Source organism: Corylus avellana, chromosome 1, assembly GCF_965113065.1.
Source record: "Corylus avellana chromosome 1, dhCorAvel1.hap1.2, whole genome shotgun sequence".
Taxonomy (NCBI): Eukaryota; Viridiplantae; Streptophyta; class Magnoliopsida; order Fagales; family Betulaceae; genus Corylus; species Corylus avellana.
In genome coordinates this window covers 21,752,977-21,821,715 of record NC_142490.1, presented here as the reverse complement: position 1 = coordinate 21,821,715, position 68,739 = coordinate 21,752,977, and the positions used below count along the sequence as shown (strand labels likewise).

The 68,739-nt window shown below is 35.9% G+C and overlaps 11 protein-coding genes across 13 annotated transcripts; 5 read left to right on the top strand and 6 right to left on the bottom strand.

Annotated features, from left to right (window-relative positions):
* Positions 1–583: 583 nt before the first annotated feature.
* Positions 584–4,313, top strand: LOC132169448 (uncharacterized). Its single transcript, XM_059580481.1, has 4 exons — positions 584–892; positions 3,159–3,299; positions 3,763–3,840; positions 4,098–4,313. The coding sequence occupies exons 1-4, from the start codon at positions 584–586 to the stop codon at positions 4,311–4,313; spliced, it is 744 nt and encodes a 247-aa protein (XP_059436464.1).
* Positions 4,314–9,836: 5,523 nt separating this feature from the next.
* Positions 9,837–16,800, bottom strand: LOC132172461 (uncharacterized). The gene is made up of 4 exons (XM_088514153.1): positions 16,317–16,800; positions 14,157–14,294; positions 10,404–10,484; positions 9,837–9,953 (listed from the first exon to the last, which is right to left on the bottom strand). The coding sequence occupies exons 1-4, from the start codon at positions 16,797–16,799 to the stop codon at positions 9,837–9,839; spliced, it is 819 nt and encodes a 272-aa protein (XP_088370279.1). The 5' UTR covers position 16,800.
* A 1,363-nt stretch (positions 16,801–18,163) lies between these two features.
* On the bottom strand, positions 18,164–22,345 carry LOC132169447 (uncharacterized). Its single transcript, XM_059580480.2, has 4 exons — positions 21,824–22,345; positions 20,066–20,209; positions 18,939–19,028; positions 18,164–18,291 (listed from the first exon to the last, which is right to left on the bottom strand). Exons 1-4 carry the CDS (start codon positions 22,343–22,345, stop codon positions 18,187–18,189), a joined length of 861 nt encoding a protein of 286 aa, XP_059436463.2. The 3' UTR covers positions 18,164–18,186.
* Positions 22,346–23,926: 1,581 nt separating this feature from the next.
* On the top strand, positions 23,927–27,004 carry LOC132172873 (uncharacterized). Its single transcript, XM_059584436.2, has 4 exons — positions 23,927–24,308; positions 25,117–25,263; positions 25,388–25,465; positions 26,724–27,004. The coding sequence occupies exons 1-4, from the start codon at positions 24,006–24,008 to the stop codon at positions 26,943–26,945; spliced, it is 750 nt and encodes a 249-aa protein (XP_059440419.1). The 5' UTR covers positions 23,927–24,005; the 3' UTR covers positions 26,946–27,004.
* A 1,860-nt stretch (positions 27,005–28,864) lies between these two features.
* LOC132171084 (large ribosomal subunit protein P2w-like) lies at positions 28,865–31,018 on the bottom strand. The gene is made up of 4 exons (XM_059582303.2): positions 30,925–31,018; positions 30,726–30,824; positions 29,564–29,793; positions 28,865–29,044 (listed from the first exon to the last, which is right to left on the bottom strand). Exons 2-4 carry the CDS (start codon positions 30,811–30,813, stop codon positions 29,018–29,020), a joined length of 345 nt encoding a protein of 114 aa, XP_059438286.2. The 5' UTR covers positions 30,814–30,824; positions 30,925–31,018; the 3' UTR covers positions 28,865–29,017.
* Positions 31,019–36,941: 5,923 nt separating this feature from the next.
* Positions 36,942–39,701, top strand: LOC132172500 (transmembrane protein (DUF616)). Its single transcript, XM_059584010.2, has 4 exons — positions 36,942–37,200; positions 37,307–37,510; positions 37,781–38,332; positions 39,321–39,701. The coding sequence occupies exons 1-4, from the start codon at positions 36,954–36,956 to the stop codon at positions 39,677–39,679; spliced, it is 1,362 nt and encodes a 453-aa protein (XP_059439993.2). The 5' UTR covers positions 36,942–36,953; the 3' UTR covers positions 39,680–39,701.
* Positions 39,702–43,898: 4,197 nt separating this feature from the next.
* LOC132172167 (uncharacterized) lies at positions 43,899–44,584 on the top strand. The gene has a single exon (XM_059583617.2). It carries the CDS (start codon positions 43,946–43,948, stop codon positions 44,399–44,401), a length of 456 nt encoding a protein of 151 aa, XP_059439600.2. The 5' UTR covers positions 43,899–43,945; the 3' UTR covers positions 44,402–44,584.
* Positions 44,585–46,993: 2,409 nt separating this feature from the next.
* On the bottom strand, positions 46,994–47,797 carry LOC148588119 (uncharacterized). The gene is made up of 2 exons (XM_088514152.1): positions 47,426–47,797; positions 46,994–47,350 (listed from the first exon to the last, which is right to left on the bottom strand). Exons 1-2 carry the CDS (start codon positions 47,795–47,797, stop codon positions 46,994–46,996), a joined length of 729 nt encoding a protein of 242 aa, XP_088370278.1.
* Positions 47,798–56,213: 8,416 nt separating this feature from the next.
* NMAT1 (Intron maturase, type II family protein) lies at positions 56,214–64,284 on the bottom strand. 3 transcript variants are annotated; one of them, XM_059582362.2, is made up of 2 exons: positions 60,496–64,284; positions 56,214–57,199 (listed from the first exon to the last, which is right to left on the bottom strand). In XM_059582362.2, the coding sequence occupies exon 1, from the start codon at positions 64,119–64,121 to the stop codon at positions 62,019–62,021; it is 2,103 nt and encodes a 700-aa protein (XP_059438345.2). In that variant the 5' UTR covers positions 64,122–64,284; the 3' UTR covers positions 56,214–57,199; positions 60,496–62,018. The 3 variants fall into 3 exon arrangements, with proteins under 3 accessions (XP_059438345.2, XP_059438344.2, XP_059438346.2); XM_059582361.2 differs by lacking the exon at positions 56,214–57,199 and having other exon boundaries at positions 60,059–60,591; positions 61,458–64,284; XM_059582363.2 differs by lacking the exon at positions 56,214–57,199 and having other exon boundaries at positions 60,059–60,572; positions 61,458–64,284.
* Positions 56,339–56,875, bottom strand: LOC148588118 (uncharacterized). Its single transcript, XM_088514145.1, has one exon. It carries the CDS (start codon positions 56,873–56,875, stop codon positions 56,339–56,341), a length of 537 nt encoding a protein of 178 aa, XP_088370271.1.
* Positions 59,129–59,978, top strand: LOC132169446 (uncharacterized). The gene has a single exon (XM_059580479.2). The coding sequence runs from the start codon at positions 59,231–59,233 to the stop codon at positions 59,699–59,701; it is 471 nt and encodes a 156-aa protein (XP_059436462.1). The 5' UTR covers positions 59,129–59,230; the 3' UTR covers positions 59,702–59,978.
* Positions 64,285–68,739: the final 4,455 nt, after the last annotated feature.

Genomic DNA, 68,739 nt, shown 5'->3' with positions numbered 1-68,739 from the left:
TTATTTTTAATAAAAAGAGAATTAAAGGGTAATTTTGTTTTTTTAAGAGTTTTAACCGCAAAAATTGACGGAGTGTTCAAATTGATTGCAATTGAAAATTTAAAGGTCCAAATTGAGAGGTTTCAAAGTTTGAGGGTATGTTAAATCACCTGATACTTCATGGGTTTCTCAATGGTAGATGGCAAATCTTTGCTAGTTTGCTTGAGACAATAATCGGAAAACTATTGCTTCCTATCTAGGAAAGGAACTTGGAACGAAGCTTCATACAATCTCAATGCATGATTCCTTAAACTCCTTAAGTCTCCTTTTTTTCTTTTTTCTTTGTTTTGATGAATAAGTCTCTTTACCCTCCTAGCAAGACTGAAATCAGAACAATTCACTCAAGCTCTACTTGCTAATTCTGTATGTTTTCTGCATATCCCTTTCCACACAAACTCTCTTCAACTTGTTTGAGAAAAATTTCATCTAAAAGAGAGACAGAGACAGACAGACAGAAAATGAACACCCCCCCGAAACAGAACAAAATTGATTGATTAATATGCATGTTTTCTAATGCGCCAGAATCAGAAGTTTAGATATCCAAATGGGAAACTCCTCCAATGATAGCAATGGAAAAAGTAAGCGAAGGGCAATGACTATAGCGATCGCAGCACCCATTGTCATATTTGCCAGCATTTTTGTTGCATGGGCTTTTGTGAGGAAAAAACGTAAGAATATTCAACGTTTTCCTACGAGGTCTACCTCCATGGGAGCTCTCCACGGAGGAAAAATGGCATTGCACAGATTGGCTGATTACCGTGAAGCTCGAGAGAATGCAGCAACACTGGACCGAGCTGAGACAGAGTTAAAGAATTTACTTGAGGAGGAAAAACTTGACTTTGAGCAGCTCCAGGTTTGGCATTTCTATATATCCAAACTTGCAAACTAGCTTTTGGAAAAATTCCGGCTTTCAATTTTTTTTTTTTTTTTTTTTTACCCTTTCTGGTTTATTCAAATTCAAAGTGTAGTCACTTTTTCACAGTAAGACTTCCTGAGAGAAGAAGTTTTTCCTCTTCTCCTGCTAAAAGCTTATTAGCCACCCCATTGTGAGGCTTTCCTCCGCCTCGTGCGGTTGTTTCGAGAGAGGAGGGATGGAGTTATTGTCCTCCCTCCTCTTTTTCTCCTCTCTTTCCGTTATTTTTCTTTTCTCATGGTTCAACAGTTCCATTGGCTCCGCCTCCACCTCAGCTTATTTCGGATTTGATTTTTTCTAAACCTGATCAATCAATTTCAAGAAGCCCAACCTGGACACCCGTACGCCATGCGTGGCGGCTCTGTCTCTCCTTTCGGCCGATCCCTGTCTCTGCTACCGGCCATCCACGGTGGTCCCGCCTGCTTTCCGGCCTCCACTGCTGGCGTGTGAGATCCAGTCGCTGGATTCCAGCCGTCTTTGTCGCCTTCTTCTGCCTTGCCATCCGTCGGTGCTACTGTTCCGTGATTTTTTTTTTCCCCTCTATTTTCTTGTTTTCTGTGGCTAGTTGTCTCCCTATTTGTATTTGGTTGATCCTTGTGCTGGAGACATTTTGTGCATGCCTTTTTTTATCTTGTTTCGACAGTGCTATCCTCCCCTCAACCGACCATTGAGTCGTGTTTATTACCTTCAACCGACTACTAATGGTTGTGTTGTTTATTCAAATGCGGGGTTTAGGGAGGATTGAAGGGTACTTCAATGGTCATGCCCCTATTTGTGTGCCCTACCATGGGGATACAGATATTGTTGAAAGGTTTTGAGACGGTCATGCCCCTTCCTGTCCTTTGCTAGTTCGTAGTTTGTTTCGTTTATAAAACTTTGCCTACTTTTATTGCCGTCTTTTGTTATACCCGTTACTTTGTGGGCTGTGTCATTTATTTAACCAATTCTCAACATTTGTAAGGATGGCTTCTTTGTCATTTTTGTATTTTATTTTTACGTAATTTTCCTTTTCCCCTTCCCGGTATTGAGTTGAGAAAAAAAAAAAAATGTATTGGAATTTCACAAAGATGTTGAAATTATCTCAATTTTTTAAAAAGCGAAAATTTCAGTTAGCATCAAATTTAAATCTAAATTGCAATGTCCCCAAGTTGCAATGGCCCCCTCAAATTACCAACTCATTTCACTTATTCCCTCTTGTTAGAATTTTTTATTAAATCTGATGGAAATGGGTAAAATATTTATTACACCCCTACAATTTCAATGAAAATACAATTATGCTCTTAGATTAAAAAAGAAAAAAACCTTCCCTAGTCATAGAGACCCACGGTCTGGGTCTCCTCCATTGTGGTTTCTTTTTCTATGTGATGTAGGAGTATTATTGTCATTTTCAAAATTTCCTTTGGATTTAGTGGAAAATCCTAAGGGAAGGGGTTAAGTGAAAGAACTAGATAGTTTGGAGGATCAATTGCAATTTTTAAAGTTTGAAGGAGTAAAGGACTAAATGTAGTTACCCCTATCTTAAAACTACACAAGGAAACCAAATCATTCTAATTTTCTAGGTATATTTCCCAAAATCCGGAAAGATTGTTTCGACATAAAATATTTTTCGTCAATAAAATTAATTTTTAGAAAGAAAAAAAAATGGCGAGATTTCTCTAAAATATTTTTTGCCATTTTGCTTGTACGGAAAATGAGAGATGTCGGAAAAACAGCTTGCAACTTCTGGCTGAGATCCAACAGTGGTCGTGCAGAGGTCTTGTCAATATCTGGTGTTGGTTTGTTGGAGTTCCAGTAGAGGTTCAGGCCCGGCGGTTGTCCAACAAACTCCGGTAGTTTGAGTAGAAAAAACTCAAACTTGAAAAAATGATTTACGATTTTAGAAAAGTGAAACTATTTTACGAAAATTAATGAAGCTTTTCTGATCAAATCGAAAATATTTTATGTTTGACTAATATTTTTCAGTCGTACCAAATATCAAAAGATACGAAAATATTTTTCAAAAATTATTTTACTCATAAACAAATGGAGCCTTAATGGAAATATATAGTAAATTTTGATTTATTTGTTGATGTAGTTTCTTCTAAAGGTTTTTCTTTTTCAAAAAAGAACTCTTATGAAAAAGGCAAGTATTCAGGTGCCTTCTTTTAAGCTCAAACTTTTTCCCGAGAGATATGTGAGTTTACAGCTTTTTCCATTTGCAATGAAGCGAACGGTGGCAAAGCTGGAAATGAGCGGGAAAGAAGATGATGCCGTGGAAGTATTAGAAAAGGCAGTGAAGGTACATGAGGAGAAGCAACAAGAAGCCTATGAGATCCAAATGTTGCTTGTGGAGATGCTCATCTATAAGGTCATTATTTCTTAACTGATTTTAACTGAAATTTTACTTAGAAGTTACAAAATTATTTTTTATTATATTTCAAAGCCAACGGGAATTCATTAACAATGACATTAAGAGCATATTTGAGATTGCGTTGAGAAACATAGCTTTTAACATTTTATGAGGCGTGGTTTCATTCAATTGAGCTACTCCTCGAGGGTAAACCCCCTTTGTTAAAAATACCCCATAAACTCATTGACTAGGGAATTAATACCATGGAAGTTCAAATTTGTGATTCATGCATTCATTTAATAACTCAATGAGTCAATATATATGCATGCTTTCCCATTCTAATAGAGAATTTGTGTGATAGGGAAATGAAAATAAGTCTTCCTTTTTTTTTCTTTTTCTTTTTTCCTTTGGGACCTAGAGCTTTCTCACTTGACCGTTTGAATCTAACAAGTGATTTCTTACTGTTTTGACATATCTCTAGGGAGATTTTGAGAAGGCTTTTAACTTCGAGTGCCTGAAACATGAAGAGATTGCTGATGCGCGACGTCCACTGTATAAGGTGACGACTTCTCCTTTTGTCTTATTTGTTAAAGTAATTATTAAATTTACCTCTTCCTATCAACTTAAGTTTTTGAAATAAGATTTAACGTTTCTAACACTAATGTAAAACATTATCGATTAATCCCAACTCAAAAACCGATAACATAAAAATATATATGTTATGAGTGCTCCAAGAAAAATAAAGAGAATTTTGAAACCACGTTTTGTTCTCCAATGGCTATTGACATTGACATATTTGTGAAATATAATATGCAGGGTATCATTAACATCATGTTGGGTCACCCCGAACAAGCCAAAAAATGTTGGGAAGATTTTAAGGATATTCAAAGACACTTTCAATGGCCACCTAGTTTGGGAGAAGATACCCAAGTACTCGACAACGATATTACCGATTTCAAGGAATTTGAGAACATAGTCAAGTTGCTCAAAGATGACATCTACAAGGCGGATGCAAAGAAGAAACAGAAGTAAAGAAATGGTATTTCCTTAAATTAAATGAAAAAAGTTTGTGTATATATATATATATATGTTACTCCATGCATACCTATTAAACTGTAATTTTCCTTTTCTTTTTTCTTTTCTCTCATTTTCTCCCATTTTCTCTTTTCTTCTAATTGGGTTGGGTTGTTGGACAGTTGAAAATTTTATGGCATTAAAATCGTTATATAAGTACTATTAATATGATAAAGAAATCAAGGATATCCTATTTATTATATTAATGTTGCCAACTTTCTCAAAAATTGTCCAAGATGATACTCAAGTTTCTGAGATGGAAGGAACACAAAACTTAAAAAGAGAAGCTCCAGCTCTTTATTGTTACATGCACGGTGTTGAAGCAGATTTTTGGATGGTTGGACCAACGATGGAGCTTTTACAAAATAGAGAAAATAGTCACTAGAAGTTCATGCGGTCCCTTGAACACTACAGAAAAACAATTTTTTTATGACAGGAGATTTCTGACGTTTTTTAGTGTCTGACGTGTCAGGAAATTTTTCTGACGGGTCGTTTCTGACGCGTGTCGAGTGTCAGAAACATAGATGTCAGGAAAAAAAATTTCCTGACGTGTGAGTGGGTAAAACGTTAAAAAATTCTGACGTTTTACTTTGTCACACGTCAGAAATATTTTCTGACGTGGTAAAGATGCCACGTCAGAAAATTTTCTGACGTGGTATTTCTACCACGTCAGAAAATTGAAAAATTAAATAAAATATTAATTTTTCTTTTCTTAAATTTTTTCTGAATTTTTTTTTTAATTTTAATTTATTAATTAAATGCTCTGCACCATGGCCGGCCATTCCCTTTCTTCTTTTCTCAATTCTCTCTCTCTCTTCTTTTCTCCAGCGCTAGCTCCCATTTCTCCATTTAATTTTCTCACTCTCTCCCTCTTCTTTTCTATCTCCATGGTGTAGATCTGCACCATGGTTTGAGTTTTTGAAAATATTTTCAAAAACTCAAACCGAAAACATCTTCAAAAAATTAAAACCAACCATCAAGAAATCAAAAAATCAATCTGAAAAACCCAGAAAATCTTCTTATCGATCTTCTCCTCTTCTTCTTCTTCTTCTCTTCTCCTTTTTTTTCTTTTTTTTTTTCTTCTTCTTCTCTTCTCCTTTTCTTTTTCTTCTTCTTCTGCTTTCTTCGATCTGCTGCATGCTTCTCAATTTTTCCCCTTCACCTTTTGTTTCTCTTCATCCTCTAGAGGTGCCGTGCAGACTGCAGAGAAGCAGCTAGGAAAAAAAAAAGTGATGCAAGGAGATTGAGACAGGAGAGAGAATGTGCTGGGAAAAAAAATGAAGAGTTAAAAAATAATAAGTGGGAAAAAGTTGAGGGGGGAAATAAAAAGAGGGAAAGAAGTTCAAAATCCCGCCTAAAGAGGGCCAATCGAGGTAATTTCCTGACGTGCAACACCTGGCACGTCAGAAATAAATATAAAATTAAATATATATATATATATATAATTTTCTGACGTGGCACTGTAGCACGTCATAAATTTTCTGACGTGGCGGTGTGCCACGTCAGAAAATTCTGACGTTGCAAATTCCAACGTCAGAAAAATTCTGACGTGGTAAATGTGGCCACATCAGAAAATATATAATTTTTTGAAATTGCTAAATCTGTAATAATTTTCTGACGTCGGAATAGTACCACGTCAGAACATTGCTGACGTGGCAACAAAATATTTACTGTAGCCACGTCAGAAAATCTCATTTTTTTTGTAGTGGAATGACCAAGAGAACTCTGATGCTTAGTTATATATATATTCTCTAATAAAATTGAATAGAGAACATGGAAAATTATAGAATTTGAGCATATTCAGCAGGAGCAAATGAACATATTCTGTAACAGGGGTGTACCCCTTTTGATGGGAGAAGCCTCACGTCAAATAGGGTAGCCTTGATGAATACGTGTGATTTTCCTTGTAGAGTGTAATTTACCATGTAGATTGCATTAATGGTAAGGTGAGTGTACCCCTTTTGTTTTGTGTTCGCCACCGATCTCCTCCGCCCGCTCTGCCGCCCACTGTCCACCACTGGGTCTTTTCTTGTGTCCCTCCAGCGATGAGCTTCAACGTCCCCTGTTGCGATGATTTTTCGGCCAGCTAGCGATCGGTGTTGCCACCCTCCGTCCACTGTTTTGGGCTTTTTCCGCGTCCCCACTGCGTCGAGCTTCCATCGTTCCCTTTCGATGTCGGTTTCCGGCGAGTGCACAATCGGCATCCACGCTGCGTGTGCCTGTTCCCGTTTGTTTTATTTTCCTTGTATTGTCTTTGTTCATATTTTTTCCCTGTATGGATTTCATTCCTATTATTTGTTTGTAATAAGGCCCTGCCTCTTTGGTTCGCCCACGTTTTATTTCAGTTTTCTTGCTTCTGTTTTGTAATAAGGCTTGGCCACTCGATCTGCCTGCTTGGATGTGAACTGAACTTTGGTCTAGATCTTTTAGGTCGTGGATGTGAATTTTAGTCCAAACCTTCAAGTTGTGGACGTGAACTTTATCCTGACTTTTGGGTCGAGGAGGAATTTGTGCTACCTATGCATTGGATTGCGTCTGTCTTATACAGATCTGTTATTTCAACTGAAAACTAGTCATAGGTTAGCGGAGGTTTTAGATGATGTTGTATCCTTATAGCTTCGGCTATAATTTGCATTTTCAGGGCTTTGTACTCCTGCGATGTTAGAGCTTTATGCTCGTGATTATTATCAATGAAATTGGAATGTATTTCTTTCAAAAAAAAAAAAAAAAAAATGGTAAGGTGAGTGTAAAGTTTCGAAGTGGAAAAGAAGATTGTTTTCCTTTGATGGCCTGATTATCTTCCCATATAAATGATGATTGAGTAAGTCCACAAGTCATATATATCCCCAACACATAGGCATATGCTATTATTTTTAGGGTTAGAGTTGTTTCAGGTACTTGTGGTTTAAAGCGGTATCAAACGGATTTCCTAATTTCAAAAACTATCGTAGATGGTACCTGACATCTAATTATAACATATAGTATTTATGTCCAATAATTTAACAATGTACCATGTCAAACCAATCAGCAATTGCTACGTGTGCCATTTGGGCTAGACCCACTCCATTTTTTTTTTGTTAAATGATATTAATGAGACATATGAGACATGTGATAGTTATTAATTAGTTTTATGTGGCACGCCATTAAATTATTGGGTGGAACTATGAATGAAAGTATCATCTACGTTTATTGGATGTATACAAGTCTTATGTGTGATAGTTTTTGAAACCAAGACATCCATTAACCGATACCAAAAACGCCTTTAATCTTTTTTTGAAAAAGAGGAATGCTATGTAATGTACATTTCTAACTATAGATACTTACCAAGAGAGATGGATAGCGTGTTGTATGATTTTTCGCCACTCATTCCATACTTTCCGTATGCAAGAATTGAGAAAAATTATATTTAACCCTTGAGTTTTCATCTGATTTTGATTCAATTCTTAGATTTTCAATTTTAAGAATAAAGTCACTAGATTTTGTCCAAATTTTAAATTGGTCAGTGTATCACTCTACCGTCAAAATTAACGTTTTTTATCTATCACATGTCTTATTCATTAGGTTTTGTCCAAATTTTAAATTAGTCAGTGTATCACTTTACTGTCAAAATTAACGTTTTTTATCTTTCACATGTCTTATTTGACACACCAAAGTCCATGTTAGCACCCAATAGCAAAATTAACAATTTGACCTCTAATGCTACATATCCAAAAGATTAGGATGACGAATAAGATGATTTTTGTTTATAGAGTTTGGTCTTTTTTTTTTTTTATGGATGACTTAGCGCTTAATGAAGTAACATTTATATTAGTTGTTGATAAGGAAGATGATGTGTCAATTGAGACACATGATGTATGACACCATTAAGTTTGATCAAAAAGTGACGGAGGAACCCATCATTTGAGCTCAAGATCCATTATATTGGGTTGTCACAGAAATTGTAGGCCCAATCATTTTATTATATTAACACACAAAACATCATACAAGAAAATTATATTTAACCCAACAACCTTGGGGTGGTTCCGGCCACCCCCATTTTGCTAGCTGGGAGGTGGTTTGGCCACCCCCCAAACCGGCCACGGGTGGCTTCAAAAACCCCATGGGAGTGGCCCCTTTAGGAAAAATGGGGGTGGCTAGCCACCCCCATTTTTCCTAAAGGGGAGGCTTCTCCAAATTTTTTTTTTTTAATTAAATTAAATTTTTAATGTTTTTAATCATATATATATTTCTAATTAGGTATATGTCCATGTGTCAATTTTTTAAGAGTGCTAATGTGGATTTCCATCAATTTTTGGACGGAGGTACCATCTATATTTTTATCCATTATCAAAGTACTATTTGTAATATAAAATGAAATCGATGGAGCAAAAAATAAAGTTGTTAAACAACAAGGGGCAAAAAAGTATTTAATCATTTTTTTTTCAACTTTTGGGAAAAAAGATATGTGGAGAGAGAAATAATAGGAGAAAATTTTAGGAAAAGAGATATAAAGAGAGAGAGAGAGAGAGAGAGAAATAATATATTAATGAGATGTATGTGTGAACAGACCGCAGTAAGAATGCATTTTACATTTAAGATGCATAATCCAATACATAATGTTTTTAGTATTTTGCTTATCTATTTTAGATAAAAGTAAGAAATAACTAAGCCAATGTAAGAAATTGATAAGTAGTGGAATAATTAAGCAAAGAATCTGGCTTATCAATTTAATTAATTAGTTAATTAGTGGCAAATTTAAAATCATATAGCTAGTCTTAATTATTCACTACTTATGGACTGCCACTTCAATTTATAAATGATTTTGTACTAAAAATTGTAGTACCCAAGTATTTTCCATGTTGAAATTTCTTGGAAAATGCTTGAAGTACTTCTATTTTTATTACAATTTTCATACAAACTGATGAGACATTCCATATATAATTAGTAAATAATTAAGAGTATAGAGTTGATAATTTAGTTGACAATAAATAATTAAATTAATAAGTTATATTGTTTAGTTAATTATTTTACTAATTATAGACTATCACATCACGTTTTAATTAAAAACAAAAATTGTAATGAACACTTTTTTTTTTTTTTTTATTTGTAATTCTTCTAGATATATAGACGTCCGTCCTTTGCAGCCACAAAATCCAGGCCGACACCTTTCTTTGAAGCTTAAAATATGACATTGTTCTAGTAACATGGCAACCTAATACTCTAATAACAAGGCATAAAACATTATGTATTCAAATCCTATATATATTAAGTAAACATTATGTACTCTAATAACAAGGCATAAAACAATTTTCATACAAGCTATGCTTCCTCAATGCATTGTAGTCATGAACGATTATAAATTGAAAACAAAACAAAAAAGCAAAAACAAAAGAAAAAAAATGAAATAGTTAAACAAAGAAGTGCATATAGTTCTAGTTAAAACGGAATTAAGGAAATATCGGAATTGAAATGCTTTTATCGGCCATACACCAACATGAATTGCTACGGCCAGTCTTCGGGGTTGGGGAAATCTTCAATGCCCTCAACACTTCTTGCGTATTCTCTCCAACATTTCTTTGCATCCTCCTTCCTATCACCCAACATTGTGTATATAATAGCCTGTACAAATAGGAATTAATATGAAAACCCTTATATATATTGCAAATAACCAAATAAATACAAATAATTAAAAGGTTCGAATTACAAAAAAAGACTACATTTTGCTCTTATTCATTGATCATTTATAATACAAAACGCTCATATTTATAGAAAATTTGAGATAGCGAGATAAATATTGATTACCATCAAAACTTATTACATTCAATCCTATAAAAAGTGAGTAACCTACAATATCGTTTTAATATATTTCCTTTCAATATCGGAAATATAGAGTAGTTCTAAAAGTCAATTTTATGTTACTCTTAAATGTATTTTTAAAAATCACGTTTTCAAATCGCATATTTTAAAATCGCAAATCCAAAAGTCACTAAAGCGGGTGTTTGCGACCTTTCTTCATTAATTTCTTTTCATTTTCGTTTTTTGCTCTAAAATTACTAGTAATTCACACACCTGGTAAAGAAGAAGTCGACCATCTGAAGGGCCACCTGAACTCCGGAAGCAGTCGCACTTCAAGGCCTCTGGATATTTCCCCTGTATATATTAATTCTTCGGGTTAAAGACAACAAGAATGCTAACAACATCTCTAAGAGAATAAGCAAATGATCTATAATAATTAAATTTAACTGTTATGAGCTATTTTTTGTGTCTTGAGTCTCCTTTTATAAGACAAGATTGCCGGCTTATATAGGAACTCCAAATCCAAGTTGTAGAAGTAGTAAAGACCAACTTCCACTCTGAAACAAAACCAATACCAAAAGTAAAAGGAGTAATGGCTGGCCCCACCTGAGTTGACATGGGAAATCAAGTAACTTGTAACAATCTTCACCTTGATGTGATTTGTCATCAAGTCCCAAGTACAAATTTCCTTCTAACGTCTCGTCCAACACCCATAAGGGCAATTGTAAGCTACAAATAACAATCAAGTCCTAACAACTCTTGAACTTGAGAACTAAAATTGGTTTAGCCAACATACAATTTTTTTCAATGTGATATCTCCTTGTGTCACAACCAGTTCACTCGCATAATCTAAATTGACATATCCCATGACACTAGAACCAATACCATTGTCTTCGTCAAAGACTAACCCAACATCTGTAACACCCCATAAATAAAGAAGTATCTATTTTCACTGTCCACCAGTATACCTTTCTAGAGTAGCTATTTTAACTTCTTTTTTTTTTCTTAAAGTGTGAACAGGGCATCTCCAACAGAATATGCAAGTGACTCATAATAGCTAAATTTCACTATTATAATCTATTTTTTTGTGTCCAGTAGATTAGCTATTTTAACATATTTTTCTTATGGTATGAACAGTAAATAGGCTTTTATGTCTATTTACCATTCACACTACAAAAGTTTTTTATTAATTAGTTTCTCTCTTCCCCTTTCTTTCTTTCACTCTCTCTCTCTCTCTCCCCCCTCCTTTCTTTCACACTCTCTCACACAAAATAATATTTAAAGAAAATAGAGAGTAAAATAAAGAATTTGTTGGAGTGTGTACAGAAAAATGAGTAGTTAAAGTAGAAATTTCTACATTTTCAATAGCTTTTTTGGCACCTCTAAAAGTAGGCTCTTTTACTTATTTACTATTCACACTACAAAAGAGTTTTATTATTTTCTCTATCCCTTTCTTTCTTTCACTCTCTCTTTTCCTCTCTTTCTTTCGCACTCTCTCCCGCATAAAAGAATATTTGAAGAAAATAAATAGTACAATAAAGAATCTATTAGAGTGTATATAAATAAAAATATAAATAAAAAGATTACCTAAAATAAAATTTTATATTTTTTAAGTAGCTATTTTGGTTACTTTTGCTAGAGATGCTCTAACCAGGTGCTGATCTGGTTTACCCTAGCGATGGATCTTATTTTCTCTCAATCTATTTCATCCTTTTTGGACCATTAGCCATAATTTGGAACAGCTTCATTAACAGACAAGGAAACATTTGTAAAACCAAGAGAATGATGAGAAGCAGCAGCATATGATAGACTCATGCTATTCAAATCCTTGTTGCTCAAGTTCTCACACGTTTTGGACAAAACAATGTAATTATGAGGACCTCAAAGGCAGTATTGTTCAAAGATAATGCTCTGGTAATATTGCCATGACTTCCTACAACTAAGAATTTGGAAGTGAAGCATGAATAATCTCACATCATCTGTGAACAAAATTTTGGGCATGTTTATAAGGAGTGAGCGACCTCTCTTATAGAACCGATTTTATGAGATAAGTTAGGCCCACGAATTTCATAGCTCCATTAAGAAGTTGATTTTTTTTTTTTTTTTTCTAATTCAATAAGGAGAAAATGATTACATATGATCATCAAGGAAGTTGATTGAAATATGCACAAGAACAGTCACAATAAGTATTTGCTGCTACTGGAATTTTTAGATATGTAGACTAGAGCTTGTTAAATTATTAGTTATTTTAAACGCTTAATCTTTTAAATTATGAGAAAATACACTATCTTCTAGAAGTATTCACCCTTTTTCGTTTTGGCGTTCAATGTTGAAAAAGTAAAAATCAACCCACCCAAAAAAATAATAATAATAAAATAAAAATAAAAATAAAAAAAAGTTTCTCACAATGGCAAAAGAACCCTTCGTCAACTTTTTCTATCTCTTTGGGCTCAATCACAAGTGTCACAAGTGACTTTTTAAGAGAGAAACTCTCGAAAATGCCCCCGAGTGCTAAAGTGTCAAAAACATAGAAGATAAAATACCAAAAAAAAAAAAAAGAAAAAAAAAAAAGAATATTTATATATATTACACACACATTGGAGGTGGCTTGACAACTAGGGGTTAATCTTTTAAATGGGGGTGGCCACTAGGGGTACTGGTTCGGCCATCCTCATGTGGCCAAGTGGATCCACCACGGCTAGTTTGGGGATTGTTGAAACTAGTGACTCATTTTAGAATATCAATTGTTGGCCAAGTAGACAAAATATGTCTGTACAATTAGAGTTTTTCTATATATATATTATGATGCAACTCTAAATCATTAATAGTAAAATAAAGACGCACTCTCTGTGGATGTAAGCACATTGCCAAAACACGTTAAATCTGTGTCTTGACTCTTTTTTTTCGATTACATATTATTCATCATTATTGTCCACAGTAACAATAGAGATGGTGAACCACCCTCATGTGGTCAAATGCGGGATGTCGAAACCCTTTGAATGCTGGCTCGACCAAACCCCATATGACCACAGGGAGTGAGTGGACTACTGGTTATTTTTTAAAAAGAATTAATTAATTAATTAATTTTTTTTTTTTTTTTTTGGAGCATTTTCAAGAGTTTGTCTCTTAAAAAGTCACGTGCGACCCACGTGATTGGATTTCCATCCAAAAAGATGAAAGAAGTTGACGGATGGTCTTTTTTGCCACGGTTAGACACTATGGAGAGTAGATTGTGCTTTTTGAACATTTGACACCAAAACGAAAAGAGGTGTGGTGCATACTTTCGCCAGGGGTAAAGTGTTTTTTTTTTTTTCCTTTAAATTAATATTTGAACATCCCTCACACATGTAAGCCCAGATGATACTCAAAACTTCTATTTTAATATCATGTTAAATTATCAATTATTTCAAAAGTTTTAAAATACTCAACTTAATTACTTATGGTCTGTTTAGGCGTGCGTTTGAGAGGTCTAAAAGTGTGTTTAACACTCAAAAAATATATTTGAAAAAAAAAAAAAAGAGTACCCGTTTAGTAAAAAAAAAATTGGAAGTGCTTGTAAGGGTTCAAAAAGCCTAAAAATAGCTAAAACACACTTTTGACAAAAGCTTACAAATGAAGCTTTTGCCAAAAAGCGTTTTTTGACTTAAAAACTCTATTTCTTAAACGCAATTCCAAACAGACTCTGAAAAGTAATATTTTAACAAAGTGAATTCCCATGGCTAGGTTTAACATCAATCATCATCATCATCATTCGATGATTATAATGCTGCATTTTCTTTTCTGATATTCTCAATTAGTTTTCATTTTGTTCCCCAGAGGAAAAAATAATAATAATAATAATAATAATAATGTAATAGATTATACATATCAAAGTTAATTCCGATTTCCCAAATCATAGATCCATCAATTCAATATTAAGCTGATTTTTTTGTTAAATTCTTATTAATTTAGTCAACTTTGAGCGATACTATGCTATCGGAAGGTGCAAGAGATGACAGAGCTTTCCAAAAGTAGAAAGTTGTGTACCAGGCAGATGAGAACTTCAACTAGTGCCAGCTCCAGGTTGAACCTCGTCTCCGAATCCCAGCAGTCCTTACATGCCTTTTTCAGAAGCTTCACTGCATCTTCACTCTTCCCAGATTTCATTAGCCACATTGCCATTTCCTATTTATTTGTCAAAAAAAAAAAAAAAACTATTAAAAAAATAGCATTATTTATTGATTATTTGATCTGATATATTTTGTATCAGCTATCATTTTTTTTTAATATTTAATTAAAAATTATGGAAAAATTACACTTTACCCCCCCCCCCCCCAAAGTTTGGGGCGATTTTCAATTCAACCACCAATGTTTCAATTTTTGAAATGCACCCCCCCAAACTTGCAAATTTTTTTCAATTCGACCAATTTCATCTAAAAATTCCCATATTGCCCCTAATTTTCTTACTTTTTTATTTTTTATAAAAAAAAAAAATTGGGGATTGCAAAAATGGCCAAAGGGTGGCTACGGCCACTCCGAATATTTTTTTTAAATTTTTTTATAAAAAAAAATAATAATAAATTAGCGGTAATATAGAAATTTTTGGATAAAATTGGTCGAATTGAAAAAAAAAATTTGCAATTTTGGGGGGATGCATTGCAAAAATTGAAACATTGGTGGACGAATTGAAAATCGCCCCAAACTTTGAGGGGGTAAAGTGTGCTTTTCCCAAAAATTATTCTTCTCACTTTTTGATACCTAACTAGCTCTTCAATTTTTTTTGAGTGACATGTAGAATTTATCTCTATTGCAAAACATTAATTAGTTTCAATGAATGAATGACATATTATCTATTGATCGAGCTACATATAATTCATTTTTCCGTAGAATTTAATTTCAACAAAATGAAATTTACTTTATTCTACACATTATTTTAATAAACAAATAAGCCGACATGTTGGTTTTATGTTCAAGGAAAATTAAATATTTGAGTTTAGTTACAACTTTAGGGGTGCCATTGATCTAGATTTTCATTTTTCTTGCTATTCGATTCTTTGTAATTATTTTTTATTATAATTGAGGCCTTAGGAAGGTTTTTTTTTATAATTTTTTTTTTTAAAATACTTAATTATACTATTGCTACTTGTGCCTTATTCCATTAGGGCCTTCGATGACTGCCTAACCTAGCAATAAGTCGGCCCTCCTAGGGCTACAAGATGCTACTTGTAATACCTCAAGATTGTGGTAATTAGTCTACTGCTGCTAAAAGCATAGATGGAATCACAATAAGAGCATGTTTGGCCGTGATAAGCTTAAAAGTGTATTTATCATTTATAAAAACCTTTTTGTAGAAAAAAGTATATGTTTGGTAAAAAAAAATTGAAAATACTTTTAAGAGTTCAAAAAGCCAAAAATTGACTTTGTTAAAAGCATAAAAATGAAGTTTCTGTCAAAAAAAGGTTTTTTTTTACTTAAAAGCTATATTTCTCAAACATGCTCTAAGACTAAGAGCCTATTTGTAATTGCGTTTGAAAAATAGATTTTTTGAGTCAAAAAAGTGGTTTTGGCAAAAGCCTTATTTTTAAGCTTTTACCAAAAGTGCGTTTTTGTTATTTTTAAGCTTTTTAAACCCTTAAATGCGCTTTTAAATTTTTTCCCAAACGACTATTTTTTTTCAAATGAATTTTTTTAGTATTAAACGTACTTTTAGGCCCCTAAAACGCAATTCCAATTTCCAAATAGGCCCTAAGAGGACCATAGTCCCATTGTTTTTCAAATTTTCTTTTACAATGTTTTTGTTAGATTAAATATATGTGCATTTTTTGTTTAAAAATTAGGCTTGACCCTTCATTTGACTGGAAAAATCCTAATTCCGTCTATGCTCAAGCAGCTTGACCCTTCATTTTTAGCACAAGTTTTTAATATTAAATTGTTGAGTGATGATACGGAGAACGCCAAGCGTACGTGAACAGTCATGCATGCCTAGCTTAATTTTTTTTTTTTTTTTATAATTAAAATAATAAAATATTATATTTTATTATTTTAAAATATTAAATCAGCCGGGCGTGGGCACGCCCGGCGTTCCCTTTATCATCACTCAAAATTGTTAATACAAAGTCATATGATATGCATAATATTATGAGGATAGATAGATAGAATCAAGCAGCTGCAGTGAGCAGAGAAATGTACCTTAAAACTGGCAGCGACCTGTTTGGGTGTAGGCTTATCCTTACTTTCCCATGACGGCAAAACAGGATTTTTGGGCTTCCTCTGTTTTGAAGCAAGGTAGACACTCGTATCCAGCAACGATTTCAGCGCCACCCTCCCATCCAACGGGTATATATGTGAAAATCCAGGCATCGATATAGTTTTCTGAGCCCTATTGACTGCAATGGCTACAGGAGGACTCATCGTACAACCGCAGCTGATTATTCCAAGAACACAAGCCAGAGCCAGAGACGCCCCTACACTCTCTCTCACAATTTGCTTCCCATCATCATTCGTTGAAGCTTTTGGGAACCCATTAATGGCACAAACAGGGCCGAAGCCATGCCCAAGTGGGCGGTGAAGAATTGAAGTTTTAGTGTTGGTGAGTGGAAGAGATGAAAGGATTGTTACCGTTGCAGGGGAAGGGATGCGTAGGCGGAGAGGGGGCAGAGGGCCGTGGCGGAGGAAAAGTGAAGATTCCATGGAGCTATGGTTTGTGCTTTTGGGAAATTTGATCGGCTATCTCATTGTAGCATCAAGGAGACCACTTTGGAGTAGCCATGGCTGACAAAAAACACATTGTGTCTTGAAGTAAGGTATCTTGTTTACTTCTTTAAGAAAAATTCTCAGTAGTTATCTGGCAAGGCATCATTTTCATTTCATGACTTTTTCTTTTTTTAGTATAAGAACGTGTTACACATATAGGAAGAACTATGAAGAGTCTTGCAAAAAAGTTCAAAAAGTTCATATAATTATGTATGTATATATAATGTAACAATACATGTAAGTTATTTAAAGAGTTTTAGTTTCACATGAGAAATATAGAAAACAATTGAGATATATTATAATGCCCGGGCCAACTCAAACTAAGCTATTGTATTACTTGAATGTTTATATTCTAGTATGGTGCACCGGACGTGCATGCGTGGCAGTATGGCCTTGATGGCGCACTTGGCACAAAGCATCAAAGTTTGAAACGACCAGATCATGACTGTTGATTTAATTCTTATAAATGATTGTTTAGAAGTGGAAAAATAAAACATAAGTTAACAACTTAGTGAGCAGTCAAGCATGAAACACGTAAGTATGTAGTGAACTCAATCTTTTATAAAAATAAAAAATAAAAAATAAAATAAAAATAAAAAATTGAGGAAATCACACTTCATAAAGCAACTTGAGAAAATCGAGTTGATGCAGTACATCATGTGTGTACCATAGTCATAATCATACTCTATGTCGCATGTTCATACCCATGGGCCATAACCTTCTTATGGTGAAATTTGTGCGTCTGTCAGATCATTTGATACAACCCTAATGCATTGGACAGTGCACATAACGAACTATCACTAGTTGTCTAATCAAGTCCAACCACGGGTGATCTACCCCACTAGTGATATTAGTACTGTGGTGACCCCACCCATTGGTGGTTGTGCTGTTCACAACAGTCAATAGCTCTTGGATCCAAAGTAAATTCATTTATCACATAAATGGGTCATAAGGTCAAATATGTATTCATTTTGCCAATTCTTTTATTTTTACTTAGAAACTTAGCTCATAAGATTAAATCACAAAGACATAATTAAGTCCACCCTTTGCAACCTGAAAATTGGGGCTGATACCTTTCTTTGAAGCTTAAAATATGATAAATTGTTGTATTAACATGGCAACCCTATTACAGAGGATTTGGTATAATAAGAAGGCATAAAACGTTATGCATTCAAATCTTATAATAGTTTTTTTTTTTTTTTTTAAGTAAAGAAAGAATAAAAGAGTTGGGCTATGCTTCCTCAATGCATTATAGTCCTGAATGATTCTAAATTGAAAAAAGAAAAAAGAAAAAAAAAATGGAAAATGAGGTGAGTTAATCGGATCAGCTGCCCTCTGGAAAGGGGATTCCTCCTTGAACAGCTCTTGTGTATTCTTTCCACCATTTCCTTGCTTCATCCCTATTATCCAACATGGTGTATATAATAGCCTGTTCAAGTAGCAATATGTGAACCTTAATTTATATTGCGAATTTAATAAAGGCTTAAGGAAAAACTTAAGCATGTAAGTTACCATTAATATGCGTTTAATTTGTTCAAAAAAGAATTAATATGCGTTTAATCAATTGGTTTACCATTTAAGGCCCGTTTGATTCGCAAAATAGGTCCTTAGAATGGAAATAGTCATTCTTTTATTTGGTAACTTATTGTTATGAATAACTATTTTTAGATAAATAGACCACATTTTTAAAAAAAAAAAAAAATTATTTCAAACTTTAAGAAAAAAAAAAAAAACAAAACAAAACAAGAAACATACCTGAACGTGAATGACTATTTGATTAAAAAAATGAATAGCTTTCATTGAAAATAAAAGAAGGTAAAATGAAATAATCTTAAAATAATCATTTCCATGGCCTATGAGAAAATGATTATTCCAAGTACTATGATAACAATTCAAACTATTATCATATACTCTACTACCAAAGCTATTTTTTTTTTAAAAAAAAAAAAATAGAATAGCTATTTTGCATGCCAAACATACTCTTCTTAATATTCAAATCTTCACTTCTCTTCATTATATATATATTTTTTTTCATTTTCTTAAATTACTACTCATGATATTATGTAATTCACAAACCTTGTAGAGAGGAACTCGAGCATCAGAAGGGCCAGGTGAAGGGAGATCTCGCTGGAGGCACTTGCATTTGGATGCTTCTTGATATCTTCCCTGTAAAAGTACACATTACAAATATGAAAAACTGTTAGAATATTAATTCAATGATTTATAATTTATTATCTACTTAAACTTAAACTTTTGAAATAAGCAATAATTTGATATGAAATCAAAGTAAAGATCAAAAGTTTGAACCTTGTCTCTATCATTATCTCTCTTTTCAATTAAATATTATGTATATTAAACTTTCTTTTGTTAAAGGAAAGTTTGAACTCACAAGAAAGAGAGAGCAATAGAATAAAGGTCGAATATCAAAACAATGTAATTATTGAAGAAATTCGTGAGCCTAACACATCTTTTAAACATGCTCAAGATCTTGTCAACAAGCAATGTAGAATTATAATGAGGACCTCATAGACACTGATCAAGGAAATTACAGTATTAATTCAACCTAAATGCTCTGGCTGATGTATATTATTTTGCTATTACGCACTTCCTACAACCCAAGAATTTGAAAGTGAAGCTCCATAAAGAAGTTGACTAAAATATGCTGCATAAGAACCAACACTCACAATAAGTATATGCCGACATCTCCCACATTTGTCTGGTTATGAGAAAGGAGACGTGTTTATATAGAGCATGTTCTTTCTAAATAGTATGAAGCATTTAGAGGTAAACTCAATAATAAAACCGTGCAGGTTTAGCCCGAAGTAGACAATATCCTATCATTTAGGGCAAGGAGTTACATATGGTACTATCAGAACCGAAGTCTAGCTTGAGATGGGGGGAACATGCACAAGCTTATGAGAAGTCATCAAGGAGGACGACAGGTCCCAAGAGGGGGTGAGTGATTGTGACGCCTCCCACATTCCTGAGGTGTGAGAAAAGGGATATGCTTATATAGGGTATAAGGCCTTTTAAATTACCATATCATTTAGGGCGAGATGTTACATAGAGTTTGTCAAATTACCAGTTATTTCAAAACTTAAGCGATCCTAAAGCATGGAAAGTTTTCATACTTTTTTTTTAAAAAAAAAAAAAAAAGGTAAAAATCTTGAATCATGAAAATAATAAAAAGTAGAAAGTGATACCAGCAAGATGAGAACTTCAACGAGTGCCATCTCCACATTCGTCTCCGGCTCTGGATCCCCTTTGCAGCTCTTATACGCCTCTTTCAGTTGCTTAACTACTTCATCACCCTTTCCAGAGTTCTTTAGCTGCATTATTGCATCCTCCTATATAGTTGTGAAAAAAAAAAAAAAAAATTAATGCACCATTAGACATGGTAATTTTCAGCTCTAGCTCAGTTGGCATTCATGACACGACAAATTTAAGCAGGGTCTTTTTTATATTTAAATATTAATTAAATAATTTTAATTTTTAGTTAAAATTTCAATTTAAAAATTGTTCTTCTCAGTTTTTGCTCTTAATTTGTTTCCAAATGACGTGTAGAATTCATCGATGCTTCAACATTTAAAGTTTGTTTGGGATTACTTTACAGAGCTTAAAAAATACTTTTTAGTATCTGAAAAGCTGTGTAAACAAAAAATTTGTTTGTTTGGAAAAAAAAATTGCAAAATGACTTTTACTCTAAAGATAGCCGAAAAATAGAAAAATTTAAAAATGAAGCCTTTTCTAAAAAGTTATTTTTGGCTTTAAAAGCTCTATTTTTTAACGCAATTCCAAACTTACTCTTAGTTTCAACGGATGACATATTTTGTGTGCGTACATGATGCTACATTATTTAATTTTTTAAAAGACGTGCCAAAATTGACACCATGTATATAGTTAGATACACTAATTTTAAATTTTGATTGGTGATTATTGATTTCATTTAAAATTGAGAGAATCCTACTATATTGGTTTTGAGTTCAGGAAAAATTAAATTTATGAGTTTAGTTACTTGTTTAGGGTTGTCATTAATGTGATTTTTTATGTTTCACTTTATTTTCCTCTAAAATTTCAATATCTTGGGATTCAATTCTTTGTAATTAGGGAAAACTTTACTTACTATCCCTAATCTTCATCAATTTTGCAATCATGCCCTTAAACTTTAAAAAGTGTCAATTTAGTGTATCCATCTATTTTATTTTTTTTTTCTATTTTCTTTCAATTTCAACCCTCCATTAAGATTTTCGTAAAACAATAGATTGAGCAAAGTCTATTGTTCCTCATGCTTTAAATTTTGTTATATATGCATCATATATGGCCTATAATTCAAGCTTGAGCTTCGTTTTTTTTTTTTTTTGGGTTTTTGATAGTGAGCTTGGCTTCTATATATATTCACGAGGGACCAGGATCACCGGCCCAAACCAAAGGCCCGGGGGACAGCCACTTTAGTTGGCCCTTCATTTTCGAAGGAACCTGGCCCAGCACAAGGCCCAGGGGACGGTCACTTTTTCTACCCCATGCACGAACCACCCCCCCCCCCCCTCTGGCCCAAAGTCACACAAAAAGACAAGAAGACAAAATAACAGCCCGAGATTCTTGCGATGGCCGCTATTCTGTCATCAAAACATCTCCGCCACCTCCGCACCTCCCCACACTATTAAAGCGGAGCTCTGACACTACAGAAAGGTACATGATTTTTCCACTACCCCGGAGTCCGGACCATGGTGTATTTACCCCTTTACCTCACCTCCGCAAATTACTGACTAGGGCGTCGGAGTTAGCTCACCAGAATACCTCCGGTGACTATCTCTAACACTTTTTCCTCCTAGTCTGTGCAGGTCCTACTCAGAGATTTAGCTTGAGGCTAATGTTATTGAGTCACCACCTTTTTGTATTTAACATATTCCATCAAACATAATTCAAGCTATAAATGCATATACTATTATCAGGAAATATACCTTAAGGGCTTCAATGTCTTTTGGTTGAATCCTTTTAGTCTTCAAGATCGAAAAAACAGATCTTTTCTGGTTATCCTGACTTGCAGCAAGGTAGACACTCATATCCAGCAACGATTTCAGCGGTAGCCTCCCACCGCCGGGGTAAATATTTGTCATCAGAGACATCGATATAGATTTCTGAGCCTTGGAGGCTGCAATGGCTACAGGAGGACTCACCTTACAACCGCAGCTGATGATTCCAAGAACACAAGCCAGAGCCAGAGACGCCCCTACACTCCCTTTCACAATTTGCTTGCCACCATCCCCACCATCATTCGTTGAAGCTTTTGGGAACCCATTAATGGCACAAACAGGGCCGAAGCCATGCCCAAGTGGGCGGTGAATAATTGAAGTTTTAGTGTTGGTGAGTGGAAGAGACAAAAGGGTTACCGTTGTAGTTGCAGGCTTGACAGGGGAAGGAATTCGTAGGGGGAGAGGAGACAGAGGGCCGTGGCGGAGGCGGAGGCAAAGTGCAGATTCCATGGAGCTGTGGTTTGTGCTATCGGGAAATTTGGAGACCACTACTTATTATTGCTCATAATTTGGAGCAGCCATGTCTGACAAAAAAACACACTCTGTCAAGAAGTAAGGTATCTGTTTTCTTCTTTAAGCAAAATTCTCGTCAGTTTTCTGGCAAGGCATCATTTTCATTTCATGCCCTTTTTTTTAGTATAATTAAGGAACGTGTTACACGTGTAGGAGGTACAAGGAAAAAAAATCTCGTCAAAAAGTACATATAATTATGTACGTATGTCTTTGTTTATAGTTTCTGTAAGACTGTATCTCTCAAGATTCTTTTGTTGTGTGTCTCTCTCTCAATGAGAATGTTCGTTTTGTTTAAAACGCAGTCAAACTTCAAAAGGTTTTCTATGCTACATGAGAAATGTTGGCTATAACTCAATGCACCTCAAGGAAAGTAACTCTGTATATAACACGTCCTACGAGCATTTACTTTTCTGTTTTAGATTTATGTAATAGCACGTCTGTCTTGGAAAGATTTAGAATTACCGTCAACTTATTTGTTAATGGGCTAGCCACATTTATCACCTCCAACTTGGAGAGGCTGCACTAGAGACGGAGGGAAGGAATGGCCGATTTTGGCCATGGCCTTTTCCCTCTTTTGAAATTTTTATTTACCATAGTATGGGCTGTTTCGCATTGGACAATTACTGTTTAATTAGAACCATAGAACTGTAACAAGATTTGATTGATATTAGAAAATAGTATGAATGTTTAGTTTGAAAATGTGTATATATATATATAATTTTTTTTTTTTTTTTACAGTAATTTTTTTATTTGAATAGTAGTAAAAAGTAAGAATATTGGGAGTTAAATTTTAAATAAATAATATGAGGACTTTTTTTTGGACATTGGCAAACATAGCCATATATTTGAGCCAAAAAAAACTAAGCTTGTCCCTGCCCCAAAAAAAAAAAAACAATGCATGGCCCTTAATTAGTATATTCAAACCTTAAACAACCCAAATGTATCATGAGCAATAGCTTCCAAAAGCAGCGAAAAAGAGTTTTTAATGCAACAAGAGAACAACGTAGAAGCTGAAGCGGCACGAGTACGGCAAAATGTCGCGTTCCATTTTGATATATATATATTTGAGTTAAAAATTGAAATATATTAATAACCAATTTTATTTATTTATTTATTTTTTTGTTAATACCAAATGGATACTAACTTTAATTTTTATACATTAACATAGTATTCAATCTTAATATATTTTTTTATTCATGTTTTGATCCTCCCATCTTAATATGTTTCTCATTCCGATTCTCTCACCTTATTTCTTTTTATCCCTTTCCTTCAATGTGCAACTGTCATTTGGAATCATGCTTGCTTAAAACAGAGCATTTCCAGAGAAACGGGCAAAAAGTTCTTGCTTCTTGTGTAGGAGAAGAACAAGTGTCTTCCTGAAAATTGCATAACTTTCTTTACCCACCTCGCAAGGCTGTAATCAGAACCATTTCCTCCCCTTTCACAAGCCATTAGTATACAGTCCTCCATGGTCTCCTTTAACTTGTTCGTTTGATATATATACCATCAATCTAATTTTGCTTTACCCAGAAAGAAAAAGTTGTTATTCTGCAGAAAAAAAATCCCATTAGAATTAGCTTTGAAATATATATATATAATGGGGAAGTTTTTTGAAAATTTGATCCCAAAGACTAAGTATGGAGCAATAGCAGCAACGGTAACACCCATCATCATCGCTGCAGGAGCTTATGTTGCATGGAGTTATGCAAGTCGTGCTAGGAAACGACAGCGTGTTCTGTCGAGGTCCATGTCCGTTGGATACCTCCACAGTGGCAAACTTGCGTTGCAGAGATTGATGAATTATCATCAAGCTCGAGCAGAACCAGAAATATTAGATGGAGCTGAGAATGAGTTGAATACATTGCTCCAAGACAAACATCCTGATTTCTGGAAGTTGCGGGTTTGTTTACATTCTTTTCTGTCAAATTTTCTATTAGAAGTCAATATTTTCCCCAAGTTTGGTTTCCAGATTTCTTCTTGAAATATGTTGTGGAATATTCAAAAACTTTCTTAATCGCTCTATTATGTGGGTATAATTGTCTATAACAATTGCCTAGAAGTGGTTGGGTATGTACTAGGGTGTGAGTTCGACTCTCGAAATGAGAATCATCAATCCTAATGCCTTGATCCTTGGTTAGATTATATAGCTCAGTCGGACTTGAGGAAACGCATGCGGTTTCCACCGAGTATATGTGTTGGGTGGTCTTCGGCCTCTCTCAGTCCCAAAAGCTAACTCAATAGGTGAGGCTTTCCCTCACACTTATAAAGTGACCATCAACCCTTTCCACAACTGATGTGGAAAAACCTCAACAATCTCTTCTCACACATCGGGGCCCTGGATCGGAGCAGAGACAACCAATTTTTCGACTGTTAGACCGAGACTTGTTGGTTGAATCTAGGCTTTGATACCAATTTCGAGTGGTCTTAGGTCTCTTTTAACCCCAAAAGTTAGCTCAAGATGTGAGGTTTTTCCTCACACTTATAAACTAAGCACCAGCTCTTTTCGCAGCTGATGTGGGATAACCCCAACAAGATGTTATTATGTCAAGCTCACGTAGAATAGTTACAGTTGGTCTCCTCTGCCTGCGTTTTATCAAAACAATATATATATATATATATATTGCCTAGACTACATTATTCAAAAAGCTATTTTCTCTTAGAAGATTGTAATTTTATGAGCTTAATTCGTGTGGTTTGCATAAATGAAGAGTGCTGCAGCAAAGCTGGAAATGAGCGGAAAAGAAGCCAAGGCAGTGGAAATACTGGAAAATGAATTTGAAAATGCCCGGAAGGATCAGAAATCACATGAAGGCTATGAGATTGAAATGTTACTTGTGGAAATGCATATCTACAAGGTGTTGAACATCATGGGACTCTTTCTTATATATATATATATATTCTGACAACTCTTTGGACATAGATTTTTACTGATCAGTACTGAGTCTAGCTAACACAAAGAAGCTTTGCTTTGATCTTCAGGGAGATTTCAGAAAGGCTTTTGAACGCGAATGCTTGAAGGATGAAGTGATTTCAGATCACAGGCGTCCACTATTCAAGGTATATATATATATACTTCTTTCTTTATATCTCCATGGCTTATTATAATAAAGACAATTCATGATACAAAACATTTTTTCAAAAAATAAAAGCACATTTTAGAGAACTTTTCACTACTTATTATAAGAATATTTTGAGAAAAACATGTGTTTATTTTTTCAGCTTAAAGGGATTAACTTATTATTAAAATATTTTAAAAAATAACAAGGATTAGAGAGAGGTAGCCGGCCACCTCTCATGGAGGAGAGAAATGGCCACGTGGCTATCTCTATCGGAATTAATATCATGTAATTTGTTTTTCCAAGTCACATGCAACATCTTGAAAAATAATTTTTTATTTTATTAAAAAAAAAAAAACTAAAATTCACAAAAAGGATTTTAAAAAAAAAGAAACAACTTGAAAATGGTGACGAGATCACTCTGGCATTGCAAATGAGACAACCAACCCTAGTAATAAGAGTGGTTTGCGTTGCAAGTCGAAGGAGTGGTTCACGCGTCCAACCCCAAAATAGAGGTGGCCAGCTTGCACAGTCACCCCCATCAAAGGGGGTGGCTCACAATATCTCCCAAACAAAGCCATTTGCCTAGCCACTGCCAATCGACTAACCACCTCTAACCTAGGAGCCACCCCCAAATAGAAGGGGTGGCTCATGAGGCCACCCCAAACTCCTTCCACACGAGCCACGCCCTAACAGAGCAAGTGGAGCCACCCTTGTTAGAGGATAGTTGCACGATCTACCCCTTTGTTGGGGGTGGCTCATGCGGCCATATTCTCTGTTTGAGGTGGTCATACGAGTCACTCCTCGATTGGGGGTAGCAGTGCAAACCTACACAAGCCACCTCCTCCGGCATGGGTCACGTCTTTTATTATTATTATTATTATTATTATTATTATTATTATGACTTTTTTTGAATTTTGGTATTTTTTACATTAAAAATAATAAAAAAAAAAAATAGCGTGTGACGTGTTAAAACCGTTTATGTGGCATTAGCCACTTAAGCAGTTTTTGACCGAATGAGTGAAGTGAAAATGTGAAAAACCTAAGGAATTAAAAGTAAATTTAAAAATTTAAGGAAGAAATTTCAAATCGCACGAAGATGCAAGGAGTTTTAACCAAACTTTCTTTTTAAATTCTTTTTATAAGTAAGAAGTTCTCTACACTCTTTTTTGTGTTCTCAAGATAAGTTATGTTTAGTATTTATTATTTTAAAAATACAACCAAACAATTTGATAGTTGTGATCTAAAAAAATCCACAGGCTATTCTTCACATCTTAATGTCGGAGGAGCACCAAGAGGAAGAAGCCTCACAATATTGGGAAGATTTTGATTCTATTCGAAATGACTTCCTATGGCAACCTATTATGCAAGAAGACAAACTCGAAGACGTCGTTCCGAATTTCAAAGAGTTCAAGGAGGTAGTCAATTTGCTCAAAAAAGATATTCAAGAGGCTGTGGAGGCAAAGAAAACACAAAAGTAATTATAGACATATATGTCCCAAGAAAGGACTCAAGCTTCCTAAAGGAAGAGAAGAAATGGGTTGTATGAAATTTAACTCTAGCCTTAGGTTGCATTTAGGCATACCTAATCATGTACCTTGTATTTCAAAATTCATATTAATGTTGTGAAGGTCATATAAGACAACAACATCTTGCTCGTCATAGCTACGTCTTTACAGGTTTTTCACGTCATTAGGCTATAACCGTTAAAATATTAATTAAATAATTAAATTTACTCTCTTTTTTATCAACTTAAACTTTTGAGATAAATGATGATTTTTTAATATGATATCAAAGTTAAAGTCCTGAATTCGAATATTATCTTCGTCATTCACCTTTTATTTAAATTAAACGTTAGCTTTCTGTCTTAGAATTTAATCCAAAACGACACCAAATAAAAAATGACAAGGAGAAGTCACAACTAAAGAATTAACAACTTCTAACAAAAAACTTGAATATAATTTACCATTGATCAATTGTTAGATGAAACACACAAGCATCAATACGCCTAAGTGTTACATTGAGTGGAGACACAACTTGCATATAATTTAACAGAATTTACAAAGGAAGGTTTTGTGCATATAATGCCTGTCATACAAAGGAGGGTTGTGTACATTTCACACAATTTACAAAGAAATAGAACTTGCACATAACTTCTTCTTCTTCTTTTTTTATGACGTAGAATTCCTGACCATATCTTCGATGGAGAATTAGGATCTTTTCCGATTCAAATGAACTGAAAAATATTTAGTTAGTTAGATTAGAGGGATATTTTTGTTCCAAAAAAAGTGAAAAAAAAAAAACAAAACAAAACAAAAATATCAATCACATATAACTAACTGAATACTCTCTGATTCAAATGAACTAGAGAATCTTGTTCCTTCGGTGGGACCGGGGTCACACATAAAATGTTACTTTATATTAAGTTTGATGTCAGTTTAAGTTAGCACAAAATTAAGTGTTACTTATACATTTTATAGAAATTACAAAGAATAAGCTGCTTTTAAGCTTGATGGTAGTTTTCAAGTTATATCAAATATTTGAACCTAATAGATTAAGCTGTGGTCTTGCCTTAAAGTGTATAAAGTAATGTGTGAGACAATGGTAACACCCATAAACTATCTTTCAACAAAAAAAATACACCCATAAACTATCACACATTTTAAAAAGACCCATCATGCTCAAATTTAAAAAACTCTCAATTTTACTTCTTAAACTTTCAATTTGATATAACGTATCCTCTCCTTCGGTTTTTAAATGTTAAAAAATGACAAAATAACATTTTATTGCCATGACTTTTTTATAAAATTTCAAATTTACCGTTAATTTCAAATTAAAAATTTATAACAAAAACAAAATAATAACAAAATAACAAATGATAATTTGATCTTTTTAATCATTTCCGTTAAGAATTAATAGCTAAATCTGACATAAGAAATCAATTAAATCAAATTAAAAGTTCACAGAGATAAATTAGTTAAATTGAGAATTTTTAAAATTTGAAAGAGCCTTCTCAATACGAGTGGTAGTTGAAAGGTCTAAGGCAAAGTTTCCCTATAAATATATAAATAAATAAGATTAGCCAAGAACTTGAATTTCAGAAAGGATTGTTTGTAATTTTGGGATAATTTTTAAAACTGGTATTCCATCAGTGCCTCTAGGTAGATCAGAACTTGATCTCTCGTAGTCTTGAGTTGTAAACTTGATCTCTCGTAGTCTTAAGTTGTAATGCATTGCACTATTCTGTTCAGATGCCAGACGACTGAGAATAGCAAGTACTAATTCCTGCTAGAGACAAACAGCTTCCAAATGAATCGAATACCAAAGTTTGTGTCTCAAGGAAGGAACAGCACAATTAAAACAGATGAAAATGCACATGCAAGGTTCAAAACACAGAAAATAAAGTTAATCTGTAAAATTTTAGCACAGTTATCAACTTCCCAGTCTTAACAAAAGACACCTCGAAAAAAAAAAAACAGCCTTTGGAAGTCAGAACTCTAAAGAACTACCAAGTCCTCAATTGGAGAAATCTTGAAACAAAAAATGGTATTCCTCAATCAAAGAGACTGAAGCCCATATCCTGCAAAGAGCACAACAAAAGAAAAGAAGCATCAGATAAACTGAAATTAAATTACACAGCTGTTTTACAAAAGCAACAAGTTTGTACCCCTATATGAAATAGTTTGGTCAACAAAGAGAATAGGAGTAGTTCTTTATTTTCTCTAGTCCACCAGGCCCAACCCTAATTGTCACGGTATTGGGTTGGTTTTGTGCCGAAGGAGGGGCACAAGACTACATATGTGAACCATAACCAACCCTAAACCCTATCCCCACAATACTCATCCATGGTGCAAGATCGAGAGAAAAGAAGAGAGGAGGGGCAAAGAGAAGGGAAGGGGGGGATGGACTCATTTCCAAAGTTAACACATCAACAACTGAATTTGGTGTTTCCACCACAAATACTTTAAAAAGCATTATTGGGGCGGGGAAAGGGGGGGGGGGGGGGGGGGTTGCGCAGAAGAAATTAGATCAAAAGGTCAATTGTAGAAGGTTAAGCTCACAAAATTCAGGTTATGAAATACAAGAGCAGAATGCTTACATCATCTGATTCCTCTTTCTCTTCCACCTTTTCCTCTTTCTTTGGCTCGGCTGCAGCAGGAGCAGCAGCACCACCACCACCACCTGTTACGGCAACTGCAACAGCGCCACCACCAGCAGAAGGCACAGACGCTAATTTCTCTCTTCCAGATGCAATAAGCTCAGTTATATCTTTACCCGCGACTTCACACAAGAATAGGTCAACCTTACTATCATCAACTTCAGCTCCAACTGCACATATTAAAGTAACAATTTTTCAATAATAATAATAATTAATGCCTAAAACCTTTTTTGTTTTCGTTTATAGAAATTGGTATTCATAATCATAGGATGATAACATAAACCAGGAATCCAGATTAGTTCTTAATCTAGTATGAACTCCAAGCACCATTCAGGCAAAACCAAATACCAGAACTTTCTCCAAACTACGCTCAGATGCTGCAGTTCGACCCCTTCAAACAAGTCATATAAGTTATACAGTCAACTTTACTGCAAGACTGATTGACTCAATCAAGGAAAGGTTTAACCATAACGATCATATTTGAACATTTCATTCACTCAGCATCTTATAATGTCTGCATTAAACTGTGAATCATCTATCCGTCTCCACTATTACAACATATTAACAACTGTCAACTTCTCATCTAAGTTACGAGTTCAGATCAACCCTGGAGCTGACATTACAGACTAGACTACAGACAACATAGACCAGAAACCAAACACAATGCATTTCTTCTCTAAGAACAAAAATCAAACTCTGTTGTAATAGAAGTCACAAATCCCCTGTTCAGTTATCAAGCAAACCGGGGAAAGAAATAGGAAAATGTGGCTCAAAGGACACTGAAAACCCATACAAATTTTAGCCCACTAATTCTTGAAACATTTTTGGCCACCTAGTTATCATACTTTAGGCCAAGTGGGAAAACCTTGCAAGATTTCATAATTTTGGAAGCAACTAAAGCAATTAACTAAACCCATTCGAAGGGAAGAATAAAAACAAAAAAAACAAAAAAAAAATTCTCCAGCCAGTAATGTAACTATTGCAATGAAATGAACTCATTTGAAAGGAAGAAACAACACTTTAAAAGACATATTCTTTTTCTCAGTGGTAAATCTAGTGCATCCCCTTAACCCGTTTGAAGCAAGAAACCAAGAGATCGTACCGGATCCAAGAATGTTCTTCACATCATCAGCTGAAGGACTGGTGTTCCCTCCCAACACAGCCAGTAAATATGCAGCTACCACCTTCATTTTCCTTCTTCCTACCAAACCAACCCATCTAGATTAGATTTCATCAATACCCTAAAAGAGAGAGAGAGAGAGAGAGAGAGAGAGAGAGAGAGGGAGGGAGGGAGAGAGTACCTTGTTGGCCTGTGAATCTGAGAGGTTGGAAACGAGGGCAACAAAGAAGCAGGGCGGGATTTAGAAGAGCATTTTATAGAGCTAGGGTTAGGGTTTGGTTCATTTTTATTTTCTGAGATGTTGCTTGTTTGGGTATAAGGTAGTCCTTGTTCAGGTTTTCGTTTACCCGGATTTCGTTTTACATTGGGAAAGGGAATTGCTTTTCTCAGATATGGGCTTTGACCCGAGAGACAATGAATCGCTACAAATCGGGAGGCCCTTATTTTAAATGGGTCATATATTTCAGCTGAATTTGAGGGTGCAAATTTGTGCTAACAAGGATACGTTACATACAATTCAATTTTTTAGTTTGATTTTGTTATACTCACAACTACTTATAATATTGATTCTAAAAGTTAAGAGGGTCGAAAACTTAAATATGAAGTGAAGGTCACTTAGAAGTGAAATATTTAATGCTGTCAAAATTCTCGATGCGTTGGATAATCACATATAATATTGTAGAGATATCATTCTTATACCTAGTCCTGACCACATAAGAAAAGGCGCATAAAACCCTAGCCCTAGTCGTGTATTAAGAGGCAAGAGGGTTAGGGTCACGGCCATGGCTAGGGTTTTATCTCTAGCCCCTAGCCACACCCCTTAGTGTTTGGAGATAGACTCCTTCTCTAAGCAGTCTCAAACCTATAAAGAGAAGTGCTTGTTAGGTATAAGATGCACCCAGTCATTCACTCTCTTGAGAGCCTTTAAAGAGAATATCTAATGATCTCACAAATCCCTGGGCAGTTGTGTTTTTGCCCAAAAGCTAAAAGAGTGGTTGTGTATACTAAGTAAGAGCCCCTCTTGGTGTTTTAATTTTAATAGCATGATTTTTCCATATTCTCTTAAAGTCGATCAATGTGATTATTCTATTTGTGCATATGATGTACAAGATTCCAACAATTTACGAGAGTTTAGTACTTACCAAGCTATTTTATGGTTTTATAGTGTTCTAGTTATTACTACTAAATGTGATCTAGTCAATATGGTTAGTGTGGTTGTTTAAAAGAGAAAAATGTATACATTTTGTTCTTAGTTACCTCCTCATTTACTTGTTAAATGAATTCGAGGTATTGCCACTGACACTCTAAGGTTATATACTAGTTAAATACTTTGGGGTGTCACACTATGGGTTAAAAATCTCGATGCCAAGAGGGTTGAAGGTTCTGTCATTATTATCATGAGCAATTCTCGATTGAGTGGTCGATAAGGAACTTACAATCATTCTCACAAATAGCGCCAAACTATTAGGACAATTGACTGTGTGCTGAGATACCGATCTAAAGTGCTTACCAGAATAAAAGAAATATGCAAAATAGCTTCCCGGAGCATGTTAGCAAGAGATAAATCTAATACTTCAGTCGGTATCAATTGAAGTGGATAATCGAGGAAAATAGGGTTGAGAGGAAGGAAATGAAAGTCCATTTTACTTAATGATGATACTATCCATAACCTTCTGCTACGAATATTTCGTACACATTACGAGCTCCATCATGTGTATTGCCCAAGCGTACCGTCTCATGTCATGAATCATGGAATAGTTCTTGACGTGGCATAGGAAAGGATTCAATGTGGAGATATATCTATGTGTTCTCGGACCAGCAGGTTGGCGGAGATATTTAGGTGTTCTTGATTTTGAATATATAGATATACATTCACATGAGTGTCCCTCTCATTTGTTTTTTTTTTCTTTTTGAATAGTTAAAATATGTTCATATTATAAAGTTGAAAATCATATTATGAAAAATAATAAGAGCAAAATTATACAAATTTATACAAGCCTATAAATACAACTTATATGAGTTGGCATGGGTTCAGTTGGTAAACGAGCTTATGTTTAAGTTCAAGCTCTAATCATTTAGTAAGTAAACTAAATTCAAGTCGAATTTATATAAGTAGTTGAGCTCATATTATTGCTTATAAATAGAATAATACTAGAAATTATATTTTTGTCCCACTAATATCTTACAATCCTGACTTGACAATTTTAACAAATCCTATAATTCTAAGGTTGGCTAAGACTGACAAGTCAGCATGTACAATACTGTCGTGACAATCTTAACCAATCTTTAATTTTTTTAACAAATGACCGATCAAGGGTTGATTGAAAGTATCACATCAATATTGTAAAATAATTGAGAAATGGTAGGTGCTCCTCTGGTGTTTTTTTAGTGTTCTCTCAATCTTTGGTGAATATTATTTTATAAAAATCAAGTGAGAGAAGTAAGGGTCAATTTTTTTTAAAAAAAAATAATATACACCTAAGACTAGGATAACACTAAGACATCACTTAGCATTTTCCAAAATAATTATAAGATAAAAATATGGGAAATGCTAAGTGCTATCTAGGTGTTCTCCTAGTCTTAAGTGGATATTATTTGAAAAAATACACTTTACCCCCTGAATTATCCACGCAGTTGCATTTTAGCGCACAATGTTTAAAAAGTGACAAAAGACCCCTCACAATGTATCTGACGTTAGCAAAAAACATCTGTTTATTTAGACAAAAACCAAGTCACATGTTTTTTAACCAAAACTTTCGAAAATGACCTCAAGGGATAAAGTGTAAACATAAATGACTTCGGGGGGTAAAGTGTAAACAAAAAATATTTAAAAAAGCTTATGTAAAAAATTAATTAATTAATTAATTAAAGAAAACCCAAAAACTAAACTAAACAAAAATTAATAAAAAAACTAAAAACTAAAACTAAACTTCAAAAAAAAAAAAAAAAATCCATTTGGGGTGGTTTCGACCAACCCCCCAAACTCATTTGAGGTGATTTCGGCCACCCCATGGGACACATGGGTGGTATCGGGGGGGTAAAGTGTAAACAAAAAATATTTAAAAAGCTTATGTAAAAAATTAATTAATTAATTAATTAAAGAAAAACCAAAAACTAAACTAAAAAAAAAAAACCATTTGGGTTGGTTTCGACCAACCCCCCAAACTCATTTTGGGTGATTTCGGCCACCCCCATGGGACACATGAGTGGTTCAGTACCCCATACCGGCCGAATGGGGGTAGCCAAGCCACCCTCCACTTTTTTCTTTTTCTTTTTTTGTGTGTAAGTTTTAGGTTATATATATATATATATATATATATATATATAAACTTTCTGTTTTAAGTTTAGGTGTAGTTTAGTTTAGTTTTTTTAGTTTAGGTATAGTTTTTGGTTTTTTCTGTTAATTTTATTTTTATTTTTTTTATTTTGAATATAAGCCTTTTTTTTTTTAAGTTTTAGGTTTAGTGTTTTTATTTATTTTTTATTTTATGTTTATGTTTACACTTTACCCCTCGGAGTCATTTATGTTTTTACTTTTCCCCTGAGGGCATTTTCGAAAGTTTCGGTTGAAAAATGTCACGTGCCACATGTGACTTGGTTTCCGTCCAAATAGATAGATTTGATGGACGAATGGTGTTTTTTGCCAACGTCATATACATTGTGTGGGTCTTTTGTCACTTTTTAAACATTAGGTGTCAAAATGCAAATGCATGGATATACTTCAATGGGTAAAGTGTATTTTTACTATATTATTTTCTAAAAAATATTAAATTACCAGTTATCTTAATAACTTAAGCACATAGAAGGAGACAAATTTAATCATTTAATCATTACTTTAATACGAAGAGGTAAATTTAACACCCCACGTGTGGGCTCAAAGCCTCAAACTTTCTTTTAGTAAGTGAGGCCCAACATGTGTAATATTTAATTGAAATGAAAGATAAATGACAGAATCTAGATTCGAATTCAAGACATTTGGCTCTGATACTATATTAAATTACCAGTTTTCTCAAAAGCTTAAGCTCATAAAAATAGGAAAATTTAATCATTTAATCAATACTTTAACAAAAAGCAAAAAATAAACTTTCATTATTTCTCTCACTTTATTTTCAAAAAATAATATTCATATATGACGAAAAAAAACACTAGGAGAACACTAAAAACAGCACATAACCATTTAGGGGTGTCAACCCGGTCCCGATTCTTAGTTATTAGCCAAAACCGAAAACCGAAACCGAGGTACCCCGTTATTAATTTTGAAAAATTGGAACCGGATAACTGGCTCCTGGTTAACCGGTTATACAATAACCAGCCGGTTTCGATTAGTACCCAGTTATCTGGACCGGGTAATCGGTTTTAAAAAAATTTTGTATTTTGGGCTTATCCAAACCCTAATTTTCGGACCCAACCCAAAATCTCACAAATCTTCACAATTTCTAGCTTCTAATCCCACAAGTATAATGAAATTTACAAAAAAAAGAGTAAGAATTTTACCTATGGCAAGAATCCTTCTTCTTCTTCCTCTTTTTCTTTCTTTCTTTCTTCTTCTTCCTTCACAGCCAGTAGCTCTCTCTCTATCTCGTTCTCTCTCTCTCTCTCTCTCTCTCTCAATCTCCGGAGCTCTCTCTCTCTCTCTCACGTGCGTGTATGTGTGTTGGTAGGGAAGAGAAGAGAAGCAAGTGAGAGGGAGAAGAAAAAGAAAGGAGGGAGCTAGGCGTGAGGGACACTAAAAGAGGCGAAAGTGAAAAAAGTGAAGTTGTGAACCCTAAACAGCTAAACCTAAAGTAAAAACAAAAGCAAAAAAAAATATATATATTAATATATATAAAATATTAAAAAATATTATTATATATATTGGTACCCGGTTTCCCGGTAATAACCGGATGCCAAAAACAGAAACGGGGGTACCTGGTTACCAGTTTTTTTCAACCGATTTCAAAACCGATTCTCCAATTCTCCGATTTCTTGGTATTTTTTGACACCCCTACCTAATATTCCTCTAAAAATATATCGATTAGCAATACTCTTATAAGTTATAAATAACTTGGTTTAATTACAACAATGAATGCTCATAATGAAAGACGATTATGTTTTATTTTTTTAATAGCTTTCTTTTTTTGGAGTGCATTAGCAGTTTATAATCATTACGCTATTAAAGCACACTACAACTTAATTCCAATTTTCAACAACACGCTGGATTACATGACCAAAGCACAAACAAAAAGCCATGTCTTCGTATTGAAGCCAACTTTGGGAGATATGAAAATCCATTACAACGGCAAAATGGAATCATTTTGCAATGGTGCGTTTGCTCTTTTTTTTTTTCTTTTTTTTTTTAATTTAATATCAGAAATGCTATTTTGTATACTATTATATAATTTTCATACAAATTTAATGATGTTGAGTGAAAATAACCCATCGTAAAAATTAACAAAAAATAAAAACTAATTTGTAATGCACTATTGCATACTAATCTACTAAATAATATTACTAATTCAATATAAAATAAAGGATTTTGTCAACTTTTCTAACTACATAGACTAATTTATTCTTTTTCTTATCCTATATAGTAATTAATTATTTTTCGAAAAACTTCAAGAAATTCTCATGAACTTTTACTTATTTTAACACTACTTTCAAAATTTAAAAACTCTTAATTAAGGATATCGAACTTTTTTTTTTTTAACATGTCCGCACAAGAAGGGGGGAGGATTCGAACTAGTGACCTCCACTTCATTAGGCGTGGTCCCAGCTGATTAAACTACCTCTTGGGGTAAGGGTATCCAACTTTCAAGTTCTTTCAATTGCTCAATTCTGTTAGGATTTTCCGTTAAATTTTGTCAAAATACCCAAAATACCCCTGTTTTATATATATATTCATTTTCTTTATTTTATAAATAGTGTTACTCATCTAATATAAAATAAAGGGATTCTTCAACTTTTTTTATTGACCGAGACTAATTTGTTCTTTTTGCTTGTCCCAATTAATTTTAAAAAAAACATTTATGCAGCCATTTGTCAAAATTCCAAACCAAGTACCATAAATGCATTTAAAATTTTTCTCATTGATGATCGGATTACGTTAACACACATGGTATTTATTATTTTTTTTATGAATCTGGTACTTGGGGATCATCAACCAAAAGTGAAAAATAAAATAAAATAATGTAAGTACAAAACTAGGCGTGGAAACTCATGGGATTGCACTTTATGGGGAAGGCAACGTCGACACCTCTGCTCTTCCAATCAAAGCTCCTCTGTTTCTCTCTGTTCTACCTCTTCACCTCTCTGTTTCTCGCTCTCTACACCTCTCTCTCCCAATCCCAATGCTTCTTCAGATCTTCTCCCTACGACCCAATCCAGACCCCTCTCTTCTCCTACCCTCCCTCCTATGGGGAGCACAAGTACGCAATCCCAACCCACCGTTCCACTTGCTCTTCCCCTGTCTTCTTCTCAGGTACGCTTCATTTCTTTCACCCAGTAATCCTTGAAATTGTTGCTTTCGTTGATCTTAATTATCGTATTTGGATATTTGGATAATGGGTTTTGGTTTTTGTGCTTAGATTATTGGACGGTATTGAAGGAGATCCAAGATTTGTGTAAGAATTCTTCGTTGGCTTCGCCGGTTTTGAGCTATATGCAAGGCCGGGCTGATAGTTTTGGTGGAAACTTCAGTACCCAAAAAAGATTTTCTTATTTTGACCACGACAACACTAGCGTAGAACTTCCTTGTGGATTCTTGAAGAAATTTCCAATTAGTAATGCCGGTTAGTTTTGTACCAGAATCCTCTGGAATTAAGGTTTTTTCTTTTTTCTTTTTTTCTTTTTGTTGTTGTTGTCATCTCTTTTCCTGTCAGCTGAAGCCTGAATCTATTTGGATTCTGCTAAATTTATGGAACTTAAGAAGCATTAGAAAATTCATAAAACATTTTCTAATTGGCAAATTTTAGAACTTCGATTTTTATGTATGTCACTTTTTTGTTCATGGAGCAATCCGTTTGAATTGTGCTATTCTGTTGTACTTGTGTGAAATTCAGATCGAGTTGCGATGGAAAACTGTAAAGGAGTGGTCGTAGTCTCGGCAATCTTCAATGATCATGACAAAATCCGGCAGCCAAGAGGCCTTGGATCCAAAACACTAAATAATGTATGTTTCTTCATGTTTGTAGATGATATTACCCTCAAAGGACTTGATTACCACAAATTAATTTCTAGAAAATCCAAGATAGGCGCATGGAGAATCGTTAGAGTTTCTAGCAAAGACTTGTATGGGAATCCAGCCATGAATGGGGTGATTCCTAAATATTTAGTTCATAGACTTTTCCCAAACTCGAAATTCAGCATTTGGATTGATGCGAAGCTGCAGCTAATTGTTGATCCGCTTTTGTTGATTCATACACTTGTTGTCTCTGAGAAAGTGGATATTGCCATATCAAAACACCCATACTATGTTCATACTATGGAAGAAGCAATGGCGACAGCAAGGTGGAAGAAATGGTGGGATGTGGATGCATTGAAGTCTCAAATGGAGACATATTGTGAGATGGGGTTGCAGCCATGGAGCCCCAAGAAGCTACCCTATACCTCAGGTATTACAATATTACTACATTTCTTGTTTTAAAAGTACCCTTTGCAGGAAATGAAATGCTAAATACTGTTGAAGCATCAGAAATATTTCACTCCAATATTATAAGAATTTACTGTTATTAGACCATAGGTTAATTTTTTAGGTTACAAACATCCTTAGAAGATGGTTCAGATCGAAACAATGACCTATGATGTTTTTTCCTGGTGGAGGCTCAACAAAGGTAGGTAAGAGGTGCCAACCAACTTCACCACTTGTCATTTTTTTAGAAGCCAACAATGACTGCTTGTGTGAAGTTTCTTCAACCCATTTTGTGTGATTATCTGCAGTGTTTTTACTCGTGGAGTTTACATCTGGTGATTCTTTGTATAAATTATTAGCATTTTGAAAGAGTCATGGAGCTACTTCAGCTGCCTATGGTGCCTTGCCAGAGATGTCAAAGATACAATTATTAGTAAAAGACTTAAGAGGGGAAAAAATAGAAATTTAGGATAATATTGAAGCAATAAAAGCTATTTATGTGTAGCTACTATGAGAGATCAGGGTAAGAACTTTGCAAAACTGGACATCTTTTCAAAGAATCTTCTGAAAGTTGCATGAAAACTAGTGTTTTGTTTTTTGCTCTCAAAACACAAAACGCTCTTAAAAAAACAAAAACATTTTTCATCTAACAAAAATTTATAGTGTTCTCAGTGTGGTCCCTGATTAAATATGTTCAAGTGTGGTCCAAAAACTAGTGATTTTAGATATCTTGCCACATAGTTTTCAAAGCATTGATGTGTGAGCTACCATGCAGACGTATATATATATATATACACAAGTTGTAGATTGTTTGCTGGCTTAGGTCCTTGTTATATTCATGTCTATTCTACTGCATGTGGTAGGTCCAATGTGAAAATAAACTAAAGTTTCCAATATATATGAGCCGTCTATTTAATGCTTTTCTATAATTTGCTTATTGTTTTTTTTTTTTTTTGTTTTGTTTTTTTCAGATGTACCAGACAGTGCTATGATCTTAAGGAAGCATGAGGTGGGCAACAACCTCTTCTCCTGCCTATTGTTCAATGAGTTGGAAGCTTTTAACCCAAGAGATCAGTTGGCTTTTGCATATGTAAGAGACCAGATGAGACCAAAGCTCAAGATTAACATGTTTGAGGTTGAGGTATTTGAGCAGGTTGCTGTCGAGTATAGGCACAACCTTAAGCGTATTGGTGAAGAAGAAGGGTCCAGAGGAGTACACAAGACCAAAAGAACCAAAAGAGCAAGGGCAGATTTGTTGTATGTTAATGGCAGCTGTTGCAGCAGGTGCCAGAAGTATCTTTTGGATATGTGGGGTGAATCCCATGATTGATTTTTGTCTCTAAACTATGAAATTAAAGGAGGAAATTAAAAATAAATAATAAAAAAAAAAACGGTGAAAAAAAGTGTAAAGAACCTAAACCAACCACTTTTCACAGAGAAAGCCTGACAGACAATAATAGGTTGGCAGGGGATGCTTCTTTTTCCTTTTGTTTCTTTTCTTCATTCTCTCTCTGGTAGGCGTTGACAGGTCATATATATATAGGCAAAGTATTGATTAGATTATACAAAGTGGATTATCATATAGATTGTGCTCCTTGCTACAGAGACACGATTCCTTGTGGTGGCTAGCTATCAGACATGGTGTAATACTGACATGGCAATCCACATATTCTAGTAGATTCTTTAGCTTTTCTTAAACATATTCGGATTTCCATCGATTTGTTTTTGCCTTTTGGCATCAAATTGCATCAAATTGTGAAAGAAGTGAGCTTCTATGGAGTCTATCTGTTCAGACAAGTAGACGAGACGAGCACAGTTTGAGAATTATTTGGATAAGCGGGTTTTATCAATTCAAATAACACATTGCTAAAAATTCAAATTGGTTTAAAAGGATATGCAGAGGACTGGGTTCACGTGGGCTGCTTATGAGCGACAATAAAATGGGATGGCAGCCGATAACCTCAAGACACAGCCAAGAATCACAGGTATCCTGAGATTGCAGAGGACTGGGTTCATTAGTTTCATTTTTGGTACAACTGAAAGAAGGAGATATTCATTCATTCAAATATATAATTAACCGACGGGAGCATAGCATGACATGATGGTATCCATCAATCATTAAATTTTTCGGTCCAATGAAAATGAAGGTGGAGATTAAAGGTGTCATTTTGTGTTTGCATATTGGTTTCGGGTTGTAGCGAAGCATATGTATAAGACTATATAAGTCTAACTATAACCAAACTCATTTAATTAAACAGGTTATAACTCTTGACTCTAACCCTCTAATTTCGTATTGGTTCGTATCGAGTTCACAAGTCATGTCAAAAATTGTCTGTCATTATGTCGCGTGTCGAAACATGTGTATAAGACTATATAGTTCAACTCTAACTCAACCCATTTAATTAAATTGGTCAGACTTATGAACCCTAACTCTTTAATTTTATGTTGGATTCACGGATCGTGTCAAACATTGCTAGCTCTAGGTGGGATGAGACTCATACAACTCAGTTTGTAGGAAATTTCTATCCATGGGTATAAATTTTTTACAAATGAAGTTCTAGAAATTTCTCCAAACACAGTCTCTAAAAGTTTCATGCGTTACTTAAACATGTGAGAATTACATTTTTTTTTTTCTTATTAAACATGTGAAAAAAAAAATGCTATTAAAAAAAAAAATAATAATTCTCACATGCTAAGAGATCTTCGGCACTTTTAAAGATAAGATTAAAGAAAATTTTCTAGAAAGTTATTTCCATAAATAAATTAGCATTGATTTTAGAAAAGTTGCATTGAATTGCTTTTGCATAAGAAGTGGAAATATTGAACCCATTGAAGCAATGAGAATCTATACCTCCTACCCCCACTATAAAACTAATGAAAATATATATTCCAAACTAGAACAAGTTCTTTCAACACCCAAATCAACTTTTAAAGGCATCTATAAAACATCCATCACTATTCAAGTATATTACAAAAGTAAAAAAAGGGGCTTAATTCTATTCCAGTTCTTTTCTCTTCATGAAGATTCTCCAGCCCCTTAGGCTTTCTTTAACTCTTGATAAACAATTCCAAAGCATTTAACATTTTTCCTTCAAAATATATTGTTCCTTGTATTTGCCTATCCTATTTGATTGGAATTTAGATTAAAAGTCTTTTTCAACCCTTTGGATTGTAGAAGTCCTACATCAGGCTAAAATTTTTGAGTTTATAGTATTACATGTAAAAACACAATGAGTACTGCCACTACTGGGCTAAATCGCGTGCCAGTCACTTTTTTTTTTTTTTTCTTTTTTTTTTTGACATATCAACTTATATAAAGGTAGTGTGAAAATCTAATGTGAAGAATAGCATGCATTATTCAAAATAAATAGCATAAATTGTCTAAAGTAAAAATTAAGTAATGCTACAAACCACACTTTTATCTCATTTTTCTCTCACTTTGTAGATGGGGTATTGCCAATCAATCCTTGGATCAGCCTCTATTAAAAAAAAATTAAATTAAATTAAATGGTTGATTGGCATTGCTAGGAATGTATAAACGGTTGCGGTTACTCCCTCCTAATTGCAACCGGGGAATAACCGCATTTGCAGCCGCTTTCGGTGGTTATCATGAGTAATTCTAGAAGTTACTCTTGTGTCACTTCAAGAATGAAGTGACTTCAAAATCATTAGTTGATCAAACTTTAATAATGATCAATCACAAGGTCAATAGTGATTTTAAAAGTTACATCATTCTTGGAGAGACACGAGAGACTTCTAGCATTACTCGGTTATCATTTTTTTAAAACCGTAACTATTAGGCTGGTTAGTAGTTATACAGTTATTGAATGCCGGTTATTAACTGCTAACTACTTTTCAAGGCATTTTGAGCATCTTTTAGTGTTTTGGGCCTCATTTTTATGGCCTTCATATCTAATATTTGGTTGTTTGGTTATTTCTTTTTATGTATTGCAATGACTAGATAGATATCAAGACCTCAACCTTCAAAAAGAATTGATTTTCTATACAATCAAGTAATAGTTGGACCATTCCCTAGGCCTTACATTTATTAAATAATATATGTAAATATAACTTAAAAAAATATGTGCATAAATATATATAACAAAAAATAAGGGCAAATTATGTATGACTTAGTCACATACCACCTATATACATTCCTGGAATTCGAGCCTCCCCTCCAACTCCTACTTTTGATAGAGGTGGCAATTTGTGTTTGTATACCGGGTTTAGGTTCAGGTTATGTCCAAGCATAAGCATCTCCAGCAGTGTAGCTAAAATTGAGATATTAGCTACATTTAGTTATTTTTGCCATTTTTTTGTTCCAACAGAATAGCTTCATATTAGTTATTATACCTTAACTGCTACAGTGATTATAGGACACTAAATTGTTGAATATAATATTATTTTCACATTATTTTCTCTCTCTTCTCTCTCTGTCAACGTTTCTCTCTTTTCTCTCTTCTCCCCCCCCCCCCTCAACGTTTCTCTCTCTTCTCTCTTCTCTGTTCATGAATTTATGATACAAATTCAAGTCTTTTAAATCACTAAAAACTCTCCCAAAAAAAATTGCAAAGCTGGCCGTGGGGGGTTTGGGTTGAGAGGGAATAGCTGGTTAGGGAGGTTTGGGTTTGGATTGAGAGGGAAGAGTGAGAGAGAGAGAGAGAGAGAGAGAGAGAAAAGTGAAAAAAATAAAATAAAGAAAGATTAAAAAATAATATTAAAAAAAATAGAGAATGATATAAAGAATCTGTGGAGTTGATATTAAAAAATGAGTAGCTAAAATAGAGAATTATGCTTTTTGACTATGTAGAATACCTCTTATTGCTGGAGATGCTCTAAGATTATATATGTTAACTTTAATCCAACATATTTAATTAAACGGGTCAAACTCATCAATCTAACCCTTTAATTTTGTATTGTGTTCGTGTTACGTTCGTAGGTTATGTAAAACAATATTTGTCATTATGTCTCATATCAAATTCATGTCGTGTCAAAGCATAAATATAAGACTATATGGGTTAACTCTAACACAACACATTTAATTAAATGGATCAGACTTTTCAATTCCAACCATTTAATTTCATGTTTGATTCATATCAGATTTGCAAGTCGTTTAAAAAATTGACGGCCCTAACATCCAACCTTATTAACCACTTTCCTCAATCCTTAAAATCACTAATCACAACTGGCCTAAGTAATTGTCTAGTTGTGGTTAGACAGTTGTTAGCGGATCATGTGAGCATCCCTAAGCATTGCCAGATCAATAAACTAAAATAAAAATATAATTTTTAACATTATTCATCAAAATATATTCTCTTCTGATGATCTCATTTCGATCCTTTTTTTTTTTTTTTTGACAAAAAAAGTCTTGGATAATTTTTTTGGCTAACAATAAAGTTGATTGGATCATGTGAGCATCATTTCCCAGTCTCAACTCTCATGTAAGTCTAATGAAAGCATCAATTTCTCTCTCACCCAATTCCCCAAAATCTCCCCGCCCAACAAATTCGCCCAATAACAACCCAAGCCCATTTCTATAAAACCCACTCCCACTTCCATTTTCCTCTTATATTAAAAAGGTTTTTCCAAAACAAAAATGGCGAGCCAGCAAATATCAAACCACAGAGACGACGCGGAGATCCACCACGGCGAGGCTCTGTGCAAGCAGAAATCGCACGAGCTCCTGGGCGGGATCTCTCTGCCCAAGGGGCTCCTCCCTCTAGACGAGGTAGTGGAGGTGGGCTACAACCACACCACCGGGTTCATCTGGCTAAAGCAGAAGCGCAAGAAAGAGCACCGGTTCCGAGCGATCGGGCGAACGGTGTCGTACGACACGGAGGTCACGGGCTTCGTGGAGGAGCGCCGCATGAGGAGGCTCACTGGGGTCAAGAGCAAGGAGCTCCTCATCTGGGTCTCCATCTCCGACATCTACGTCGATGATCCTGGGTCCGGTAAGATCACCTTCGCCAACTCCACCGGGATCTCCAGAACCTTCCCGATATCGGCGTTCGAACTCGAGTCGGAGGGCAGCAGTGGGGATCACAAAAAATGAGGGATTTTTGCTGAAATTGTTGGATTTCAAGTATTTTTAGTTTTGTTTGAGTTGGTCATGCGACTCATGCCAGAATAATGATTAACTGGTGAAATAGATCAATTTATATAAGCAATTGGGCGACTTATTTCCTGCGCGCAGAATATAAAATAATTTTTATACAAGTTAATGCTTTTGATTTCATTAGAGAATCCAAGAAATGTGAATATAAATGGAAATTATAATATCCCAACAATAAGGCTCTTGTTTAGCAAATTGGCAATATATTTCTCCTCTACTGAAATTAGCAAATTGACAATACTTCAAATCTGAAAAGAATAATAGTAATAATATATAGTTAAAAAAAAAAAGGCTTAACCCTGAACTTACATGGTTTTTGTAAACACCTACAATTTTTAAAGTCTCTTACTTTGGTGTATCGAACTTTCGTTTCGTTTTAGTTATCTCCATTGTTTCGTTTCGTTTCAGTTACACTGAAATCTTCAAAGTCTCTCACTTGTGACCCAATGGAGCGTCACAAGTGACCCACCAGGGTTTACTTTGTGACCCACTGGCGAGTCACCTTGGTGACCCACAATGGGTAATCGTGGGTCACCCACCTGTCTTCTTCTTCTTCTTCTTTTTTTTTTTTTTTTTTTTTAATATAATAATAATAATAATATGACCCGTAGGTCACAATGAAGATGAGTTAGATCTATCGGTAAACCCACGGATCAAAAGTTTTTTTTTAAAAAAATATTTTTTAATAAAAAAATAATGGCATTTTAGTAATTTAACACTGGTCAGTTAGAATTTCACAGAAAATTCTAACGGAAGGAGCAAAGTGAAAGAAAATAAAAATTTGATACATCAAAGTGAGAATTTTTGAACAATTTGGGGTGTTTGCAAAAAGCGCAAAAATTTGGAGAGGGTAAGTGAAGTTTCCCATATATATAATTCAATTATATTAGACTTTAAATTACGATAATGTCTCTACCGAGTGTCGGTGATGACTTGACCGACTCCTCCGAATCCTGACCGAGTCCAAGGGCAGTCCCAACTGAGTCTCGACGTTAGCATGGCTGAGTCGTGGCAAGTCCCAATCAGTCACTGGCAGTGTCCGAGCAATGGCCCGATAAGTTTTGACTAGGTCTCAGCGATGTCCCGATCGGTCTTAGTAGCTGCTCAATCAGGTCCCGGTGAATCTCGACCAAGTCTTGGTAGGTCTCGATCGGGTCCTAGAGGGGGCCTGCTTGTGGCATGGTAAGTCGTGGCAGGGTCTCAGCAACGTCTCGATTGTATATGTCGATTTGAAAATGAGATGCTTAAACTCGAAAAATAATTTGTAATTTTAAAAAATAGAAATTATTTTTAAAAAATTATATAAGTTTTTTCAGTCAAACTAAAAATATTTTCAGTTAACTATTATTTTTCGTTGCATCAAACAGTCAAAAATACACAAAATGTTTTCTAAAAATTATTTTACAAAAAACAAACAAGCTTAAGTTTGTGCATTGGTTTCTGCTCACGAAAACATGGGTTTTTTTTTTTTTTTTTTTTTTTTTTTTTCGGTTCCGTCACTTCCGTGCGAGGAGTAGGCTGTGAGTTGCCCACTTGGGAGAGTAAAGGCTGTCAAGCTTTAGATTTTCCATACTTTAATGCTTTAACCAAAGAAAGTCGTTCACACGTTACGCTTGGGAACACCCGAGGCCACTATGGCATGAATGCAAGGCCGTATTGAGTACGTTTGACTTTCATTAATTAATTTGAATTGTTACTTGTAATCAATTTAAATTAATTAGAAATACAAATTTAAGGTCAAACTTTTCATTATGCAAATCCGAACTCTAAAATTAGCCACACAACTAATTTTAAATTAATTAGTTTTAGTTTTTTTTTCTTTTTCTTTTTCCAAATTTATAAGGATAATGTTGTCATATTGAAAATTTTTTATTGTTATATATATATATATATATATATATATATGGGTAAAATCCACTTAACCTCCTTAAATTACCACCCCAATGACAATCTACCCCTCAAACTATCAAAACAATGACAATGTACCCCTCAATGCTAGCAAAATGACGAAATTACCCCTATAAAATTTTCAATAAGACAAAAATACCCTTAAATTTTTGAAAAAAATAAATAAATTTAGTATTTTTATTTTTATTTTAGTAAGGGTAATTTCATCATTTTTTTCAAAATAAGGGAGTTTTTTGTAAAAAAAAATGGTAGTTTAATGCGGTTGAGTGTGACAAATGTCAGTCATGGGGGCAGCTTGTAAATAAGCATGCTAGGGGAAAAGTTAATTAGCCTATTTATTTAGTTTTTGAAGGAGTATTATAAATATTTATTATCTCAAAAGATCCGTTAGAATATCACACATGAAGGGATAGATTGCTCCTTTCGTACAATATCATCTACACTTGGTGGGGCATACCCCAACCAAGAAGATATAGTGACATGAGTGGTAGCCAATTTTGCGAGCGTATGCGCCGCATTATTAACGTCCCTCATTACATGCATAAAACTGGTGTTTACCAAATAACGTAGCTCTCTCTGTATACATTCTATAAATTGCCCATAGCTGCTGAGACACGACTCTTCTTAAGCAATAGCCTTGACAACTTGCATGGAGTCACCTTCAACAATAATGTTATCAAAGCCCAATTCCTTGCAGAAAATAATAGCATACACCGCTACTAGAACTTCAGCCAAAGTTGAATCAGTTTGAATGGCAAGAGACAAACTTCGAGCTGCAAGAAATTTACCAGTCGAGTCTCTGGCTATGAGTTCCACACCAACACGTCCGTCCTTAGAGTGTATCTCGGCATCCCAATTCATCTTAATCATATTGCATGGTGGAGGTTTCCATACCACAGTTTCTAGTTCACTATCAGGAGTTACATCGCATTGGCTCATGGTATTCACTCTTTGGAATTCTTCCAACGATGACTGAGCTTCCTATATTAGCCTGGTCAGATGGAGAAAATTTTCACCAAAAATTATGGAATTTCTCCTCAGCCAAATTTTCCTTGCCAAGACAACGAACAGTTCAATTTTCTCTGTAATGCATCTTCCACAAATTGACTCAAAGATATCTGGAAAGCTGCTACCCACTCCACCGCATTTTTGCAATTTAATTGGCCCACCTCCCCACACATCATTCGATGATGGACACGTCCAAAGGATGTGCGCCACCGTCTCTTCTTCAAGTCCACATATGGGGCATAAGGTGTCCTGGACTACTCCCTTCTCAGCCAAGTTCACCCTAGTCGGTAATAGATTAAGTAAAGTTTTCCATAAAAAGAGCTTGGCCACATTGGGTATCTTGAGATTCCAACATTCTTTCCACGCTATCCCGCCAATGACTCTGGACGTTCCACTTCCTTGCTCGGCCATATTATCCATTTCCAAGAAGTATGCACTTCGGACAGAGAAAATTCCATTTTTTGTACCCCGCCAGATAATTCGATCCTTTGTAAGTAAATGACTGATAGGCATGTTTCAAATTCCCTCAACTTCATCATTCAGAAAAATCTGTGCAATAAGGTCACCTTTCCATGTTCTCGTGCTTGGATCAATAAGATCCGAAACGCGAGCATTCCGATCAAGAATATTCTGCGGTGATTGCACCATATATGTAGTTGCCTTCGGGATCTATTTATCACCCCACACGTGAGCGTCCTCCCCATCACCAATTCTCTAGAGAAGTCCATTTTTTAGAACCGTTTGGGCTGTCACAAAACTCCGCCAGACAAAAGAGGGTCGATTGCCTAGACTTGCATCCATAATAGAACAAGATGGGAAGTACTTAGCTTTTAAGATTTTTCCAGCCAAAGATTCTGGACATTGTAGAAGTCGCCAAAGTTGCTTTCCTAGAAGTGCTTTGTTAAAATTCCCTAGGTCACGGAAACCCAGACCGCCTTGGGCTTTCGATATACCCATCTTTTTCCAGCTCATCCAGTGTATTTTATAAGTGTTCTCCTTATGTCCCCACTAGAAGCGCTGCATCAACCCTTGTATCTCCTTGCATAGGGCTATAGGCAAGAGGAAAACACTCATACAATATGTGGGAATAGCTTGCACCATCGCTTTAATTAAAATATCCTTTCCTGCTTGCCTCAGAAACTTTGTCTTCCAATTATTAAAAGCTCAACAAGTCTTTTCCTTGTTGAGCTTTTGTCCCGATGCTACTTTATATTTTTCTAAGATCTTTGTTGATCTTCTCTACTCGACCGAATTTGCTTTACAGAAGATCAGGCAATTGTCTGCAAAAAAACAGATGACTCAATCGAGGGCCTTTTTTGGAAGTAGGGACCCCTGTCAGCACTCCATTTTTCTCAACTTGAGTCAATTATGTGCTTAGCGACTCCGAACATAAAAGAAACAGATATGGGGATAACGGATCCCCTTGCTGAATCCCTTTTGAAGGTTTTATGTGTCCAGCTGACTGTCCATTGACGAGAATAGCATAGGAGACCGAACCAACACAACCCATAATCAACTTTATCCACTCAGTCATATGCCTTACTCATGTCTAACTTTATTCCCATGTAACCCACTGTTATGCATGCCTTGTACTTCACCAAGAAAGTCATGGTAGGACCCAACCGGTTTTGGTTTGTCTACAAGTTTGTCTTGTACTTGAATTCCTTCTCCTAGTTGGAGTTGGAATGCTTGTCCCACACGTATTGGGATTCCTCTTGGCTCTTGAAGATTTCTTCAATACATGTTGTATTGGGTCGTGGACAGCACCGACTTTGCCTAGCATATAAAGGCATGAGCTCTTTGTGTTTTAGTGTGCCAAAAACAATTGAGAGAAAGAAAGGTGAGAGCACAAAGAAAAAGAGAGATTTTTTTTTTTTTTTTATTTTTTCCTTTTGCTATTATTCTCCTTTGGGCAAAGTGAGAATTGGATGTATTTGGGGCTTTGGGTTTGAGTGGTTTTCTCACCCTGTTACTCTCTTGTACTCATCTTTTGATAGTAAATTTTCTTTGGGTCGTCTCCACCAGTGGATGTAAGCTTGTTAAGCCAAACCACTTAAATCATTGTGTCGTGTGTGATTGCTTATCTTTGTTATTCTGCATTCTCTTTATTTTTCGTATCTCACGGGTCTTAGGAAATAAGATTAATTTCCTAACAACTGGTATCAGAGCTTTTGGTTCGAGTGGGAGCGATGACAGGTGAAGAAGGAAAGATGGGAATCAAGAAATTCGACGGCAAAGATTTTGGGTATTAGAAGGTACAAATTGAAGATATTCTTTATGAGAAGGATCTTCATCAACCTCTTTTGGAATAACAACCCGATGATATGTATGATAGCGAGTGGGCTCTGCTTGATCATAAAGCTCTAGCAGTTATCAGGTTATCATTGTCAAAATCAGTTGCACACAACTTTGTAAAGGAGAAGACTGTCAAAATCAGTTGCACACAACTTTGTAAAGGAGAAGACCATAACAGGTCTAATGGCGACTTTGTCAAGCATGTACGAGAAGCCGTCGGCGAACAACAAGGTGCATCTGATGAAAAAATTGTTCAACCTAAAGATGGCGGAAGGGGCTTCGGTGGCACATCATCTCAATGAATTCAACACATCACAAATCAATTGTCCTCGGTGGAAATTAATTTTGATGATATGGTTCGCGCGTTGATCATCTTAGCATCTTTGCCAAATAGCTGTAAAGTAGTGAGGATGGTTGTGAGTAACTCTGTAGGAAAGAGTAAACTGAGCTATGAAGATGTTAGGAATTTGATTCTCAGTGAAGAGGTTCGCAGAAGAAATGCGGGTGAAGCCTCTTGTTCTGGTGCTGCTTTAAACCTTGAGACTTGGGCAGAAGACAAGACAGAAACTCTGTGAGCGGCAGACCTAAGTTCAGGAAGGGTAGGAGCAAATCCAGGTTTGGACGACAACCTGAATGTTGGAATTGTGGCAAGACATGCCACTTCAATAAGAACTGCAGAGAGCTGAAGAAGAAGACCGAAAATGACGCCGCAAATGTCGTAGTAACAGAAGAAGTGCACGATGCCCTACTTCTATCTGTTGACATTCCTCTTAATTCTTGGGTCTTGGACTCAATAGCTTCTTTTCACACCACACCGATCCGTGAAATTCTCAAAAATTATGTGGCTGGAGATTTCAAAAAAATGTACTTGGCTGACGGAACGGCCCTAGATGTTGTGGGTATAGGCAATGTTCGCATTAGAGTCCACAATGACTCGATATGGAAGCTGCAAATGTCAGGCATATCCCAGAGCTAAAAAAGAACCTGATTTCAGTAGGACAGCTTGATGATGAAGGCAATTCATTTCCACGATGGAAAGTGGTAGGTCAGCAAGGGAGTCAAGATTTTGGCTCGTGGTCATAAGACGGGTACTCTCTACATGACGACGAACAGCATGGATACAATTACTGTTGCAAATACAGGTGCTGACTCAAAATTATGGCACCTGAGGCTTGGGCACATGAGCGAAAAAGGGATGAAGGTACTTCTGTCAAATGGGAAACTACCGGAGCTGAAGTCAATTGAGTCTGATTTGTGTGAAGGCTGCATCCTAGGAAAGCAGAAGAAGGTGAGTTTCGCGAAAGTTGGCAGAACACCAAAGCCGATAAAGTTGGAGTTGGTACACACGGATTTGTGGGGTCCCGCACCAGTGGCATCTCTTGGAGGCTCGCGGTATTACATCACATTGATTGATGACTCAAGCAGGAAGGTATGTGTTTACTTCTTAAAGCTTAAATCTGATGTATTTGAAGTTCTTAAAAAGTGAAAGGTCATGGTAGAGACAAAAACTGGTCTGAAAGTGAAGTGTTTAAGATCAGACAATGGGGGAGAATACGAAGACGGGGGTTTCAAACAGTTTTGTCCAATGAATGGGATTAGAATAGAAAAGACTATCCTGGAGACACCACAGCAGAATGGCTTGGCTGAGCGCATGAACAGGACCCTCAATGAGCGTGCAAGAAGTATGAAGTTGCATGCTGGACTACTGAAAACTTTCTGGACAGATGCAGTAAGCATTGCTGCTTACTTGATAAATAGAGGACCATCAGTTCCTTTGGACCATAGACTACCTGAAGAAGTTTGGAGTGGAAATGAGGTAAATCTTTCTCACTTTAAAGTTTTTTGTTATGTTTCGTATGTCTATATTGAATCTGATGCTTGTAGTAAGCTAGATGCCAAGTCTATAAAATGTTATTTCATTGGCTATGGGGATGAGACATTCGGGTTTAGGTTTTAGGATGATCAAAATCGGAAGATCATTAGAAGTAGAAATGTTACTTTTAATGAGATGGTTGTGTATAAGAATAATTCAAGTACAGAACCTGTAAGAATAGAGTAAGAGGCTGAGAAGCTTGAATTTATCAACCTAGATGGAATTTCTAAAGGTGTAGCTCAGATAAGGAATTCAGAAATTTATATGGATTCAGAAACTGAATATGGTCTAGAAGTTGAAGAAACAGTAGATCAAGAGACTGAACATGGTACACAGACAGTGGCTGTCTGTAGATCTACTGGAACCATTAGATCTCCACAGCGTTTTTCACCTTCCCTGTTTCATATTTTGTTGACGGATGGCGGTGAGCTAGAGACGTTTGTTGAAGCCTTGGAGGTTGAAGATTCAATCAAGTAGGAGTTAGCCATGAAAGATGAGATGAACTCATTATTGACTAACCAGACCTGGGAGCTGACTGAGTTGCCAGCAAGTAAAAAGGCTTTGCACAACAAATGGGTGTTCATAATAAAGGGTGAACATGATGGTAGGAAACACTACAAGGCAAGATTGGTAGTCAAGGGATTCCAACAAAAAGAAGGAATTGACTACACAGACATATTCTCTCCGGTGGTAAAGATGACAACCATCAGAATTGTGCTGAGCATCATGGCAGTGGAGGACTTACATCTAGAGCAGTTAGATGTGAAGACTGTGTTCCTTCATGATGAGTTGGAGGAAAAAATTTATATGCAGTAGCCACAAGGATTCGCAGTGCAGGGGAATGAGAGTTTAGTGTGCAAATTGAGAAAAAACTTGTATGGCCTAAAACAAGCTCCAAGACAATGGTACAAGAAGTTTGACAGTTTCATGTGCAGTATTGGGTTCACGAGATGCAATGCAGATCATTGCTGCTATGTCAAGAATCTTAAGAACTCTTACATTATTCTACTTCTGTACGTAGATGATATGCTCATTGTAGAGGCCAGTATGGAAGACATCAACAAGTTGAAGAACCAGTTGTCAAAACAGTTTGCAATGAAGGATTTGGGTGCTGCTAAACAAATCCTTGGGATGAGAATCATCAGGGACAATGCCAATAATACACTGAAGATTTCACAGATAGAGAATGTGAAGATTCTCAGCAGATTTAACATGGATGAAGCTAAGTCAGTGAGCACACCCTTGGGGATTCATTTCAGACTAACCAAGAATCAGTCACCAAAGACGGATCAAGAGAAAACATACATGAGTAAGGTACCTTACACCTCAACTATCGGAAGTCTGATGTCTGCAATGGTCTGTACTAGACCGGATATTGCACATGCAGTGGGAGTTGTGAGCAGATACATGAGTAATCCAAGGAAGCAACATTGGGAGGCAGTCAACATTGGGATGAGAATCATCAGGGATAGGGTCAATACTACACTGAAGATTTCACAGACAGAATATGTGAAGAAGATTCTCAGCAGACTTAGGATGGATGAAGCTAAGTCAGTGAGCACACCCTTGGGGATTCATTTCAGACTAACCAAGAATCAGTCACCAAAGACGGATCAGGAGAAAGCATACATGAGCAAGGTACCTTACACCTTAGCTATCAGAAGTCTAATGTATGCAATGGTCTATACTAGACCGGATATTGCACATGCAGTGGGAGTTGTGAACAGGTACATGAGTAATCCAGGGAAGCAACATTGGGAGGCAGTCAACATTGGGATGAGAATCATCAGGGACAGGGCCAATAGTACACTGAAGATTTCATAGACAGAGTATGTAAAGAAGATTCTCAGCAGATTTAGCATGGATGAAGCTAAGTCAGTGAGCACACCCTTGGAGATTCATTTCAGACTAACCAAGAATCAGTCACCAAAGACGGATCAGGAGAAAGCATACATGAGCAAGGTACCTTACACCTCAGCTATCGGAAGTCTGATGTATGCAACGGTCTGTACTAGACCGGATATTGCACATGCAGTGGAAGTTGTGAGCAGGTACATGAGTAATCCAGGGAAGCAACATTGGGAGGCAGTCAAGTGGATTTTGCAATATCTCAAAGGAACTTTAGATATGTCTCTTTGCCTCACAGGTGCAGAATTGAAGCTGTAGGGCTACGTGGATGCTAATCTAGCGGGTGATGTTGATAGCAGGAAAAGTACTGCAGGGTTTGTATATACTCTAGGAGGTACTGTTGTGTGTTGGACCTCAAGGTTACAGAAAATTGTAGCCCTTTCCACTACAGAGGCGGAGTATGTGGCCGTGACAGAAGCTGGAAAGGAGATGGTTTGGCTACAAGGTTTTTTGGATGAGTTAGGAAAGAAGAATGAGAAAGGCGTTCTACACAGTGATAGTTAGAGTGCCATTTTTCTTGCGAAAAACCCGGCGTATCATTCAAGAACAAAGCATATACAATTGAGGTATCACCTCATTCGATCTCTTCTTGAAAGTGAACAATTGCTACTTGAAAAGATTCGTGGAACTGAGAATCCGGCAGACACGCTGACAAAAGGAGTGACTATTGAGAAACTGAAGATGTGCGCAGCTTCAGTTGGTCTTTAAGCTTGAAGATAGGTGGAGGAGACATCTGGAGGAGATTCACTGTGTTGCAACTTGGTGGAATTCAAGTCAAGTGGGAGATTGTTATGCATGCCTTGTACTTTACCAAGAAAGTCATGGTGGGACCCAACCGGTTTTGGTTTGTCTACAAGTTTGTCTTGTACTTGGATTCCTTCTCCTAGTTGGAGTTTGAATGCTTGTCCCACACGTATTGGGATTCCTCTTGGCTCTTGGAGATTTCTTCAATACATGTTGTATTGGGTCTTGGACAGCACCGACTTTGCCTAGTATATAAAGGCATGAGCTCTTTGTGTTTTAGTGTGCCAAAAACAATTGAGAGAAAGAAAGGTGAGAGCACAAAGAAAAAGAGAGTTTTTTTTTTTTTTTTTGCTATTATTCTCCTTTGGGCAAAGTGAGAATTGTGTGTATTTGGGGCTTTGGGTTTGAGTGGTTTTCTTGCCCTGTTATTCTCTTGTACTCATCTTTTGATCGTGAATTTTCTCCGGGTTGTCTCCACCAATGGATGTAAGCTTGTGAAGCCGAACTTAAAACTTTGTGTCGTGTGTGATTGCTTATCTTTGTTATTCCGCATTCGTCTTATTTTTTCGCATCTCACAGGTCTTGGGAAATAGAATTAATTTCCTAACACCCACCTTACTCCACGGTTTAGTATGCATTAAATGTAGAGTTTCGTATGCCACCACTATATTATGTGAAATTAACCTTCCCAGAATGAAGGCACTATGATTTGCAGAAATGACAGAAGGACGGATCATCTTAGGTCGGTTCGCCAATACCTTTGCAATGATTTTGTAAATGACGTTATACAGGCTAAATGGCCTGAAGTCAGATACGCAAACATGAACTGTCTTCTTTGGGATTAAGGCAATATGCGTCACATTAACGTTGGCATTCCAATCAGCTCCATTCAGAAAATGTAACACAATAGTACATACCTCCCTTCCAACCGTCTTCCATTGCTGTTGGAAGAAATCCGCCGAGAAGCCATCAGGACCAGGCGCTTTGAGTGGCGCCATCTGCATCAATGCTCTATGGACCTCATCCTCAAAGCATGGAGCAAGTAAAGAGGTTTTCATATCTTCCGACAATCTTCCTTCAATAGCCCCTATGCAGTCATCAATGTCACACAGTCCCGCAGATGTAAATAGATCTTGATAAAAATCGATGAATGCCTGGTCCACCTCATTTTGGGATCCACAAGTACGACCCATTATGTCAACAATTTGCTCAATCCGGTTGCGACGCTGTCTTTGGTTTGCACAGGTGTGAAAAAATTTGGTATTGCGATCACCATCTCGCAACCAATTTTCCTTTGCCCGTATTCTCTATTTGAGCTCTTCTTGTTCCAACATGACATTTATTTCTTCTTTGAGCACCTTTTCAGTTTGCATGTTGGGTGGATTTGCCGCTTCTTGAATTTTCTTTAATTCTGTTGTCTTCTCTAGAATAATTCTCTCTGTCGGGGGCTTTTGTTTTTTAACCCATTGCTTAATAACCTTCTGACACCCGTGTAGCTTCCTTCTGAAGACCGTCCATGGTTCCTTGTTAGGATATCGCACCGCCCATGCCTCTTGAACAGTCATTTTAAAATCCCCATACTTTGACCATCCCGCTTCGTAGCGGAAAAGCCTATTTATTTATTAATTACCTATGTTTTCAATTTTTCATAGAAGAGAGATTAGGTAAATAAATGAGATATTTTTCTTGTAGATGAGGATTGAGGAATAGAAGGGTCAGATCCACTATTTTGTTAACATTTGCTTCTTCTTTTTGACACCATTTCATTGGAGGGCACTGGCATAAACCAAGACCTTATAAAAGTTCTTCTCTATATTTAAAAATGACACTTGTCAATATCTTAGGCCGCCACTTGTTGCAACTCTAGCCTATTCTCTTCGATGACATACTCAACCCCTACTTGCCTACGAATATTTTGGGTTAGGTAACTGATTGAATAGCTCTCATTATACGTTTTTAGGGCTAGACCTTTTTCTTTTTTTTTTGAATTTGTACTTAGCATTCATAAATGAGAAAACTCAAAAAACAATTACAACTCATGCAAGCTTAATGGGAAATCATCCGTCCATAACCCAGCTTCCCCCAGCGTGAGTCATTTTAGCTAAACGGTGTGCAGCCCCATTAGCTGCCCTACTTACATGCTAGATCCCCCATTCCTGGAAGCTCCTCAACATTTCCCTTGCATCGTTAACCACCTGTCCGTGTAAACTCCAGCAGTCCTCATCTCCTCTCAAAGCTTGAACAATCAACAAGGCATCCCCTTCCAGAGTGATGCAACAGAAACCCAATTTCATAGCCAATTCCACCGCTCTCAAAGCTGCTATTGCCTCCGCTATTGTAGGATCATAAACAAATTCCTTTCTAGCACAAAGCATAGCTAAGGGGCTTCCTTCATGATTTCGAGCGATAACACCAATACCCATCCGGTTTTGTTGAAGATTGATAGACGCATCCCAATTTAGTTTGATGATTCCTGATCTAGGAGTCTGCCAGATTACTATGACTGCCTGTCTTGGCCGCTCTTCTCTCCCATTCCTCCTCTGTGTACCTTCTTCACAAGCTTCCACCTGCTCCTTAGCTCGAAGAAGCATGGTTGGAGGATCCAGGAATTCACTACCATAAATCACCCCATTCTGTCTTAACCATAGAAGTCTAACAATTGTTGCTACCAACTGCATCTGATCCACACCAAGTCTTTCCTACATCTTCTCGATAATTTGGATAAAATCAATTTCGTCACTTGTAATCTTGTGGATCTTGGGGTCACACTCGGTCCATATGGATTTGCAGCCGAGCAACTCCATAGGATATGTCCCATAGTTTCTGTCGCCATCCCACAAATCGGGCATAGTGGGTCTAGAGTGATATGTCTCTTAAACAACCTTTCCTTTGTTGGCAATATATCATTGCATGCCTGCCACAGAAATGTCATGACTACTCGTGATCCCTTTATTTTCCAGATATCTTTCCATACTTCTTTATCTCCTTTCAATGTAGACTTTCTGAAGTGATTTTGGAGTTTCTCAGTGTATAGCATGAAGAATCACACAAAATGATTCTATAGAATTTAGAGTCTGTTTGAAATTGCATTTGAGAGCTTAAAAGTACTTTTAATACCTACAAAGTTGTGCCAAACAAAAGCTAACATATTTGGTAAAAAAAATTTGATAGTACTTTAAATTTTTTTACTTCAAAAATAGTCACAACGCACCTTAGCAAAAGCTTAAAAATGAAGCTTTTGCCAAAAAGTGTTTTTTTATTTAAAAGCTCTATTTTTCAAACACAATCCACAAACATGCTCTTAAAACTATTCCAACTACATGTTGTCATTACAAAACATACCATTTATAAGGAGTTAGACAACAAATCAAAGGAAGAAGGAAGAGAGGTAAAAGGAAGTATACATTAAAAGCAGAATTACTACATATCATATTAGATTAGGCTTCTACTAATATGACATGGTCCCTCCTGCTAGCCGTTGCAATTGCAGCATAAATTGACGATCTAGCTAAAGTAGCAATGCCATTAATATCATTAGGTGCTCCATTATATGCTTAAATGCCAGCTTATTTTATATCCAAAAAGCAAAAAACAAAAACTTCGCAAAACTCCCATAAACTTTCACGCATTTTGAAACCACATTTTTAAAGTTAAAAAATAAAATAAAATAAAAACTCTCAATTTAGGATACAAACTTTTAATTTTTCAATGTCCCTATTTCGTTACGACTTTCTATTAAATCCTGTAAAAATTTTCAAAATACCCCTATTTTTTTATTATAGAAAATTGCAAAGATTCAGGTGTTGTTAGGATTTAGCAAGATTAGCAAAAAATACCTCCGCCTGAATCTTTGCAATTTTTTATTTTATTTTATATATATAAAATAAAAGATATTTTGAAAATTTGACAAGATTTAATGAAAAAACCTAGCGGAGGGGGACGTTGTAAAAAATTGAAAGTTTGATACCTTAAATTAAGAGTTTTAAATTTTGGAGGGATAATTTCAGAAAAAGGTGAAAGTTTAGGGAGATTTTGTGAAGTTTCTCCAAAAAAAAAAAAAAAAAAAAAAATGTAGAAGACAAAATAAAACAAGATCAAATTAAAGCGCAATGACTGATATAAGTTTGCATGAACCTTCAACAACAATGATCATCATATTTCTGAGTGACATGTTACTTAGCCCAAGAATAAAGTATTGAACACAGAAAAATATTTAAATAGAGTTGAGAAAGATTTCGGAAGTTTGATGTGGGGTGCCCAAAAACCGTTAGTTTTCTAGCCAAATTTTAGTTAAAAACTAGCTAGTTCATTTGGAATGCTCTAATATGACACGGTCCCTCCGATAGCTGTCGGAGTTCCGGTAGATATTGATGATCTAGCTAGAGTAACAAGGACATTGGGAGCATTTAGGATTGGTTTCACAGCCAATTCAACAATGTTAGGCACCCAACAGGACATTAGTCAATAAGATTTAAGAGTGGCACCAAACCAGCTAGATGGATCTTGAACATTTAATTTTGGGTTCTCATAGCATAGGGTCGGCGATCCTACTAAATATTCGAAGTAAATAAGTCAATATACTCATGAGAGCATTGTTGGCTATGAAAGGGAAACATAACTAAATTGTGGACATCATCTCACTTCCCACTCTATTTACTGCCTACATAAACCAAACAACCATGCTAGTACTCTTTGACAAGGTAGAAGGGAATTTCACAAGTAGAGAGAGGGTCATCTCTAGTAGATCAGCCAAATGGTATAAGCTAATATGAGCCATTTTTCTCCTCAAGCAGATTAGCCAAAATACCTTTTGTGCTATAAAAATAAAAAAATAAATAATAAATAATAAATTTCCAACATTTAGTTTGCTAGAAATCTACAAACCTTACCAAATCACAAAGCTAATTTTTAAATGCATGCCAAACAACAAAGTACAATAGTTATGCATATAAAGCCCCATCCCTCCCCGCTTACAACCAGCACTTGATTCCCCTCATCACCAGTATTTTTCACTAGAAAACTCAAACCCAAAAATGGAAACTCAAGTGAAGGGATCTCAAATGATTGAGTCTTATAGAGATAAGGCAGAGATTTACCATGGTGCAGCTCTCAGCAAGCAAAAAGTTCATGAACTGCTGGAGGGGCTCTCTCTCCCTAAAGGTCTCTTACCGCTGGACATCGAGGAGATAGGCCATGACCGTTCCTCCGGGTTTGTATGGATGAAGCAGAAGAGCAAGAAGGAGCATAGGTTTAAGCGCATCACTAAGACTGTCTCTTATGATGCCGAGATCACGATGTTCATTGAAAATGGCAGGCTAAGGAATATTACTGGTGTCAAGGTGAGGGAGATGATCATTTGGGTAGCAATTTGCGAGATCTACCTTCAAGATCCTTCTTCAGACAAGGTTGTGTTTGCGGTCCCCGGCGGCCTGAGTCGCGCATTCCCAGTTGCAGCATTTGAGCTCGAAGATGATAAGGCTAAGGGTCAGGAGAGCAAAAACTGAACTCTTATCATCAAGGATTTTAAGGTATCCACTAAGGGGAAAAAAGAAAGAAGAAAAATCTAGAATAAGGCCTTACATAATGAATAATGTAGTGGGGGTTTATGGAGGCTGAAGTTCAACTGTTTCTCTTTTTAGAGATTCTTATATGGTTATTTTAGACAAGAAAAGTTCTATAGCATCCATTTGGTTTCCATGAATCCTTTGGAACGCTATGTAGTAAGCAAGTAGAAGTTAAGATTTTGATGCTGTTGCAATAAAACTATTTCTTTCTAGTTCACATACATTTAGGATCATTTTCTTTCTTCCCACTCAATTGGAAATTTTAACACATCAACTGTCAGATATAAATTGCCTAAATCGAGAATCCTTTATTTTTGGGATTATGGAAGCTTCATTCTCTGATAGTTTCTGTTCCAGGGCCTGCAGCTTCAAAACCATGAAAAACCGCATGGGATGATTGGTTTTCAGGGTAGTTTGAGAGACACCCTTGGGAAAAAGTAGTTTACCACGTAATACGATGATATTAAAATTATCTCACTCCCCATAGCTACAATGCAAAAGCAACAAATGCCTGATGCAATCTCAGAGGATTTGGATGACTCATGCAATACCTAACGTTAGTTAGGTTTTGAATCCCTCACCCAAATCAAAAAACTTTGGATGCACCACCAAATAGAGGAAAAATTAATAATGTAAAAATAAATTCTGAAATAAGCTGTTATTCTTATGAAATGTTTTTTAAGTACTAAACCATTTAAGTTTAGGCATACATGTAGAAAGAAAGCATGCCTTACCAGCGATAAGCCAATCAAATTTGAGCAAAAAATGCTCATCTTTACCAAGTCTTCTCTAAGCAGGATTAGGCACAAACCTGCATGGTTCCACAAGCACTATAACATCAAAAAAGAACACACATTGTTAATGCCAAAACAGACAGTCTACTATCATCGTGAGGAAACACATTCACATGATGTTTTTCAGCATTTACATGAGATTGTTTGAGAATAACTTCTATAAGATCTTGGCACAAACCAAGCACTTTGTGCCCTCCAATGAGAAGTTGACACGTCAGCTTAGAACAAAAAAAGCAAAAAAAAAAAAAAAAAAGCCTAATCTCTCACCATCTACCAAAAGCCGCCTAGGCCAAACGTTGGTGTACTCATGAGAACGCGGTGCAGGTCTTGAGGGTCGTCCAGCCATGGCCAAGACCTTAAGGGAGTGAATGGGTTGAGGGAAAATGGTTGAGAGAAAAAGCAATTTAGTTGGGTGAGAGAAAAACGGTGAAGAGTGGGAGAGAAAATTCTTTTGAGCATAGAATTTGGGAGAAGCAAAGAATAAGAAAGACAAGGTTTTAGTATGAAAGAGGAGGTCGTTGGTCCGGGAGGATTTGCCATATGTATGTGGAATGGCAACAGTGAGTGACAAGCGCCATATGGAACGTGGTTTTGCATGACTCTTGGAGTGGCTTGCCTCTATACAAGTGGCCTGCGCTTGGGTTTGTCTCACTCATCTCATTCTCAACTGGTGTTCGGCCTGAGCTGTGCGATTTTTCTCACAAGAAAGGTGAGAGATTAGGCAAATGGGGAAGATTTTTTTTTTTTTTTTTTCCGTAGATAGTGATAAAAGAGGTGAGATCCGGTTTTTTGGTAACATTTGCTTTTCTTGTTCTATGCTGACGTGTCAATCTCTCATTGGAGGGCACAAAGAGCTTGGTTTGTACCAAGATCTTATAGAAATTATTCTCAAGGTTGTTTACCTTTTTCTGGGAACTTTCCTGTAATTTTATATGCAGGCAAGTCCACTTTGCTATCTCGGCCATGTCCTTAGCCTTCCTCTTTTCTCAGCTAGCACATTCAGCTTGAAACATATCAATCCCTTCAGGAGCAGTCATTCTTGTCTACTGCATGAGTCAAGAAATTCTATAAAATCTAATCTCATCTAGTTCCCCAGTTAGTGCCACTGCTCACTACTCATGAGTGTAATCATTTCAAGTCCGTCCTTGTCCTGCTAGTTTCCATATCAACACTCTCATTTCAATAACTTCCACCTTATGGACAAATTCCTTCTTGGTGAAAGACAATCACTTGAGAATGACTGCAAATTCATTTCTGAGAGGGTATTGAAGTGTCAATCATGTACTGTATTTAGCCATCTAGTCTGATAACTTTTGTGTCCAAGTGTTTGCGGTTGACAAGTATTAATGAAGATGGATGATGCCCCATGACCATATCAAAAGGAACTCCCACCATAGCCAACTTTCCATTAAGTTTAATTTCAAGATTCAAAATTTCTTCTTTACATCCATAACCTAATTCATTCACAGTGCCTCATCCACCTTCTCCAAACCATCGCCTGTTTTATCTTCATCATTGGACTGACGGCTCCAGACCCCAAGCGTTTTATAGTCCCAAAGAATCTCAGATATCTCATCTTGAGGCAAACTTAAACCATGCCGTTTTATTGATTTATGAATGTCACAGAAGAATTTTGGGTCTTCCAGTCTAATATACTCTCGCAACACCTTCTCATGAGCTGGGACCCAGTTCCTTGGAAATGGAGTGTAATCACATGATGGAATCAAAGACATGTGAGAAAACTGAACACCTTGAATAGCATCAACGAGTCCCATCCTCAAAAGATCTGAATATTCAGGAGCTGAATTGTTACTGCTCTCCCTCAGTGGATGGCTAAGATCACGTGAAGCTATCTTATACACCTTAGCACGAGACTTTAGTCTATACCTTGCAGCATAAAGTTTAGCCAAAGAGCTCCTAATCACATAAGCACAAAAGCCAACAACTTTCTTGCGATTATCAGCATATCTGTACCAATCGGCCATGGTCTCAAGAAACTTATTCATCTGGGAATTTGTATGAGCTTGACCTGAATACAACATTGGATTGCAAGGCAGTGGCTCAGGATCCTTATCACCCTTAACTAACTCAAGCCGCCTGAATTGGCGAATACATTGTTGTAAGCTAGCAGTAACCGAAAGCAAAGTACCTACACCCTGTTCACTCCTGATATTACCCCCAGTGGCAGTGTATCGCAGTGTCGGGTGTATCACCCTGCGACAAATTATATGATCCAAGAACTGTATACCCCTGGTAATGTGTTCTATCTCCACCTTCGAATTATCCAACCTTAACCCAAATTTGCTCTCACAAAACTCAATGATTTCCTTTCTAACTTGCACCACATCCTCTCTCGGCCCCCGTATCCCAATCAAGAAATGACCCCCATATCGTATATAATCCATTTTTCTAGTTTTCTCTTTCCCAGCAGATGGAACAAACTCCGGCCAAGCCGGGTTATGACAACCATCATCAATCGAATCTTTCCATATCGAATCAAGTTTAGATGGCCTAAAAAAATCAACTATTTTATCTTCCATCATGTGATCCAATTCATTAAGACACACATTTGCAAATAAAGGACTAAGGATTCCACAATAGCCATAAGAGGGTACCTTGGCAGCCTCTTTGGGCGCAAAATTGAAGAAAGTTCTTAACCAATAAGGGTCCGGCTTCGGCTCATTCTCGTTGAGAATCTTCTTCTTCTTAGGCGCCTTCTTTTTCCTCTTCTTCCTCGTCTCTTCTTTATCTTCAGTTTTTGATTGTGACCGATCTCGAACCTGTCCTCTAAGCGCCGATTTGATCAAACCCAACACTTTCCTATCCTTCACGGCCTTTTCAACACAATTCAATACCACATTCCCGTCCACATTGTCGAAAATCTCACTCAAATCTCCTTTCAGGAACCACAAGTACCCAGCAAAGTTACTCCGAATCGTCCGAATCACCGTGTGAGCGCTACGACCGGGCCGAAACGCGTGCGATTTCGGCGAGAACCGGGCCTCGAAAACCGGCTCCAACACCATCAACAAGACCTCCTGAACGACCCGGTCCTGGAAGCACGGCTCGTCGGATTCAAGAATCGCCTGGAGCTTGCGTTTAGAGAACAATTTGGTAAAGGGCTTCTCGTTGGGGCTCCGAATGTACTGCTGGGTCTTCCTGTTCCACAGGAATTGGCCGCGGATGACGGCGTTTCGGAGGGAGAGCAGGTCGGAGAGGACGTGGAAGTGAATGGCGTTGCGGGGAGGGAACGTGCCGGTCACGTGGGCGCAGGAGCGCTGGTAGGCGAGGACCCAGAGATCGAGCTTGGAGAGGAACCCGGTGAGGTTGGGGAAGGTGGCGTTGGGTGGGGACGAGAAGGTCTTGACCCAGAGGGACGAGCAGATTTGGATTGGGTCCTCCTTCAGGAGTGCGTATGGGTCTTGGCTTTGGAGACTCTGGTGTTGTGGTGGTGGTGGTGGGTGGTGGGTGGTGAGGGAGGAGACAGAGCGAGAGGATGAGCGGGGCTTGAGGAGGCAGTGGACGTGGTGGCAGTGGAGGTGTTTGATGGTTGTTCTCAGTGACATTTCTTTTTTGTCTTCTTTGTTTCGGTTTGGTTGATGAATGATTACGAGCGAGAGAGTATACCTTCGGGGCTTGGCTTAGACATGCATGCAATTGGAAGCAAATGTCAGCAAACTCTGGGTGGACGTTTTGATTGGAATGAGAAAGATGGGGGTTTTGTTTTTGGGGCAGGAGATGGTAGAGATTGTATGAGCGAATTAACTTGTCATCTCTTTCTCTTCATAATATGTTTTTGGGTTAAATACTAAATTAGTCCATGGGGTTTCACAACTTTATTTTTTCTCCCCTGGGATTTCATTTTTATCACAGAAGGTCCCTGTGGTTTTGATAAGTGACCAAATTAGTCCATCCGTTAGTTGACCGTTAGTTGACTGTACAGACTGACACGTGAACCAATCAGACGTCGACACGTGGCACATATACTAATTTTTTTTTAATTAAAAAAAATGTTTTTTTTAAAAAAAAAATTAAAAAAAATATATTAAAAAAAAAAAAAAAAAAAACCAAAAATCGGAAGAAACTGGGGGTGGCTCGGCCACCCCCTTGGCAATTTGGGGGTGGCTCTTTGGCCATGGGGGTGGCCAGGCCACCCCATCTGGGCACCAGGGGGTGGCTCGGCCACCCCCTTGGGGCCCAAGGGGGTGGCCGAAACCACCCCCAAGGCTCCATGGGGGTGGCCGAGCCACCCCCAGTGGGTACTGGGGGTGGTTTCGGCCACCCCCTTGGGGCCCAAGGGGGTGGCCGAGCCACCCCTGGTGCCCAGGGGGTGGCTCGGCCACCCCCATCTGGCCAGATGGGGGTGGCCTGGCCACCCCCATGGCCAAAGGCCACCCCCAAATTGCCAAGGGGGTGGCCGAGCCACCCCCAGTTTCTTCCGATTTTTCGTTTTTTTTTTAATATATATTTTTTAATTTTTTTTAAAAAAAAACATTTTTTTTTAATTAAAAAAAAATTAATATATGTGCGTGTCGACGTCTGATTGGTCCACGTGTCAGTTTAACGGTCAACTAACGGATGGACTAATTTGGTCACTTATCAAAACCACAGGGACCTCCTGTGATAAAAATGAAACCCCAGGGGGGAAAAATAAAGTTGTGAAACCACAGGGGGTTTTGGGGTATTTAACCCTATGTTTTTTTGCCTAACTTTCACTTTACCCTAGATTACTATGCAATTTGATAAGCCCCTTAAAATTTCAAAATTTCTCAATTTGAACTCTTGAAGTTTCAATTATAGTCAATTTCAACCCTTTTGTCAGATTCTAAACGCTAAAAGTGAGACAATGATGCTTATATCCCTAATTTTTTTATAAAATTTCAAATTTAGCCTTAATTCCAAATTAAAAAATAAAATAAAATAAAAAAGTAAAAAAAAAAAAAAAAAAAAAAAGCTTCTAGCCTTGTAACCCACGTTGGGTCTCAGCCAGAGACCCACGGCTAGGTCTGGTCGGGACCCAGCAATGGGTAAGCAAATCCACGTTGGGTTACGGCCAAACTCGCGTGGGTTAGGAGACCCGTGTGGATATGCTGGCCCACGGCTGGGTCTCAGCCAGAGACCCGCGTGGATTTGTTGACCCACGTTTGGGTCCTGACCAAACCCAGCTGTGGGTATGCTGACCCACGGGTCTTTTTTTTATTTTTCTTCTTCTTTTTTGCTTTAAAAATAAAAAATAATAATAATTAAAAAAAAATGAAAATCAGGAATATGTTGATCTTTTTAGGTATTGTGGTTAGAGCATTCACAATGGAGGAACCACATTTTTATGTAAAATAACTTCTAAAAACTCACTTTTATCTAGTTTAGCTAAGCCATTTTTAAATGTCTCTACATTCGATTAGTTATATTTCTATCTATTCTATTAAAATATTATTAAAAGTAATAAAAGTTTTGGAAAAAGGAGAACATGTGAGAGAAAAATGGAAAAAATTTTGGGAAAAAGAAAACATGTAGAGAAAAAGTAGGAAAAGATTTGAGAAAAAGAGAAAACATGTGAGAGAAACAATGAAAAATAAAATAGCTCCCTTGAAAAGTCCTGCTACATTTAACTTTTTTTTTAGCTCTTCCAATCAAATATCTATTTTACATTTTCTTTTGGCTAATCCAATGTAGTGGTTTTTTAAATATTTGAAGAGCCATTTTAAATAAAAGTAGTATTTGGTTCTTCTATTGGGAATGCTCGTAGAAGTTAACGGCTAAATATAACGGAAGGGTTCAAATTGATTACAATTGAAAGTTCAGGAGTTTAAATTAAGAAGTTTTGAAGTTTTGGGACTTATCAAATCGCGTAGTACTTCATGGGTCTCCTATTAAAAAAAAAAAAAAAAACTTCACCAAGGATCCTTGAAGTATCATGCTATTTGAAAAGACTCCCTTAAATTTCAAAACCTCTCAATTTTACTCTCGAACTTTCAATTTAATGCAATTTACTCCCCTCCGTCAATTTTTGGACGTTAAAAGTGATAAAATGACTTTTATACCCCTGAAACTTTTATAAAATTTCAAATTTAACATTAATTTAAAATTTAAAATAAAATTAAAGAAAATTGAAAGGTAATTTGGTCTGTTTAGTGGTTTCCGTTATGGTTTAACTGCAAAAATTGACAGAAAGGGGGGTCAATTGCATCAAATAGAAAGTTCAAAGGGTGAAATTGAGAGTTTTTTAAATTTGAAAAGTTTTTTCAAAACGCTTGGTAGTTCAGAAGTTCTAAGTGAAGTTATTTTTATTTTTTTCTTAAGCTTCTCTTTATAATTTTTTCTTTTTTTTTCGCTAAGGAAGTTAAGTTAACAAATAATAATGCTAAGGATCTGATTTTCATATAATATGAAAAAAGTGTATAAGAATAAAAAGCTTTCAAGGTTAGGATTAAGATTTGTATAATTATTTGTCCATATTACTTTCAATTGGGGCAAGCAATTGTGAGAGGCTGAGAGCATCCTTGTGGACCACACCTACCTATGGAGGTGTTCGGACAGCCTGATACTTATTTGGACAAGTAAGCCCCCATAAGGGGTCATTTGAGAATTGCTTGGCCAGAGTGTAAGAAAGTGGCAGAAAATTATTTACATAGATAAGAATCGTAAATCATTTTGCCCCTCATGAAGATTATTTTCTTTGGTCAACCGAAAATATTTTCAAATTTATCAATGTTTTATGTCTCACTAAACACAAAAATTTCAAAAAAAAATTTACGCCGAAATAAACGAACATACCACTGTTTGAAATTTTAACCGTTTTGAATGAACCAATTATAACTCGTTAATGTTGATACTAGTTATTACTCAAGGCATGTACTAATTTCATCCGAAGAACTTTGACTTTTGAGTAAAGCTGCATACTTAACTCTCATCTCATTAAGTTAATAGAGTAGTACTCATTAACCCTTTAATCAGCTTCTATATAATGACATGACACTAAAAATCAACTATTGATTTTTTTTTTTTTTTTTTTTTTTTTTGGTAAAGTCTACATACTTCCTTCAAACTACCACCCAATTGACAATGTCCCCTCAAACTTTCAATTGTGACAATATCCCCTCCAAACTACCAAAACATTGTCAATGTCCCCCACAAGACTAACAATAAGACAAAAATACTCCTATAGATTTCTCAATAAGACAAAAATACCCCTATAAATTCAAAAAAAAAATGAGTTTTTTAAAAACAAAAAATTTTAATTTAAAAATAATATTAAAAAAAAAACAACAAAAATTATTATTTTATTTTTTAAATGGAATTTTTTATTTTTTATTTTAAAAAAAATATATTATTTTTATTTTTTTTAAAAAAAAAACAAAAAATTTCATTTTATTAAACGAAAATTTTATTTTTTTTAAACATAAATTTTTATTTAAATAAAATTATAAAAAAAAAATAAAAATAAAAAAACGAAAAATTTTCAATTTTTATAAAAAAAAAATTCGAAATTTTTTTAATTTTTTTCTTATAAAATTGATTTAAAAAAAAAATGGCCAACGTTTGGATTTTTTTTTTGGTTAATTTTAGGTTTTTTCTAGAAATTTTAGTTTTTTTTTTTTTAATTTTACTAAGGGTAATTTCGTCATTTGGGGAACATTGACAATTTTTTGTAGTTTAGGGGAGACATTGTCACAATTGAAAGTTTGAGAGGAACATTGTCAATTGAGTGGTAGTTTGAGAGGGTTATCTGGACTTTCCCCTTATTTTTTTTAAATGTGTGTTGATTCAAATATTAATTTTCACTATCAAACCATTAAAGGTCTGTTTGGGATTGCGGGTTCAATAAGTGCAATTTTAAAAAATGCATTTTTGAAATCACAAAGGCTTTTGGTAAAACATGTTAAAAAATACATTTTTATCAAATATTTGTTATGCGAAATCATTATTTTGGTTTAAATTCGCGTTTTTTCAAATCAGCATCCCCTAGCTTGCTTATTAAAATCGCATTTTTTTTTCATATTCTAGATTAAGTGCTTTTTAAATTGCAATGCCAAACATTTTACGTTTTGCAATATCTTTTAAAAACACAAATTATTTATATAAAATCGCAATTTCAAACGCACCCTAATTAATAGCCTACTAAACAACATCAACTTTTTAACTTATCTAATCAATGCCGAGTGGGCAGCATCCATTCAGAAGCTC

What these genes read in the sequence shown, in the direction of transcription:
- LOC132169447 (XM_059580480.2), bottom strand. Translation starts at nt 22,345, where the DNA reads ATGGAATCTGCACTTTGCCTCCGCCTCCGCCACGGCCCTCTGTCTCCT. An exon ending in AAGACATTGAAGCCCTTAAG is followed by an intron (nt 20,210 to 21,823) that starts GTATATTTCCTG and finishes ACAACTATATAG; the next exon opens with GAGGATGCAATAATGCAGCT. An exon ending in CTCGAGTTCCTCTCTACAAG is followed by an intron (nt 18,292 to 18,938) that starts GTTTGTGAATTA and finishes CTACTTGAACAG; the next exon opens with GCTATTATATACACCATGTT.
- LOC132172461 (XM_088514153.1), bottom strand. Translation starts at nt 16,799, where the DNA reads ATGGAATCTTCACTTTTCCTCCGCCACGGCCCTCTGCCCCCTCTCCGC. An exon ending in ATAAGCCTACACCCAAACAG is followed by an intron (nt 14,295 to 16,316) that starts GTCGCTGCCAGT and finishes ACAAATAAATAG; the next exon opens with GAAATGGCAATGTGGCTAAT. An exon ending in GTCGACTTCTTCTTTACCAG is followed by an intron (nt 9,954 to 10,403) that starts GTGTGTGAATTA and finishes CTATTTGTACAG; the next exon opens with GCTATTATATACACAATGTT.
- LOC132169446 (XM_059580479.2), top strand. Translation starts at nt 59,231, where the DNA reads ATGGAAACTCAAGTGAAGGGATCTCAAATGATTGAGTCTTATAGAGAT.
- LOC132172500 (XM_059584010.2), top strand. Translation starts at nt 36,954, where the DNA reads ATGGGGAAGGCAACGTCGACACCTCTGCTCTTCCAATCAAAGCTCCTC. An exon ending in ATTTCCAATTAGTAATGCCG is followed by an intron (nt 37,511 to 37,780) that starts GTTAGTTTTGTA and finishes TGTGAAATTCAG; the next exon opens with ATCGAGTTGCGATGGAAAAC. An exon ending in GAAGCTACCCTATACCTCAG is followed by an intron (nt 38,333 to 39,320) that starts GTATTACAATAT and finishes TGTTTTTTTCAG; the next exon opens with ATGTACCAGACAGTGCTATG.
- LOC148588119 (XM_088514152.1), bottom strand. Translation starts at nt 47,797, where the DNA reads ATGGATAATATGGCCGAGCAAGGAAGTGGAACGTCCAGAGTCATTGGC. An exon ending in TTGAACTGTTCGTTGTCTTG is followed by an intron (nt 47,351 to 47,425) that starts GCAAGGAAAATT and finishes AGGCTAATATAG; the next exon opens with GAAGCTCAGTCATCGTTGGA.
- LOC132172873 (XM_059584436.2), top strand. Translation starts at nt 24,006, where the DNA reads ATGGGGAAGTTTTTTGAAAATTTGATCCCAAAGACTAAGTATGGAGCA. An exon ending in CTGATTTCTGGAAGTTGCGG is followed by an intron (nt 24,309 to 25,116) that starts GTTTGTTTACAT and finishes GCATAAATGAAG; the next exon opens with AGTGCTGCAGCAAAGCTGGA. An exon ending in ACAGGCGTCCACTATTCAAG is followed by an intron (nt 25,466 to 26,723) that starts GTATATATATAT and finishes AAAAATCCACAG; the next exon opens with GCTATTCTTCACATCTTAAT.
- NMAT1 (XM_059582362.2), bottom strand. Translation starts at nt 64,121, where the DNA reads ATGTCACTGAGAACAACCATCAAACACCTCCACTGCCACCACGTCCAC.
- LOC132169448 (XM_059580481.1), top strand. Translation starts at nt 584, where the DNA reads ATGGGAAACTCCTCCAATGATAGCAATGGAAAAAGTAAGCGAAGGGCA. An exon ending in TGGAGATGCTCATCTATAAG is followed by an intron (nt 3,300 to 3,762) that starts GTCATTATTTCT and finishes ACATATCTCTAG; the next exon opens with GGAGATTTTGAGAAGGCTTT. An exon ending in CGCGACGTCCACTGTATAAG is followed by an intron (nt 3,841 to 4,097) that starts GTGACGACTTCT and finishes TATAATATGCAG; the next exon opens with GGTATCATTAACATCATGTT.
- LOC148588118 (XM_088514145.1), bottom strand. Translation starts at nt 56,875, where the DNA reads ATGCAGTTGGTAGCAACAATTGTTAGACTTCTATGGTTAAGACAGAAT.
- LOC132172167 (XM_059583617.2), top strand. Translation starts at nt 43,946, where the DNA reads ATGGCGAGCCAGCAAATATCAAACCACAGAGACGACGCGGAGATCCAC.
- LOC132171084 (XM_059582303.2), bottom strand. Translation starts at nt 30,813, where the DNA reads ATGAAGGTGGTAGCTGCATATTTACTGGCTGTGTTGGGAGGGAACACC. An exon ending in GAAGAACATTCTTGGATCCG is followed by an intron (nt 29,794 to 30,725) that starts GTACGATCTCTT and finishes TAATATGTGCAG; the next exon opens with TTGGAGCTGAAGTTGATGAT. An exon ending in AGAAAGAGGAATCAGATGAT is followed by an intron (nt 29,045 to 29,563) that starts GTAAGCATTCTG and finishes TGCTCTTTGCAG; the next exon opens with GATATGGGCTTCAGTCTCTT.